The sequence below is a fragment of the Oxyura jamaicensis genome, chromosome 19 (genome assembly GCF_011077185.1).
Source record: "Oxyura jamaicensis isolate SHBP4307 breed ruddy duck chromosome 19, BPBGC_Ojam_1.0, whole genome shotgun sequence".
NCBI classification, from domain to species: domain Eukaryota; kingdom Metazoa; phylum Chordata; class Aves; order Anseriformes; family Anatidae; genus Oxyura; species Oxyura jamaicensis.
This window is the reverse complement of record NC_048911.1, coordinates 7777542-7841328: the sequence shown is the minus strand read 5'-3', so window position 1 is coordinate 7841328 and position 63787 is coordinate 7777542. Positions and strand designations below refer to the sequence as shown.

The window sequence follows — 63787 nt, the reverse complement described above, 5'->3', positions numbered from 1 at the left end:
GCCCTGGCCCTCCCCACGACCTGCTGCATCCTCTCCATGGCTGCTGGGCCGCTGCGGGGAACCGGAGCCCTCGCGTGGGTGCCTGCGATGCCCCGACACCTCCCGAGTGTGCCGGACGACACCGCCCGCGGCGCCGCTACCCGATTCCGGGTGAATGGAAGCGGCGGGCGGGGCTCGGGGGCGGGGCCTGGGGCGGGGCCAGATGGCAAAACTCGCGGGAAAAGGCAGCGAAGGAGGGGGCGCAGCGGCAGCGCCCCCAGCCCCCGGTGCTGCCGGTGCCGGCTCCCCGCGGGTTCTGCCGGGCTGGAGGAAGGCATAGACCCCGCCTGGAGGCCGGCAGCCCCTGGGCGAGGATGGAAGCCCTGGGGCAAGGGCAAAGTTCCCCTACCCCAGTTCCCGAGAAGTCCAGGGTGCGGAGGAAGAGGGGGCAATGCCCCAGGAGGCAGCAGGACGCGTGGGTCTCAGCGTGCTCCTTCGGCCTCGGTGCTGACAGCGTTTTCTATTTTTATCCGGTCACTAAGGAACAACGAAGGAGGGAACTACTTATGGGAAAGGCATTACGGCCAGGAGAAGCAGGAGGTAAGCAGTGCAGGAGGTTCTCCGATCGCCAGGACTACACACAGGGCAGCAGATGTTTGACTGAGAATCTGAGCTGCTGCTGCCCCTCTTCCCTCCTTGCCTAGCAGTCTTTTTGTTCACCTCCCCTCCTGTAGTCAGCTCTAGCAAGGCACCACGGTTTCTTCCCCTGTCCCCAACAGCAGTCAGTGCAGTTTGGTGAAGGAGGACTTTGCATTGCAAGACAAAATACGCAGTATTTGCTTTCCAGAGTCCACCGAATAACGCAGCTATTTCTGTACATATGCATACAGCTCACACGCCTCCCGGACATAACCAAGTTTTTAGCCAGGCTGGCAATCCTAAATTTCTGCTTAAATGTGTATCCCGTGTGCAGCTCCATGTGTTTACTCCTAAATCATGTAATCTGGGCAGTGGCACAACAAGCCTGGCAGATACAAAAGCCCAAATAGCACTCCATCCAAAAAGCGGGTGCAGAAAATTAACAACAGGGAGTAGCTTTAAGGAACCTACAAGAATAAATGCGGCTCAGTTCATTTATGGCATCACTTGTTTTGAAAGCTGCGGCTGATCTCACATTTGTGAGAACAAGATACTCCGCAGTACAAAGCCACGGTCTGTGGGCTGCATTGTAGACATAGCTGGAGCACGGAAAATGGGAAAGAGCCACAAAGAAACAATGAAAATGATTGGCACGAAGACTGCAACAAGACTCAACAGCACCACTGGCATTTCGTTTGCTTTCAGCTAAAGAGGAGGGGGGAGCCTGCCACATACAAAAGGCCATTGAAAAGGTGTTTGTCCCAAGCTGCAGTGCCAAGAGTTAGGGAGACTGGGCTCCAACTGACTGAAAGGCTTCAAGAGAGGGGTAACTGAGATATACTGCACTGACCTACAGAAAGGAGGAGCAAAGCATGCAGGTATATTAAAAAGCCACAGCCAGGGTTACGGCTCAGGTTGAACAGTCAAAAAAAAAAGTCAGTGAAAAGTGGAGTTCAGAGCAGATGACAAAAAGTCAAAGGATCAAAGTTAAAAAACAACCAAACCAACCAACCAAAACCAGAAGCAGCAGCATGAGTCAAACAAGAGGCAGGTTACAAGCCAGATCACAAGTCAGCCTGCCTGAATTTCAAAGCCTCACCAAGCTCTGAAAGCAAGTGTCCAGCTTTACTGGATCAACACCAAGGAGAAAGCTTCCCTTTTCAGTGCCACTGGACTGCACACTGCACAGTGCCGTGGTACCAACTGATCACAACAATCACTGCCTCTGAACCTGTAAGGTGACAACAGGAATATCTCGATGTTGCTGGATAAAGCAGCAAGAGCAATGCAGAACCTAGCGAGCCCCAGGACCAACAACTCACATCTCAACTGAAAAATGTTTCTCAAGTAATTTGTAATATATCAATTGTGAGTTAAATCAACTAGATTTCATCCTCTGTATCAGAGGAAGGGTCAAGGATTAATTTTCTTGCATATAAAAAAGAGCAAAGATCAGAATCAAGCTACATTTTAGGTTTCTCAGCCAATTCTACACATTATGGAGAAAGTGAAAGTACGGAAGTACAGCAGAACATGGCGTTCCCGAGTAGATGCTAGAGTTGAACTAGAAGAGCAGTACATCCAGTCTCTCCTTTCATATTCTATCCCCAAAGGCCAAAAAATAAAAAAAAATAACAAGCACCTGCTGTTCAGCGTGGAGAGCTGAAGACAGAGGACAGCTTCAGGATCTCTGTGGAATGAGCTTATGCAGAAAGACAGGCCATGAGCATCGGCCTCCTCCTCCTGAAGACAGCGAGCAAGAATAGCCCTTTTCTTCTCCTGTTTGCGCAGCTGTAGTCTCACTGGCAGGAGCGAGGAGAATTAACTCGAATCCTGAGGGGAAAAAAGAAAACCAATAAGAAATTGTGAGTTCTTGGGAAAAGCAGCCTGTCTCTTAGACTCATGCTTTAAGGCTTTCACTGTGTTCCTAGATTCATGTTCAGATATTTCATCAAATATTTCACCAGCGTTCCCTGCTCGCTCACTCCTCATCTTCTTTTATTGTTATGTGCCAGTCATGAGCGCAGGTTTTATTTTTGTAATAAAATGGAAAAAAAAAAATGATAGTACAACTAAGAAATACAACAGCTGTCTACCAGCTATCACAGCACACCTCAGCTGGGGAGAGGGTATTAGCTACAAGCTGGAGGAAGCCTGCTTTTTGTAAGGCTTGGACAGAAATTGTAACTTACTGCCAGTTTTTTTTCCTATCATTATTTATTTTTAGTTCTGTATATGCTGCCTTGGCAGCCCAGTCAGCTCCTCTTTGCTAGAGGCAACAAACAAGCACCTTGCTGAAAGAGTGTACAACTGTTACCTAAGAACCTGCTTAACATATTTGTTTTCAAAGCTTTTTTTTTTTTTTTTTTTAAAAAAAAGATAAAACAACACAACAATAACAACCACCAAACCCCACAAACAACAACAACAACCAAAAATACTCACGACAAACAACAAAGCAAGGTAAACTGTTTTCCCAAAGCAACTGAAAACAAACTCGGGGACACTTGTGCCAGAGTTACCCAGAGATAATGAGCTCATTGCCCCATCGCCCGGAGATGAGCGTCTCTTGACCCAAGGGGATTCAGCTTCCAGGTAACATTCAGCGGTTGATTTAACCAGCCAAGTACAGACAGGTGTTCCCCCCCCCCCTCCCCCAAGAAGTTAACAGCATTGTTCTTTGGTTACAGACACACACAAATTCCACTTTACCATAGAAACACTTCTAGTGTCAGTATTTATTTTACCTTAATATACATTTATACAGGCCATAATAAAAAGGCTGTTACACAACAGTTCAGTGAGTTATTACCTAGTTTCAAGAATAATGCATGCAATTACAAAGGAGAGGTAGAAACACCGTATTAAAGACCTAAAAATACAAACATTATATAAACAAACACTTTCAAATTAACTGTTGGAATTTCATACAGATAAATAAGGTAAAAAGTACATTACTCTGTCAAAGTAAAGGAAACACATGGTTATCCGAACACTGAAAGAGTATTTTGATGTGTAAGCCCTGTACAACCTTGTCAAATAGTTCAGACCACTGTGTTTAAGAGGATTAAAATGATTTTGTCCTGGAGAATGGTTTATTCAAGTATTCAAGCAGTTGAGTAACAAAAAGTCCCAAAAATAAAGTAAGGAACCATTTCCAGAGAAGCTGATCTGCTTAAATACTTTGCAAATCGCTGTCCTGATAATCTCATGGGATGCTTGAAATGATAATGCCTATAAGGCTAAATGAAGCTTCCCACCTCTCCCCCAAAATGCACACAAAATAATCCTGATTTTTCACACACACTATGTAGATATTCTACATCGATTTATCAGCATTTCAAATCCCAACATTATTTTCTGGTTTTGCGTGGTTCCTTGCAGAACCTCTCAGTTTACAGTATTTCTTGTAATACTGCCCAAGAAGCAAGACTACTGAGAACTGTCATTACACCCCTAGAGACTGCAGGCATTAATGCACATTTCGCATGCACAACAAAAGATGCAACCAAATCTATATAAAAAGCAAACAACCAGCAACTCAACATCGCTATCACTGAGAAAGTCCAGAGCAGTAGTTACTCAAGTATTAGACAAATAGGTATAAAATGGAAAGGTTCACATGAATACAAGTTTTTACAGTTTGTTTGAAAGTCTTCTAGAAGCTACATTTGAAATTCTGAAAAGAATTTTATGTACACTGAAATGAAATTCAGCCAAGTCCATTGTGCCTTCTCTCTCTTTTTTTTTTTTTAATATAGTTCTTCAAAAATGAATATACAGTTGCTTTAGTAAATTAGTGCAAAACAAAGTGTTTTGGAAGAAGATCTTCAAATTGTATCCACATCAGCTGAAAACCCACTGAGGATTTTGCACAGATGGAGCGCAATTTCTTCCATTACAATTCCCCCCCTCCCCAACCCCCCAAATAAAAGAATGCTTTCTCACCATCCCTTCACAAGACAAGCTGAGCCATGTTTACAACATGTGAGCTCGGATACAAGCCAGCTTAGCCCCAAAAGCTTTGAACAGCACTTGCGCATGGTTAGGGTTTCCCAAATTCAGTCAGACACATTTTACTGACAATTTTAAAACTTTTTTTTTCCCACAAACATTTGAGGGACTCTTCTGAGGGAAATGTCTTTTTGTACCTGATGCAGAAGGATCCAGTCTCTATAGACCTCGTGAGGAAAAAAAACCCTGATCATTCAAGTCAAAACACACGCACAAGGATCAGTTTGAAATGTGAAGACAGATTCTTTTGAATTCTGTTGCTAGGAAGAAAAAGGAGCTGCTGGATCTGTAAGGCAAGTTTTCTACAAATGTACTTTTGGAATTTCTCCTCTTTGAGTATGCTGCTGTTTCTTTGGTAGTCACCACAGAAATGTAAGAATCATCTTCCACGTGGGGCAGAACAAGGACAACAATTAAGCTGTAGTGAAAAAAGTGCAGTATCACTGATGTGGTCCCTTATGTTCACACCATCTGGTCCTTGGGATATTCCTACTGCTCGTATACAGCCACTGTGCTATAGCAAAGTGCAGAAAGCCTTCGCTCGATGCTAGACTTATCTGCAAACAGAAAGGTCAAAAAAAGGAAAAAAGGGATGAATTCAGTTTTACAGTCCATTGCTGTGTAATTTTCATTATTTTCATCATTGAGCATAAACTTACACTTGTGTACATTTTCTATATCTGCAGGGTCTTGCAGTATTTTAGTCAGTCCTTCCAGCAGCAAGGCTGCTTTGTGGTATCGATATGTAATATCTTCAGTTTGCTGAAACATCTCATCTAGAGCTGCTGACTGAACCTGGAATCATTCAGTAGATTCAGTTACATAAATTGCTTTAGGCAAATACTGAAATGAGAAATTCATAATGGATTAAAGTGCCATTAATAAACTATTTTTGAGCCTTAATTAAGCTGATCTGTTTTTATGACAATAAGACAACAAATTGCAGTCAGAAAACAGAGCCTCTGTGCTGTATTAGCAAAGGACATTCTGCACATAAGTTGTAAAAGCACTTTTTGATCTTATGTGTTTATGTGTTACAACATATTTTGAAAGTATGACAATATGTGAGCAAGTACGCTCATTCTCATACCTATATTCTCTTGTAAAGAAGTCAAATTAATTGCGCAAGACCACACCGTTGTCAGGGTTAAGCACAATATTTGCTGGTACCTTTTTTGTGATACCTATGGTAAAAAAGATTTCCCTCTCATCAAAAAAAAAGCAGTTAAGTTTCTAGTACGCTTACTGTACCTGCTCTCTGGCAGATATAAAGTTCCTCAATTACATAGAAAAGCTTCCACATGTTTGGTGCCGTATTTGCTTTGTATGAACAAGGTTGGTGTTCCTCAAATTGACCTGGTGGGCTGAGGAAGTTACTTCTGTTGTTTCTGTGCTTTAGCAAACCATACTGGGTGGTATTTCATCACACAGGGCACTTTTAGAGGCTGTGTGGCTTGGGAGTTCATTTCCTAGTGTTTAGGTATCAAATGTGCTGATGTAGGGGAAATACCCCTGAGGAACATTATCTGCCAGGGACTTTAGCCACAGTTAAGGGAGGGCAGGATGGAAAGTGAAAGACTAACAAAAATTACTATGAACAGAAATCTGGAAACACACATTTTCTGGTTATGAATAAGAGGTATGTGAGAAAAGGAATCAATGTGTTATTGACCTCAATGTCCTGTTGTTTAGGTAAAAGGAGTGACTTACCATTTCTACAGCACAGCTGTAAATGAGTTTCTCTGCAGTTACACTGTTGATTTCATCAATGAACCTCTGCTTATCCGAAAAGAAACGATTCAACTTTTCTGTCAGTTTCTTGCACATGCTGATACAAAATTTGTATCTCTCATTGAGGCTTTTCACAACTGGGGAAAAAAAAAAGTAAGAAATTTAAAAAACAAAGACAACAAAACCACAAACAGCCTAAGTACAGCTTCTTCCAGTGCTAGGCAAAGTTAATCTGTTTAATCTTGTGTTTCTAATGTTTACTCACTCTGCTACTAGTAGGAATGAAGTATCAAATACATCAAATCATAACATTTCAAATTCATAACCTCCCATTTCTTAAGAGTTGCTAGTTGCATCTTTGTTTACTATCAGAAATGCGTAACTGTACATATCTAAAATGATCTTGTACAGAAGACAACAAAAATGTTACAACTTCAGCTTTTTGAGTGACATATAACAAGAAAATTCACAAGCAAAGAAAATGAGGTTATATTGCACTTACCTTGCTTAACAGCAGTGGATGGGTTCAGTTTCCCTGATTTGACCTGTGCTTTGGCAAGATGCAGAGAAGATGCCAGTAACTGGGCTGCTTTCATGTACAGCACAAGCTGCTCTACTTGTCTGGGGGAAAATAAGTGTAATTATATATCAAAAAACCTCTCAAACACATCCAAGCCTTAGGCAGACACTGCTTTTTATCACAATCCTACACAAGACCCAACAGCAGAAGAAAAAACAGATGTTTTAAATGCAACTCCACCCCTCCTTTCCCTCCACAAACACCCTGTCACGGGTTGAGAGTACATCTGCTCATGCAGTAACTGCAGCAGCAAATACAAACTGCTTTAACGTAGACATTTTTAAAAGGAACCCTTCTTTGAGGGGACTGAATGCCTGAGGTCAAGGTCTTACCACAAGCAACTGGGTGTGCTTTTCTTGCAGTGTCATTTCCTATGCCCCTGGTATTCTCACAGTTGTGAAAAGAAAACATTTTGCAGGGATTTTTTTTTCTTTTCCTTTTTTTTCCCAGAAAGAAGGCAGAAAGTAGAACCGCCCTTTTCCACCGCTCCAAATTTCTCCCATTTCTCCTTGTTTCTGATTTTGTATTAGGTCTGATTGGCTACCCTGATTAAAGGTCAAAGTTGGACACTCCTTCCCAACCTCCACCTCAGTGCTGCTGCTACAGCCTGGCCAACAGGATCACAGAGGACTTGGATTTGAAACAAGATGGTACATAGATTTCCAGGTTCAGAAACAAACTACTTCAACACAAGTTTGCAGTCCTCACCACTTTCCCCAGCTTATGTGGCAGCCCAGAAAACATGGTCCTCATCTATCTATTAGCACATCTCTCTCTATCCTTTGCTGTAACTTTCTCATGGGTCTTCAGTTGTTAAAAATGTATTCCTAAATACCGTTCTGTGCAGTAAATAATCACTCCAAACAAAAGGAGGGCATAGGTTGTCCAAAACCATTTTTGATGCATTTGGTATTTGCTAATTCTCTTGATACTGTTTGACCACATACTTACCCCCATTCTTTGCTTAGTTGGCTGATCTGATCAACAACTATGCTCTCTTGGATTTGGTACAGTGATACTGCAGAAGTACACAGGTCTGGGTTCCCTCCCCGTACTGCTGTCAGATCCAGAACGCATTCTGTAAATGTCAGCATCATGTTCAGATGACGCAGTGTATCTGTATGTTCTCTCTGTCAGAGGAAAAGGAGATGACAATTTAACCACTATAAGCCATAAGGCAAACAAGTACACTTAAAATTCTTTTTAAGCACTTGAGGATCTTTTGATATGTTAATTTTATGCAGATATCACATAGTAGAGTCAGCACTAGAGACTACAGAACCAAATGGATCCAAAAGGATCAACAGATATTAATTGGTTCTGTGTTAATGATTTCAAGAAACTGTAAGCTTATACTTCAGAGTCTTTCGACAAAGCCAAAGGAACTGGGACATGGAGTTCTATGTTTGTTAAAACCAGAGCAACTAAGGGAATCACAAATGAGATGTATTACTTGTTATTACATTATCAGCAACCCAGAAGTATGCTTTGGTACTCATGTGAGAAGCCAGGAGGAATGTTTGGCTTTTATTATATAACAGACCTAATACCTACAAAAGAACTGATCTGAAGCTTCATGCTTATCTGCTTCATTCCAATTTACACTTAGATCTAGAATTCAATTGTATTAAAAGGTGGCTGTTGCTGAAGTTTGCCTTTTAAACCAAACAACTTAAATTGGAGTTAACAACTCACTGGTTGTTGGTGACTAAAACAGACACTACATACGTAGTCCCTGCTCAGAGAATATCAGCCTTCAAAACTAAACAAACACATCTTAGCAATATTTATAATCTTTTCATTAGTAATGCAGGTCTAAATAAATTTTAAACTCTATCTGTGGGAAGAATACAGTGCACTGTCAAACATTCATGTTATAACATATAGATTCAATAAGTGACCAAACACCTTCCAGCTAGATGCGAATGAGAGAACAGAACAGCAATCTGCCTTGAGAAATTTATAGTCCAACGATAGCATCCTGGTGAAGGGCCACACCAACATGTGTTTTTAAAGTGCCACTCCTCCACATATTTTAAAAAAATTTAGGACACTCTTCCCACAAGTAGGATTTAATGTCATCTACTGACTGCGAAGAAGCAGTTAAATACAATGCCTAGAACGACATTGCTTCTGTCAGCACCCACGTCCAAAGTCTTGGCGTTAAAACAGAGGCCTCTTTGGAAGGCTCTGGTGAACAAAAGCAGTCATGTTCCTTTGGTTACCTATTCAGATACATGAAATGCCAGGAATAACTATCAAAGAGAAATGGTCACATTTGCTACAGGAATATTTTCAAGGTCTTAAAAAGGAATATCTGAGATAGTGAAGAGGAAACTACCAAGTGCACTGAGCAGTCCTGTTTTTACCATGTCTCTGTTTTAGCAGCATTAAACATTATAAAACATTAAATTATTTTTTTCTATACCTCCATTAAAGTTTCCTCAGGCAATTCGGGAGCTTCAAAAGTGATAAAGCCCTCTAAGCTGGGAGGCGAAGTACCATAAGGCATGTACTTCAGACTTGGAGCTGCCTCGGCTCCCGGAGGAGAAGAACCCATATAAATACCAGGAGGGGAGCCCATATATACACGGCCACTAGTAGAGCAGAGAGACCCTCCAGAACTGTTTGATCCAACTACAAGAAAAATAACACACACATTCAGTCTAATAGGTTGTTTCATTTTGTAGCTCTGGGGCTGCAGATGATAGCAAGTGACAAATCAGTAAGCACCACAGATTCACACCTGGGAGGATCTCTTCTTTGCTCCTTGCATCATGCTGTAGAGAATGCAAGGGCTTCACCTTAATACAGTGACGATTTATAAAACGGATTCTGGAAATTGGCTGACAAGGATTCCAAGGCAGGCAGCACAATAGGACAGACCAAAGGTTGTGCTGTAGTTCACAAAAGCACACTGCTGCAAATATAGACTCCTGCTCACCCTGAGCAGATTCAGGCATTTACCTTGGGATCTTTGATATTTGACAATGTAGCTGACATGCTAAAATGCAGTCAGCTCATTTTGGATGTTGCTTCTGGTACAATGCATAATAGTGGGCAAAAATGCATAATAAGAGGTCTAATTGTTCCTCTCCACCTTTGTCATAGGTGCTGTTAAAACTCCCTATGGTGGAGCAAAACAGTGTACACAAGATGTTATACACTGCTGGATGGTAAATCGGTGCCTCAGGCCTTCTCTTTAGTAGAGAAAAGGCAGAACTCTAGGATTTATCTCAACTTTACACAGCACTTTTTTGTATGGGGTAGAGGACCTATTGTGCATGGCAGTAAGCAGATCACCCTCTCGAGAAGTGGGCAAGCCTGAATATTGTTTGACAGCAGTCCAGAGCTGCCTGGGAAGTCTTACCTGAGGTGGTTCTTGTTCTGAGGACCATATGGGTGCAGGTAGGAGGGGTGGCACTGCTTGGAGGAGACCCAACAGTAAACATAACAGCTCGAGAACTTGCCCCACTTCCCATGGAAGGAGGTGCCACTGCAATTCCATAGGCCCCTGCTGGAGCTGGAAGATAAAACTTTCACACGTTAGTCCCTACTGCATACAGTCATACCATTGTGTAATTATATGCAGCAAACTGAAGTACTGCAACACAACATGCTTTGATGTAGATCCAAGAATAGTTGTAAGTTCTGACAACAAATAAAACCAGCTGAGTGGACAATCTTGGCAATACAAAAAAAGAACCAAGATGTGGCCTGCATACATCTTATTTTCCATCTCTCTAACCCCTACCTAGAGTAAAAACACCAGAGGCTCTCTCTGAGAGCCTGAGAAGAACATCAGTCCTTCAGCATAAGACACAACAGAAAAATTCTAAATGCAAACCATGGCACGTCTGAAGGCTAAAGACTAGCCCTGTCTGCAGAACTTCTTCCACCTGCTCAAAAACAAGGTGAGAACTCCTATTGGCCACTTGTGGCAAGGCAGTAACTGTTGGGGAGGAGGAGGAGGAAAAAAGGCAAAAAAAAATGAACATGAAAAACTTAGAAATAAATTAACATGAAAGAAGTCATCACATAAGCTGACTTTCAGATGAAAACAAGCTGGAATTTTGAAATGAAACAGCCATAAATGTGGTACTAAAAAAAAACAAAAACACAAAACCCTCTAGCTTCTGTAGGCAGCAGCGATGTTCCTGCATTTAGCACAGATACTTTCCCGTCTCACTTATTTTTAAAGCTGTGTTAAGGAACTGGAACATATTCCCTTAGAGATAATTAAAAAAAGGTTTCTGTATTGACACTAAAACTTATTGCAACCAACTATGAAGTTGGAACAAGATCTAGATGGCACCATAAAAAAAAAAAAAGCACAAAGTCCATTTGAATCCATCAGTCTGTTCCTTACCCGTATCCATTGGTCGCTCTGTATTGAGGCTGTCTGTACTGCCTTGATACAACTGGCCGCCAAGGGTAGTCTTTACTTGTTGATCTGAGAGCTTCCCAGTACTAACAGATCTAGACAGAAAAACATATGAATGCACCACAAGATTTTTCAGTAAGTTCCTCCTATCTAACGCACAGCAGAGGCTGGCTTTCAGATTCTTGGTATTATGTTGGTAATAGAGAACTCTTCAACGTAAGTACAAAAAGCCTTGAAATCTCACTGTTTATCATGGCCCTATTGAAACAGAGCTAACCATAAAGGGACCTTTTTCCCTAAAAAAAAATATATTGCAAATTTTGCCATATAGATTTTGAAGCAAAACTGAACAGGCTTCACAGAGGCAATGAGACTTCCTTATTCAGATAATCAAAACAAAAGGGAACTAGACAGCAACACAAAGTGCTTCAGGAAGTCCATGCTATATTTATACACAGTACTGAGAGTTTGTTATGTACAATAAACATCAGCATATCCTCACAGCTCATTTTCTGCATGCTTTGCCCCTCCAAATTGCTGTGTGAAACGTACATTCTTCTGCCAAATTACCCACCCAGTTTTCCAGGTCATAAATGTTACAATACCTACCTGCCAAATGTAGCTTTACTGTGCTGCTCTCCTGCTTGCTTTTCACTTCCTTGTGTCAAATGGAAATGTGTGAAATCCCTTGGTTCGGTGATGTCTTTAGGCTGCAATGGGGCATCTACAGACCCTTGGCGATTAGCCAGAGCCAGCAAGTTTGAGGATGCTTGTGTTTTAGGTATTTTGAAAGGAGCTGTAGCCTTAAAGAAACAAAAACCAAGAACATATATAAAAAATAAGGTTAGCACCCAAAAATATTCTTGAGAATGGTTTCAGACAACGCATTACCACTTCACATTTTACAGACATTGGTAAACTTAACAGACCTTAGTAGGAGAGCCAATGATCGTTGGTAATGGAGTTTTGAACAGCCAGTCTGAACTCCTAGGTGACGATCCCATATGTTTGGTAGGTGATGTTCCCAGGCTACCTGGCCGACTTGGTTGTGGAGAATGACTGTATCCATACCCAGCATAAGATGGGCATACTGGGTCTGAATGCTGCTTTCTGAGCTTCTGCTTGTTTTGGTAAATATCTGTGAGAGTTGGAGCACTTTGCAACCTAGCTCCCATCAAAAGTGACTGTGGAGACTGAGATGGTGGTATCGGAGAACCTGTAAGGATGAAAAACAATCAAGTAAAATGCTACTTGCAGTGCTTGGAAATGTAGCAATGAAACCCAAAATGCTAGAGATCAACGTTAATCTGCAAAGAGATGGGGCTGCGGTATTGTGAGATATGTTTGATCATCAACTCACTAGATGGCAAAGGGAATGGATTTAGCATGTCGGCTATTTGGACTAAGGCTACAAACACTGATGAGATGATGCTTGTGTTCAAGCTGCCAAAAAGGCAAGATTTCAGGGTGACAGCTGTACTGGCAGCTGCAGTACTTCTGGCAACCTGCATCAAGACAAATAAAGTATTTGGATTCAGCAGGAATGGCATAAACAATAGAGAAATTTCAAGTGCAGCCACCAAGACTCTAGGTTGAATAGAAGTTCTCAAGTACTGGAATTATATTCCTGCAAATAGCAATGTGAATGCAACATTGCATGTTAATGACTTGTTTTGTTTGTAATAATTTAATCTGCAGAATAAAAAGGCATCTCCTCTCATGGCTTCTGCAAGAAAAGTAGGTATTAAAAAACATAAAAATATGTATATATATTCAGATGAAACAGTTTGGGATCATTACTTAGGGCAGTCATTTATTTTTAGTTTGTCAGAACATGTTTTTCAAAAGCTCATTATGTACAAAGGAAGTCCACACTTGAGTATGAACGCAAAATTTCTCCTAAAGCACAAACATTCGGAAGAGCTATAAACAGTCATTTAAGCAGAGGGCTTTAGGGAAACGTCTCCTATAAACATTTCACCTACTCTGAGATGCTGTTCCTTTTTCAAAATAAGGAACCTGAAATTTGATCAAGTGGTTTCATCTCTGTGATTGTTTTATTTTTCATGATGAGGAACTGTGCAAAGTTACAAACAGTATGCAAGACTTCAGTTTTGTGGCCACAGCTTCCCAGATAAAATGTGTATCTTTGTAACCTCAAAGGACTGACACTGAAGTTACAACAATTTCACTCACCTTTAAAAAAAAAATGGCAAATTTAAAATAAACTATTCTAACTAATTTTTCCCTAGGCTGTGCTGTAACTTAGTATATAAGAGTCTTAAGAGCTGGCCAAGGCAATCTTTTGGTATCAGCTCCATTTCATAAATGTATGCTTTAAAAACCATCTTAAACTTCTTGCAGTTAGCTCAGTAAAGTGCCCAGCTGTTAAGACACATCTTCCAGCCTTCTTAAGCCTGTGCTTTTCTAGTTAGACTTTGAATAAGAGCCACTTCATCTTGATTCCATTCCTCTCCATTTAAACGATGTGCTATAGAGTAGCCTTTCTGCCTGCAGCTCCAACAGAGTACTCGTCTATTCCTCACTAAATTCCCAGCTGAGAATTTGCTTGTTTGAAATCAGCCTGCTTGTCTGTCTCATAGCACTGAAACCTGTCATTTCAGAAAGCAGGCTTAAATCTCTTTGGTGGCTGTTCTATTGTCAGCACCACCACTGGGAAGGGTTCTCAATACAAAGTTTTTTCCTTGCTGCCACTGGCAGCAAGAGTAACTCAATTCATTCAGAAGCTACATTTCGACAGACATCCTAGAAAATCTCAGTACAGATTATCTCGCTTCACCCATAAGCAAAGAACTTCCCATATCCATTTAAATGCTGAAAAACAGACATGCTGCAATTTGTGATATTTTACAAATACCACTGTAGTGGTATTTGTAAAGTATAAAGTAGGAATAGAATGCAGGAAACAGATGAAGTGAAACATTCAGAACTCTGCAGAAGCTTTAACAAAATCATACTGGTTGCTTTGCCCAGTCTCTCACCTGAGAAGTTTCTGCTCCTCGATTCATGTCCTTGAAGCTGTCCACAACAACAGTGTCCAAGCTGCTCAGGTATTGTTCCAACTAAGCAAATAAGATCAAAACGTGAATTTATGCTTTATACTTCATCCACAAATGAAGGTGAAGGAAAATAAAACCTATTTATCCTACTTTTACAACAATCCACTTCTGTTAAAATGTCTGGTAGATGTGACTGCTTGAGTGTAAGAAAATCTTTGTAGAGGGATCTGGATAAGTTAGATCAATGGGCTGAGTCCAGTTGTGTGACATTCACCAAGGGTGTTGGGTCTTGAATTTGGGTCATAACAACCCAATGCAGTGGTATCGGCTTGAGGAGGAGTGGCTGGAAAGCTGCCCAGCAGAAAAGAACCTGTGGGTGCTGGTCAACAGCCAGCTGAACGTGAGCCAGCAGCGTGCCCATGTGGCCAAGAAGGCCAATACCAGGGCTAGGGAAGTGCAGCCAGCAGGGCTAGAGAAGAGTGATTGTCCTCTTGTATGCAGCACTGGTGAAACCATGATCTAGTTGAGCAGATTTCAGTTTCAGGCAACTTCAGGCAAGAATTAGTGTTCTGAATAACTGTTCCAGATAAACCTTCCTGAAGAATTTATGGGCTTACCTAGCGGTGAGGGAGAATATGGTCTTGAAGATCCTGTGGATAACCGGCGCCCAACACCCTGCGCAGTGTCAGCTGGTACTGGAGAACAGGAACCCATCTTCATGAAGCCCATCGGACTAGTATTTGAGCGTCTCACAACCCCAGCTCTAACAAGATGAAAAGAATGATTATACATGTTATAGCAACTGTGGATCCTTGAGATGCGGGTTAGAATTCCCTAAGGATCATAGGGATCAATTAAAAAAAAAAAACAAAAAAGATATTTACAGAGAAAGCCATAGAGCTGAAGCTTGTTAAGGTAATAACTTAAGCTAGGCCTTCCATTCAGAAAACAAGAGAAATAAAATTCCCTTTGTTCCCACTATGACTGTAACTTTCAAAGCCATAGCAGTCTGTTAACTGGAGAAATTTAAAACAGATATATCCCTTAGTACGTGGATTACTGATATTCAGACAACTAGGCATTTAATTTTGAATTTTAAAACTGAGTGAGATGCATTGACACAAATGTTCATTTTTATGGTTGGAAAAAGAAGGAACCTACAAAAAAGATTAGGATAAAGTTTTAAGTATTGGACCTAGTTCAATACTTACTTAGTTCGATAAAGTTCAGCTACTGAGAACAAGTTATTTTAGGGAAAGGCATGCCCTCAAGTGTAGAAACAACTGTTAAATCAAAGATCTTGAAAAAAAACAAGGAACCATGTGTTGTTGTGTTTTTTGTAAAGACCTCCAGAGATCTCAGAGTCTGAGTCTTTGACCTTCACCATCCCAATCCTGTAGATCACAAGGCACAGAGTAAGTCTAGCACACTAGAGCCTTGTACTAAAACAAGCTGGTAAAATAGTATGCCAAAAACTGTTTCCTGGATATTCTACAGAACAACACATTCATCATTGCATGTGTGAAAACAAAATTTATTACTTTCTAGTTTCTGATGTAATGCTGCATCATACACAAAGGAGGGAAAAAAGCGAGACTTCATCTTTTTATCTTCTTTGGTTGCAATTGCCGAAACGAACAAGCTCATTTTGTTTTAGTGAAAAATTACAACTGCCCGTTCAACAACCTTGAGCTTGTGAAGGACTTATTACTTGTTATCATTAAAATGCCTCTTTAGTACAGTCTTGCGCAGAAAAAAATGACATCAGTAAGAAAGCATGGACGTCTGTGAAGGTACAAATACAAACTAGAACCAAGAAAAAGGAGTTGGAATACTCACCTTGGTGATCCGTGGGGGTTTGACACAGGGCTGGCGGTAGAGGAGAGGTTCTGTTCTATGCGCTGGTAATTCCGTAGCTGAGTAGGAACTGGGATAGGTGCTGTTTCACTGCGGGGGGATACTGAAGGCTGACAATGCCTAAAGTAGGAAGGTATGGAGAGAGGAGATAAATAGAGGTAGACAAATCTCTCTCTAAATTGTACCATTCTCAACAGTTCTATAAAAATCTGTGAAACTGACAAACAAACTGATTCTAAACTACCCACATGCAGTGTGATCTTGGCTTGTCCTAATCTAGCTCTGACACTGCACAGAGGAAGACAAAGAGCTGTTCATTACTACCTACCTTTCTTATACTGGCTAGTACCAGATCGAGCTGAGAGTGCAGTACTAGCTGAAGCATTTCGTCATGCATCACAGCGATCTACAGATCCCTCCGACTTCCTGCCAATCAGCCCGCTCTGTTTACCACACTTCAAAATAGCGTTCTAGGAAAACCCACTGTGCTAAGAACAGGAAGTTCAGCAGCAGGGCTGGAATGTGTACAAAAGCCACTAAAGCACAGAGATATCCCATGAGACACAGTGAACTTGCAAAAGGAAAACATGTTATGTAACCAACCCTTGACAAAATGACCAAAACCACACACCTGAACATTAATCCGCAGACGCAAACTGCAGATTAGCATTGCCTAAGTTCAACCAAGTGTCAGTGACCCAGTTTACCTCAGTGTACTGCCTGATAAGGGAATCAAACCACCGCAGCGTAAGCAGTTACCAACACTTTTAAAAGAATTAGACTGTAAGAATTTCAAACTAAATGACTTTTGGGAATATAATCAGCTTAGTATCAGACTCCTTATTGATTAATTCTTCAGAAAACAGACAAAGATTAGAGATTCTCAGAGGAAATGTGAAAAAAAAATCTACCACTCCTACTTCAAAACTCTAGAAAACAAGCAGTTACAGTACTTACTGCATGGATACAGCTGAACAGAAATCTTGGTTTCTGACTCTGTATCATAACCCCTTTGTAATCTCTGAGAATGAAATACTACTTCCTAATATGCATGATCCTTCCTTAGCAAAAGAAAACAAGTTTGTCCTTTTATTGCCACCCAGGTTCTAGAGACTACTGAGTAATTTTGAAAAGCAGCTGGAACAAGCCTCAGTAGATCTGTACCAACACTTTTTCCGCAGCCTCATCAGTTTCACTGAATTTAAACCCATACTCAATACATTTCTCAGCTGTGCCTGACAGAAGTCCTAACTGCTGTCCCACAGTGGCCAGCCTGGCAGAAGATGGGACAGGTCTGCAGCTGTGACCACACAGGCTGTGGAAAGCCTGAAAGCTTCCACACAAGGAGAAGGTCTCACAAGTAGAAACCACACAAAGGCAGTAGGCAGCCTGCTATGACTAACACAACAAGCTGAGGCAGCACAGGGAGGCTCCCTAGGCCTGACCTGGATAGGGGAAATCCAAACTGTAGCAGTGACACTGAGGAAGTCATGAAGGCACTTCAACTTTTAAAGTACTCAGCATGAAATATGCCTTCCCCTGCTGTCACACAGCCTTACAGGTAGGTCCTGTGAGCTAAATGGAAGCAGAAGTGCTGTGTTAGCATGGTGGTATACCACTTGGCCTTCTTCAGTGCTCCCCAGCTCAGGCCCAAAGCCACGTTCTGGTTAGGCATCCCCTAGTCTGATGTGGTTTGCTACTGGTTAGAGAAAGAGGCAACACAGACGTGTGCAGAGTTGCATGCCAATCTTGTATCTGTGGGATCTAGAGAACAAAATTAGGAATTAACCACAGAAGAGCGAACCGCCTCCACCTATTGTGCCTGTTCTGGCTGGAGCACAAGAAGCATCACAGCTTCTTCTGCTTGCCACAAAGCAGCGTAACTATGGGTACCATTCATGCAGTTCTATCATCTAATCAGAAAAAAACACTGTATCACAGGGCATAAGAACATTCTGTAAAAAAAATCACACGCTATAGAAGAACACTTCTCAGCAACAAATAACCAAAAAAACAAAGCAGCATCTGGTAGGTTATCTGCTACCTTGAGACAATGACCTAAAGCAGTCAGTCAGTCGCTGAATTTACTCAACCAATACCTAAATCAAACTTTTGCAGTACAAACTGTGTGAACAGTAGGCACCTGTTTCTAATCACACAACCATTTAGCTCTTAACTTACTAATATACAGATAACATAACTGGCATATTTTCATAAAATCGTGACACATGATGATATAAGATAGGAAATTACCAAAACTTATAATATTCTGTACATGGCCAATCCATAGCAAATGGATCTTTACAACCAAACCATTCAAATTGGCTGCCCTTAAACACAAAAGTTAAGACTACAGCTTTATTGATAGCCCATGTCAGCAGATTTTGCACACTGCAACAAGATCAGCACAAAGTAGCAAACTTTTCTTGTGACAAGCATTTCTAAACAAATAATGCTGACTTGCAGTCCTGTAGTACTAGCGTAAGCCAAAAATACACCCAGCATAATAGTTTTATTCCCCTTTTAGCCACTCGTCCTCTTTCTATTTTGTATCAAAAACTTTATGAAATTCATTATTTGGTCAAATGACAAATCTACCCCTTCTGTTTAGCAATTACACGAATAGTTAAGCATCCTGATTGAGATTTACATTTTCCAGTATAATACAGGAAAGATGTCAGGCACTACTGATGAATATCAATTCCATTTCGAACTAACAGAAACTTTGTCTACAAAGATGTAGCAGAAAGGGGCCTTTATTAATATCCCTGCTGATTGAAAAGCTGCAATACATGTTCAGCACTTTTATGGGGCTTCTTTGGGTATCTTGTGAGCCATAAACATAAAATTCATAATAATTGCTTGCGCAGAGGCCACATCCAGTTATTGGATGCAAGATAATCCAGTCCTGAGACAAATCCACAGCAAACTGTGCTTTCTAAATCCCTCTTTTCAAGACGTAGTTGTGTGAGAAATAAACTGCTTTTAACATCTTGACTCAGTAAACAAAGAACATGCTGTGCTTCATAACACAAAGAGGTCAAGTTAGTTATGTGTCTCAAGTTTCTGCCTTTAGACAGTTCAAAATTTAAGCAGACAAAAGAATGTTGTCTTTCCTTAAGGAAATCTTTTTGGGATGCATCCAAGCCAAAAGTTAGCTACGCAACCATCAGCTATTATAATGCATTAAGTGTAGAGAGCCTGGAAAAAACAGGTCTAGCTTCTATTTCAATTCAGTTTTCAGCAGTACTCTAAAATTAAAACAAAAGAAAAACCACAAACCATACAGTAACAGAGAACTTTTTTAAAAAAGAGGAAATACTAAGCCTTCATCATGCACCTGTTAGTTGTACCAGAAGCAGCACTTCGAGAAGAAGCTGAGGATGGCTTCTGTACAGTTCCTGAGCTTCCAGAAATAGTTAATGGTGACTGCCTGTAGGAACAAGAAACACTGTCAAAAGACAGTTCACATCAGAAACTACCTGCTTTGCAGTAAAACTTTCTGCATTCCAGCTGTTTACGTATTCATATTAAATTCAACTCGGCGTATTAACCTTTAAGAAAAGTTCACTCACAGCTGTGTAAACCCATCACTGCCAAAAAAACCAACCACCTCTTCTATAGCATCCATTTTAGAACATGAGACTTCTTTTGGATAAAGCTCAGCACACCTACCCTCCACACATCAAGAACTCGCTTGAAGCCCGCCTGCCAGCTGCTCCCAATGGCATATCATCTACAGTAAGCAGAAGAACACATTGAAAACCCACATCATGAACTAGAATCTTAAAAAAATAAGAATGAAAAATCTCCAATATTACTGTTGTAGAAATAATTGCTTCTGACAAGCTTCTGTGAATATATACAAGTTTTATACAAGTTTTCTACGAATCGTTTTGTGTATGAAATCAACTCAGATGTGACGTACAACAAAAATGGGGAAAGTAGTTCTTTAACATTTTTCTTTTTGCTATACTCATTATAATAATTATGAAATTAAATCCACTTTTAAGAGTACAATGTATCAGCATTGGGAAATTTATAATAGTGAAAGACAGAAATGCTTCAGAGATCAAGGTACTAATTTAGTCAAATATATAACACGAGTTGGTGGCACTGTACAGAAGTCAGATGACTAGCTTCCTAGTGGCAATTCAGGTTTAGAAAATACAAAATGGCAATGTGCAGCATCTGAATCTTTCTGCTACATAAGCCCAGTCTGATGCCTAACCTTTCATGTTAAACATTTTGTATGTTTTTACCTCCACTTGTTTATTATCTAAAGCTGTAAAACATGGACTAAACATTCAGTTAGTCTGGATGTGACTTCCTCACCGAGAGGATCCTTGGGCTTCTTATCAGCAGCTATTTACAATTGACTCTCTTTTCTTCTACTGCCAAAATCCAACATTTTCCATGACTTTAAGTGACCTTGGTGTCTTTGGCATATCTGGCCACTCAATTGCAGGTGAAAATGTCCCAGATGGACATGGACATATACCAAATAGTCTCCCTTCAAAAACTAACTCAAACTGATGCAATTAGTTCCAAGGTGAACTGAGACACATTTAGAGAAAAGAGAGCCAAATAATAAGGGACGAAGGTATGCTATGAGTGGAAAGTGTTTTAAAATATGAAAATAAGGAAGGTTCTTACATGAGTGGTCTGAAGAGATGTTGTGTGGGACAAGAACAAAGTCATCTGTGTCACAAGAGGAGTTCTTGCTACTGGTACTGGCAGAGTCTTTAGACACTTGAAGATAGTTTGGAGGACCCAATGGAGGGGAAGACAAATTTTCTTCTTGAATGTGCTGCATGTCTGGAAGAGACTAAAGAGGGGGAGGGGATTAAAAAACCAACACTATAAACTCAGTGATTCAGAAGGTAAAGTTGCTCTTTTAACTCTAAAGCCTCTAACACAGGAATTATCACTAACATACCAAATAAATAAATAGATGAATTTATATTTCAGACTGTTTAAGTCTTTAGAAATAAAAAATATATTTGATTTTGGAAATTTCAAATGCCAGATAACACTGTCATGTAAATTTAGGCAGTTCTATAGCACCACAGCTGTGAATTTAACTGACTGAATTTGTTCAGTCATTCACGATGATACAGATTCAACTCTTCCAAATACCACATAAAATTAAAATCACCAGTTCATACCAACATAAGAAGTGTCAGCCAAAAAGGCCAATTCAAGAAATCTTGGGTAAGCACTACAGAAAATATTTTCTAGAGATTGTTTTGTAAAACAGAGAACTTACTGGAGGAGAAGCAAAACGGCAGGAAGGGGAGCTTCCACAGGAACTGCCAGAGACTGAGCCAGCATATGTGGGCACTGGTACAGGACAAGCTAAAAGAGGAAAACCCAGACACTAAAAAAATTTAAAAATGCAACTAACTGTCTGAGAGGCTGAAATGCAAACAAACTATTTTCCTCACTGCTTTTCATTCATAAACCCTTATACTTATAAGCACAGCACATCCTTAAGCACACAATAGTATTTAAGTTTAGTTGAAATATGAAAGGAAATAGCAAATAAGTGTCTTATCTCAGTGATAGTTCAAAAAAAAACGATTCAACTCTGAAGTTCACAATAGAATAGAACAGCCAGACACAGGGAATTGTCTCATGAACATTTAGCATGATACTTGGCAGATTTTTCTTCCTCACTAGCCCCCAACATTCATCATTTACACAAATAATTGGAAAAACAAAACTACTTACACTTTTTGACTGTTGAAACCTGATCCAGGAAAGGGTGGTTGAAAAATGCTTCTGTAAAACAAGAAACAACCACCACTGTGAATTAACATACAAATGACACAGATTTTGTAGACTACATTGCAGACAGTGGTAAATGGTTGCCTTCCAGAATCAATATTCACAGCCAGAGGATGAAAAGCTTACAACATGGAAAGCTTTAATCTCTTATATGTTACTACAGCATTTGGAAAGGAAACAAAATCAATTTAATAAATTCCAAGACAGCCAGAAAGGCAAATCAGACAAACTTATTAAAGGACATTTTATAACTCGATGATAACATGAACTTAAGAATCATATACATAAGAAGCTTTCCTATATACATCATGAAATTATGTTTGCAATGTACAACACAGGACTTGTCCAGTTTTAATTTGCTCTTCAAAATGATGAGTTTCTTTTACATCAAACATTGAAAGTATTTTCACTTCTGCCTTTCCCATGAACAGACACTTATTTTTTGAACCCATTAATGCTGCTCCTTCCGTGGTTGAAGATCACAACAAAGCAGCAGCCATTCTCCTTCCCACTTCCCAACAGAACACAACCTGCGCAGGTGGTTCAGTTTAAAGCAGAAGTAAACATCACTTTCTTTAACAATTTCCTCAGCTAGCTTGTTACTGTTTCAACTACAGAAACATTTGCTTTTATTATAAATGGATGTTCTCACATGGATTTAATTGACCTAGCATAAGCAGTTGGCTAACTGTGTGCATTTAAAGTTCTCTTTTACAAGAGACTTTCATATCATTAGGGAAAACTGATGGTTAGTGGGAGCTAACTGCTGAACTCTGTGAACTTCAATGTTTTAACACTTGAGGAAAAACAATACTGTTCATCAGACCTAAGCAAATAACAAGGAAAAAAACTACCACCACCAAAAAAAACACCTGAGGCCTGCACCATCTCTTCTTCCCTTAACAACACTTTCTGCCACAACGTGATAAGGAAGGGAGGCTAGCAATAACACAAGAACAATATAATGATTAACACGAGGATCAGGTGTTCTTGAGCTTTTGTACAACACCTGCTGTTCTACTTGATATTGCTAAAAGATCAGCAAGATTTCCAATGCTATTTTTATTTTAACAACAGGCAACTGGGCTCAGTTATACACTCTCCCTTTCACTCCCTTTGCTAAGCACATTCCAGAGCAGCCCCTTTGAGGCCCTTCGAGCAGCTCAGCCAAGGGAAACATGACTTTCACCACTACCATTCTGCTTTGTTTTTTTCTTTCTTAGCACAAATGCGTTCTCGTACTACCACAATGTTACAGTGAATTTCCCACGTTTGAAGAAACAGTGGAGATCAGCACACCCAGAGTGCAGCTGGAATCAATTACTCAAAGTCCACATTTGTGATATATTGATTCTTCTATAAAACAGATTTAAAAATCAACATCTGAATACTGTCAGCATCACCTGGACATTTTACCCAAATATATTCTTTTCTATAACTGATTTCTTCTCAAGTTCCTACATATAGCAGTTACATCACGTTATTTCAGTCACATCTACACACACACACACAAAAAAAAACCATGCCTGGTTATCAGAACAGTAATTATTCCAGTGTCAATGCTTTAAATGTCAAATTATTTTTAAAAAGTTTGATATTTGTTGGAGAAATATCAGAAACTGAAAAGGAAAAAAAAATGTAGTCACAAAAGTCCTGCGCTTCAAGTAAACAACCCAGATACCTTTTGAATTTTTGTCTCTCCACAGCCCATTGAATATAGTCTTCTTATCACAAACACACAAGAACCACATGTGATGAATGAGTCAATTTGTGTATTTCAGTACTGCGTCAAAACCAAGCCTGCATGCATAACTAAACAGGAACATGAAGTTTCATAAGCAGAAAGGAAACTGAGCATGTCTCAAGGTTGTAACTCACCCTAAGATCTCAGTATCACAAGAGCTAATAGTTAATGGTAAGGAAAGAATTCTCTCATCTGCAAGGAGCGTGAAGAGATTTTAAACTTTAGGCTCTTTCTCGCTATTCCATAGATTAAAGTTGATGGGTTCACCTATCTTGTTGCTAAAAACACATCTCAGTATAAAACACATCGTTATTTTCATTGTGTTAAAATTAACACAAAGTTAATTTTATTTAGCTAAGCTAGCTTTAAGTAGCTAAAAGATTAACATTTCCTGGGATTTATGATAAAACTGCAATAACAAATTGTTAGCTAGCCAAAAAACTACCAATAAAAGTCTTTTCAGTACTCAAGTAAACAACAATCTAGCTGGTACAGAGCACACACAACCCTAAACTATACTCCTGACTAATTTTGAAGAGACAACAGTTGCAGCCATTCTGAGTGATTCAATAGCACCGATTGGAGGCTTTGAAATCTTAAGAAGTTAGCACAATGTTCTGCAATCAAAGATCTCCTGCTAAAAAGGAAAAGCCAAATGCAGCAGTAAACTGGAAGCAACACAGCAGCCACTGGAGCCACAAGTACATTTTTGTTAAAGCAATATCAACCTGATCTGTGCTACGCTTAACTTCCCAAATAATTCAATGTGCAGTTCCATGCAGACTTTGCAGTAATCTAACAGTATGCAAACTTCAGTCACTACACAGTTTAAATATTCTAAAATTTTAGAATTTATGAAATATAAAGATACAACTGTTAATTGCACACTTAATACTGACAGTAATCACCTAATAATTTTTTTTGGCTCCTTTTATGATAACACAGAAGGAAAAAACCTTCAATTTTCATGTAATTGCCTAAAGATAGAAGGTCAGGAGAGTTACTTTGGTCACATGTATACAACTAACAGGTCAAGAGAGCAAAAGGAAAAGTTACATACCAAAGTCCATTCTGTCTTTTTGGTTTCTCTGAAGCAAACCCAACAGCAGGTCAGCCAGATAAGTTGACGTTTCCCTAGGGATACTGCACATAAAAGGAAGCAAAACATGCATTAAATTTCACATATTTATTAAAAAATGCATACCACGTTAAATCTCAGGAAGTCAGCATTCTGCCACGTCCCTATGTCTTAACTACACATGCTCCATAGCCTTAGTATAGGACACTCAAATCAGCAAGATACAATGAAGGCAAGATGCAACGTGAGTCACTGGTATCATACTATCTTCTTGTCAATATAGAAACATCAAATATCTTTATGAATCCCAGGCATTCCCAAAGATGAAAAAGTGTTCAATCAACAAATGTAAGTGACAGGAAAGGCCACGGTGACATACCTAGGAATCAAATTCCTGTTCTTTTCATAAAACATTCTCAAATCTTGAGGACTATTGGCCTGTCAAATAAAAACGTACATTAATTAAAGCTCAGTTTAATGGAGAAAATAGCTTTTGTACCTATGCACACATACAAAAAAAAAAAGCTTTTGCATATGGGCATTAAAGGAGAAAACACCGAGCACAGCCCTGACTTCAGTACTGAATATTCTTATACATTTGCCCTGGATTGAACACACTGATGTCAAAGACTAAGTACAAACACCTTCTGCTTTGGTGTCCTCAAGCTACCTGGCCTTTCAAGCATCGACACTCAGACATCACTACTTACTTCTGTTTTCATGCCTAGAAGGAAAAGTCTAGGAACTTCCATTAGACTGTAAAGAGTAATAGAGAGAGGAAATGGGAAATAAAGTGTTACCTGAAAAGGTGGTTTTCCAACAAGACACTGATAAATCACTGTTCCTATGCTCCACAGGTCTGCTTTAGCATCGTAGTGTTGAGACATAATCACTTCAGGGGCCTGGAAAGTACAGGAAAATATCACAAGGAAAAGCAAAAAACAAAGCCACAGCAACATGAATTACACACTTCTTTTATCAGAGTGGTATTAAAAGACAGCAACTTTTTGTAAACAGTAACATATTTTAATACAAAATATTTAATAGAAAATGCAAGAATTTTAGTCTGTGTCATTGCATGACTTGAAAGGTAATAGACTATCTGAAATGCAAGTTACATATCAGAAACATAGAAAACTAGAAATATTGATGTTCTAAAGAAAGAAGTTCATGATCTATACCTATGGGAATAAGAAGTAAGCATTATTTACTTGGTCAATGCAGTCGTTCTGTGGGTAAGTAGCCAACGATTTCACAATGAATATAATTATCACCATATTAAAATATTTTATGTATTAAATATTTTCATTTTAAATTAATATTTGATGATTAATATTATTTTAATATTTTAATTTTAATAAATTAATGTTTTAGTTTTACAAATTAAATATTTTACATATTGAAAAACAAGACATGGGAAAGCAAAATGATTTTCCCATGACCACACTACACAGTAGTGGCACTGCTAAGGACAGACAGTTCAGTGCTGAAATGACTACCACAATGGCAATTAACTTCAAATTGTTTTTTAAAAAAAAAGAAACAAAAAGAAGGAAAAAAAAATGAATAAATCAAACCCCACATTTGAGAGAATATATATAAAAGAAATTAAACCAAAAAATTTAGGGTGTTTTTTTTTTTTTTTTTAACTACTGATGTAAAGATCTTATAGAAAATTACCAAATACAGGCTATTGTTGCCTTAGACGCTTGGAAGGGGATAAAAGAAGTATGTATGCAAGAATTAAACTACTTTATGCTGCAAAAAAATTAATGCTAAGGTATATTGCTTTTTTGATGTTTCCTCCCTGCAGCACTAAGAAATGTTTAATGCTTCTCATTCCTCTTCATTTCAACAATCACGATCTTCAAATCACAAGAAAACAAGAAGCCAGTAAAACTACGGAAAGGTGAATTGCATGCTGCCCCTAATACTTCCAATGCAACATTAGGCATTTGCCAATCTGCCAGCCAGAAATTATTTTGTTCTGGTAGCAGAATATTTGAGATAAGCCACAATCTGAAAAATGCTGCCACTCACCATATACATAGGTGAACCACACAGAGTTGCGGCCATCATGTTGCTATGCAGATAACGAGCAAAACCGAAGTCAGCTGGGTAAAGAAACATTTGTCAGTGAAAAGAAAGAATCTTCAAACTTTCACAACATAGGAATGATCTTTTCCGATTGAAATCTGCTACAATCATCAGTTAGAAAACAAAAACTAGGCATATTTTATAGCCATCTTCATGGAGTAGAAAAATCTATATTATACGCTGGAAGAATTATCTTCTAAACAGCAAGCCAAGAAACAGCGGTGGCATCATTTGCACAAACTGCTGCTCAGCCATCTCCACAGGTGCAGAGCATGCTGTCTGGCATCAGTAGGAAAGGACTAAAATCAGTGGCTAAATATAAACGGTTCATTAAGAGTGATGAATGTACTATCTGCTTCAGTGAAATTACTTCAGGTAGAAGTTGTAGATATCCACCTTCAGATGCCTGAGCAAGCATGTAGGCAACAGCATCTGAAATTATCAAGTAAGGGCAGTAAGAGAGGAAGTTTTCTGTGACGTTCAGAAGATGGACTGAGTTGGAACAGATCTCAGAATTTGGTTAAGCAAAAGCACCGACAAGAAACTTGCCAAAACCAAAGTCTTTTCATATGGACACTTAACAGGGAGAGCAATGAGAGATTAAAACCCCTGAAGTCTCCCACATGAGGAGTTTGGTAGTATCCTGAACAGCTGCCACCTCTCCTCAGCTACAATGCCAACCTCCTTCTGTCAAAAATAGGTCATAACCTACATTTTTAAACTTTTCAAAAACCCTTAGGAGGGTCTACAACAAAAACAACCCAGTTAGAACTGTGACTGGAGGCTTGCATACAGTTTTGAAATGGGCTAAAGGCTACTCAACATTTCAAAGGTTACAGATTTGTGTCTAATTAAAGTAGTTTAATATTAGAAACATCAGCTTTATAGTGGCAGCTTTTTCCTGCAGATTTCATCCAAAGGGTCTGACTCTTTTTTTTTTTTATACTGAAAAACCACATTACAGCATAAAGCTCATTCTGGACTTACTGACTTGATTTGCATCAATTTAATACACAACATAGTACACCCTCTGTGTTTTAACTACAAAGACACTTCTGAGTAGGGAAATGACTCAGTAATGATGATTTACCTTCAGATCAGAGAAAATCACATTTACCTATTTTGATGCGTATGCCACTGACACTTGACTTCCTACGACTGGCATAAGACAGTAAAATATTCTGTGGTTTCAGATCCCTATGAATGATTCCTTTACTGTGTAGAATACGCATAGCTGCTGCAATCTGCTGGAGGAACACTCGGATGGTATCTTCACTGAGGGTTCCTTTAGCTGAAAATAACACACACACAATAGCAGATGAGAAAATATGTATTGCTATTTTGGGGCAAAAAGCAACAAAATTCACAGTGATAAATGTGAAAACAATAAAGGCAATCAAATCATAGTGAATTATATTGAAAATAATCTGATTTCTATCTTACTACAAATGCATTCTCTTTTAACAATATATCTGAGTTTTACACTCGTTACTGTGCTCTGAATTATCTGCTTTTACAATAGTTTATTCAACTCAGTAGCATAATTTTAGAACATCTTAACCACTATCAAATCCTAAACTCTCAAAAAAGAACCACAGGAGCCAGTGAAATTAAAGAATTCCCACAGTTTATAACACTGAATTTATCTGTGATCGTGCTACAGCCTGAAGCTGAAAACCTGTTCTTTCTTTAAAGAAATTGTTACGGGGACACAGATAACCACACTGCTCACGGATTTTATCCATGATAAAATTTATTTTGAGTGGAAAAAGGCATACTTTGGAAAGTCTCTTCAGAAGTTATTAGCTCATTCTGCAGTCTGAAAATGTACTGAATGCAGGAGCTGGATTATACTGTATGAGTCTTTCCAAGGATTTTAATGGGAAGTAAATTAGGCTTTTAATATACACAGTTACCATAACAATAGCTGCTCACAAAAAGATTCCTTAAACACGCCGCTAATACAGAGGCAGGCAGAAGAATATTTTCATCAGAAAAATGTGGAGATTAATCTATCTGCTCCAAATTTTATTTGCAATAAGGATTAGTTTGAAGGGTGGCAAAGAAAGCAGGTGGAATGATAAACCAGGAGACGACCTTACTACCTCTGAATGCAACATTCCCAGCATCGGTACAGAACCGTTCGTATAAAGCAGCTAATGTAGAACTGATTAGTGAATTTAATTAACCATATAAAGAGGATACTCTAAAAGCGCACCAGAGTAAACAAGCACTGTGGATTCACAGACATCTCATAAACAGGAAAATTTTTAAACCACAAGCAAAAATTTCAGAGAAACTTCAATGGATTATACAAACATAGACTATAAACATGTAATGCAATAGCTTCCTAATAGGGAAATACAGAAATCAGTTACCTTGCAAGTAATCTGCCAAATCCCCACCATTGCAGTACTGTTAAAAAGAAAGTTTTTTTTTCAAAATACAAGGTCTGAAACACTTGCTGTGATGACTTTTGCTTTTCAGTATTTTCATTAAAATTAGAAGACCCTTCCCAGCTTTTTAACTTTGTTTTGTCAATTATTTGTAATTACTAATTTGAGGTGTAACACCTTCATTCATGCTTATAGTATCATAAAATAAAAATGAATTTATGGTACAAACACTGCTGATATGCTTAGGACTGCAGAGAAAATTAATAATCTAGGTTTCAGAATTACCTGTTATTTTGCAGCTGTGCAAAGGATTTTTTTTTTCTAAAAATCATTTTTAAAAATCAACCAGAAAGAAGCACATATGCTAACACATACCTCCATCACCAAAAATACAGAATTGGGCATTTCCTAAAAGAGAAGAACAATTCAGTTTAAGAATGTGACAAGACAGAGCCTTGAACACCTGCATTAACCAATATGAGATTTTTCAAGTCAGATGAGAGACCTTATGTTAAAGTCACTGTGGGTAGCAAATAAATATGTTTACTACCAATCCATTGCAGATTCAGATATTCCTTAAGGGTTTTCAAGTTATCAAGAATATATACTGAAATCAACACTAAGTAAAGCCAGTTCTGTCAGGCAAAACGAGACAAAAACATAAAACGAGCATTAAAAAGTCAGAGCCAAACAGCTTCACAGCAAAAATTCTCTTTCCTGAGGGGGAATGTTATACTCAAAACCTGCTGAAGTGTCAAGTGATGTTATTTTATAAGAAGGAAAACCTAAAGTTTATGAGAGCTTTGAACATTAACTCCTAAGCTACTGTCAAACGTTGCTGCTGTTCACATGATCGTGATTAAAACGACACCTAACGCACACACAACTGCACGAATAAGTAGTTCAAGATGAGCCAGATGCGTTAAGGTTAATTCGAGACTCGGCTGTTTCACTTTCTGGAAGCGTTTAGTTTAGCCATTCTCATCTGTGTTACAGAAAGGCACTTGAGGGTTTTTCCAGCTCAGAACACTGAGCACTTTACAGATTTGTTTACATTTTGAAATTAGTTTCAAAGAAAGCATGTTTCTAGGAATGTTAGGCAAATCTGTTGGGAATGAAGGGTGTGCTCCAACCAACACAGAATATTGAAGCAGCAGTAGATCGCGTTTCAGGAAGTCCCAATTGTTCAATGTTTCTGTAACAGCTGTGGTCAACATGAACCATAATTTGAAATCCTATAAATGCCTCAAAATCTAAGTGCATTTTATCAGGAAGGGAATACATTAAAGCAAAATACACCACCACCACCACAAATACCTGCCCTGTAAATTACTGAAAATACACGATTATAAATCTTGTTTCTTTCTACACTGTTCCTTTGCAACAATTTCTTCCAAAATAGAAACTCGTCTTCTTTCAGGAACCCAAGGATGTCAAACAGTAACCCATATCTGGGATTAGCTTCCAAGTTGTCTATCTAATTAAACTAATTCCAAACAATTTTCATCATTTTGCCCAGCAAAGGCCAGTCTTGTGTCGAAGAAAAAAAGAAGGAAGCCAAGACACCTGCTCCTACTCCCATCTCTGACATACCGGCACTGCAACTGCTAGTAAGGCTCCCTGACACCTTCCTCTGAGCTCAACAAAAAGACTGGAATCATGAGAAGAAAGTCACCATTTGTAGAATGCTCTGAAATCTTTGGAACAGGAATAGCAACAAAATGAGCAAACAGAAAGCTATCACCACTTGTCATTAACCTCCTTTGTACTTCAGCCTGTAACCGACCAAGTGCTACCCTGAGCTCCCAAGTGATCAAACCCCAGATTCTGCCAGCTGAGGAGCACTTCACTTACAGGACAACTGCCGTGCGTAAAATAACAACACTTCTAAGAAGCATGGAAATCGTCTGTTCTCCAGTGACAAGAAGGAAGCTCAGCTATTGGATTTCCACCCAAACATAGCAATCCCATGAATCAGAAATAGATGTTCCACAGCGTCAGCGCCTCAGCTACACAACACACTGCACAAAAACAGCAGCTTACTGCAGCATGTAGCGCTCAGCTCATGACAGACTTGTATTCATCACAGAACTAAGAGAATGTGTTGTCTGGATTGTCTTGGACACAAAGTCCTTTCAGAGGAAGCTGCTCCCTTCCCAAACACAGAGCTGATCCGCCCTGTCATAACAGCCCTCACCTCTCCAGGCGAGGAAACCAGAACCTACAGGTGAACATAGCACTTAAGTCAGAGCAAAGATGTCACAGCACTGTTATTCTGGCCACCCTCAGGCAGCTGGAGGAGCACACGGGGCCGGAGAGTCTGTGTGAGAGGAAGATCACAAATGTATGCTCAGATTTGACAGAAACAGAGCCGTGTCACACCAAGCCTGCGGAGGCTTTCTTCTGTCAGCCACCCCCTCAAAGGCAGGCTCTTCTGACTACTGTGTACAGGTAACGACATCAGTTTGGTATGTGGGTTTGGGAAATCAGGGCAAATTGGCAACAGATTACAAACCCTGTACCAAATACCCACCTGTCACAAATCCTCTAAACAGTTTGAAATGAACTGAACTATCCCATCAAACCTCTGTTGGGATTTCTAAATCTGCCCAAACGAATCCCTGAACATTTAATTCCCATAAAATGTTGGTGTTCAAAAATCTGTATACATCACATTGAAGTTTTAATACTGTAGCCAGGGTAAGGCTTCAATTATCAGAGTTATTTTGAGAGTATTAACTAAAACCAAATACTTGATTAGGGTGATTTGATTGAGTATATATCAATTACATCTATAATGAAAATATAAAATGTTTACTATGATTTATTCTAAAAGTTTAGATTGTTTTATTCAAACGTTACCTGCTTACATCACGTAAAATTTACCCACCATCTTCAAATTACCCATTTCTGTCTATTCTCCAAATACCTGGGACCTGCTCTACAACTTACTAGTCGCTGAACAGATCACCAGGGCATTTAAAACCCAACGTGCAGCATTCTTAAAAAACAAAACAAAAAAAAACACCACAACTCATTTAATTATTTAATTTTATTATCTTGGTTTTATCCTTCATAATTGGCATTTTCAACTTGAAAAGGCAGCTTCTCATCAGTATCACTTAGGATCACGTGAAAATACCAACATTACATACTGTTTCCAACTGCAGTTTAAAGAAAGTCGTTCCTACAGACTACCCCAGATTTTCCTTAGCTAGCATTACTCAGCTTTTACTGACGGATATTATTGATTACCAATAGTCAAGTCATTGGGTTCAAGTCATAGTACAAAGTAGAGTGTTTTTATTGTGGATTGGATATATATCTTTGTAATTTTTATTTTTAAATTATATCAGAATAGATGTTTCACAAAGACATTTTCCTAGCCTGGTCAAAAGCTGCATCTAATTGGTACTGCAGAAGAAATACTTTGTGCTGTACGGGTACCGAGCTCCCAGCCACATTTGGTCCCAACTTTAACTCATAACCACGTGCACTTTCCAATATCCCACCAGTGCAAGCAAAACAGCTTCAAAACAGCTGAAGTTGTTCATCCCTTCACAGTTGTTCACATTTTGCATTCCTGTTCTTGCCTGGCCTGACTGGGAACATGATCTCCGTTTTGGGAATACATTCAGAAAACACAACTCAATTCGGTAGACTCATTTTTCCCTAATAAATTATTTTGCTGAAAAATAAAGCAATCCCTATCGTCATTCTCCAGATGAGCGATTCCTGTTAACTAGCTAGGCAGAGAAAAGTGCTCAAAAAGGGAAAGATAAGTAAACCACCACGTTTCAGATTTAACGTTCAGGAATAAAGCTGACCTAGCAAGCTATTTTAAACTGCTTCTTGAAACAGATAGCAACGCTTTCAAAAATTTACATTCACATACAGATCATAAAATTATAGCAGCTGGAGCTGCTCTGGCCTACACTTCTACCTAGAAAAATAATCAGGCAAAACAAATGTATGCTGTGTCAAAACAATCATGGAATAGTTTCCTGGCATACCTTGCCTTATTTGCTCCAAGTTTTCTTGACGAAAACCTACTTTTACTTCTTATTCTGAATCAAAGTTTTACTTGCAAGATAAAGTAAAGGATAACAAAGGTTAATAGGAAAGCATTTTACAGTTTTGAAAGCTAACAGGTAAACCTACCAGACAAAGATTAGGAGGCAACATATTTGCCAAAAGTTGCCATGTTTTAATCCCAGACTTCCCACAGTTGTCTCAAGGGATGTGAAGTTCCAACCCAAATCACAGGCTCTGTGCAGTAGGTTCCATTTAAAAGACATTAATTGAAAAAGAAGTCAAAACATTCATGGTTGCTTCTGACAGCTGTTTTTAGTGCTCTAGCACACTGGCAGAAACATATCCTAGATTTCTTTTTGGATAGGAAGCCCTCCTTCAGAAAAAGATAAAAGTCTGCAGCGAGTATTTAGTGAGCTGCCAAGGGAGAAACCGCGGCAAGTAAATAGTTACTCTGCTTTTCCTCAGTTTGTAGATTGTTTAGCTGCAGTTTATGATCTGAGTCCCAAGAGCTTGCAAGTTAACAGCAATGCATAAGCTGCCAGGCTATCTGATTTTCTGACATGTTAATTTGTGCTGTATTTGCTTATTTATTTTTTGGCCAGGAATACACTCCACTTTTTGGAGCATTAGATACTTTTGGCAAAAGATCTAATGATTTAGTGAAAAGGGACTGGTCCAGATCTTCTTAAGGCTATTTCTGACTGCATTACAGACACTCTCCTTTTGCTTTACAAGTGCACCGCACCACCAGCTTCGAACATGTTCAGCTCCTATCATGTCCAAAGGCCTGAACATTTTATTAGTTCTGACTAAATGTCAGTTGACACGTGCCGTAGGATTCAAATAGCGTGCACGCTGCCAATCATTCACATAAAAGAGCAATCAGCCATGGGATATGTACCACAACAGCAGTACCACCCATTTGCTGGTATGTGAACTGCTGTACTTAAGGAATATGTACGGGGGACCGTGAAAGAGGCTGGTGACTGCACAACACAAAGGAAAGGCAAAATTGTTCAAGACACACCAAGCACTTAACACACTCAAATACTTAAAGATCATCTGAAACAGTTTTGAAATACAGATTACAGCATCCAGGCACAGCAAAGGAGTTAAGGACGATGTAGCAACTCCAAACCTTTGGTTCTGGTGGTCAAAACAAACTAACTGGCTAACCCTAAACTTCAACGCCTAGTGTCATTCCTTGCAGTCTGATATTGTTACCAGCCTTCCAGTTCACACCAGCTACGAGGTGGTATTTCAGAAGCTTTACATTTTCTAAAGGGTGGGATTTTCCTTTTTGTTAAAAACATTTGTCATGTGGCAGGTAAATTTTTCCAGAAAATGGTGTGGAAATCATGCTGTCCTATGACTATATCCACGAACAGTAAGGATGGAAGCTGTCAAATCAAGAGGCCTCAATCAAAGAGCTGAAGAAAAAAAAAAGAGATATTGAGACATCCTCATTTAAAAGATGATGGTTCAGAAACAGCTATGATGAGAGCACGGAGCCAATCAAAGCTGTGACACACCAAGATCAAGAGCACACACCAGAATGCCTGAAGCCACCACCTCAGGAAACATGCAATACGACCAGACCAGCTGGAGTCCTTGGGTAACCCAGACAGGAGCACTTAATCCCTTTGGTAAAACAGCAGCCATAGATAAACACCATTCCTTCCACAAGCATCCCTAGTAGGAACTGATGGGCACTTGTATGGGAAAGGCAGAGGAATAGGTACCAAAGGATCACTGGCTTTGTTCCCAGTAGCTTTCGCTGCTTCCAAGGACAGGAGAAGCAGCTGCAGTTATTTTGTCTGCTCTGTGTCAACAAGCTAAGACAAGAAACAATTTATGTTCAGATACTCTTTCTCCAGTAACAAACTAGAAATTTGTTCTCTCTAAACTACTGCTCAAATAGCAAACTTCAGACTCCATACAGCAAAAACTTACTCATTCTTCTAAAGCGCTATCTCCAAGATACATTACAGGCTTTCATCCTGATGGCTGACATTCTAAAGAGGTTTTGAATTAAATTATTTGCTAAAACAGGCACTGTCTGGCACTGCGTGAGATTAGTTCTACTCGGCACACACTTGGGATCATGAACTGCAGAAAACTGTAAATTCATGGCCTAAGTATAGCACATTCCAAATAACTTACTGATACCTTCATAGTGCAGTGTAATATTTTATCCCAGGACCACAACGCGCTTCATGCTGCTGAGTTCGAGGTTATTTTAGACTCCTTTTGCTTTTGAGAAACAAGGCTCCATTTCCCCAATTAATGTGATCCAGGACTCTCAGATCTTTTGCAGGATGAATGATATCTCACAGCACCACCACGGGAGAAGAGCTGCATTCCTGTACCATTGCAGTGACTCAGGTGGTTTTTATTTTGGAAAAATACCAACCTCCTGCCCAAGAAGATAAGTTAAAGATGTCTCAACAGGTTACGTTTTAGAATCCATCTATTGCACTCTGCTTTTCTGAAGCATTTCACTTCATGAAAAAAGTAATTTCACCTTGAGAGGTGAGCTGCACTTTTTTTCAGAGCCCTCCTACAGCAAAATATTTGCCTCTCACAGATTGAAAGCTCCTATTTAAGCATCTCCACAAACGCCTTCGGTCTTAGAACCATTCATCTCCAAACTCTGTTTTGTGCAGATCCCTGGACTTCTGAGCTAGCACAAAAAACATACTCTGCTTACATCAAACGTGTAACTGCAGACCAAACCTGCCAGCACTGCACGTGACTACCTTACGGAAATTGAGGACAATTATTGTGCTGGCAACAGAACAAAAGGTTGTAATGCTGACCAATACACATTCAACACTAATGGTGCACCAGTTCTTTTGGGGATGTCCCCAAATGAATGGTCATTTCCAGTAATTTAACTTAGTGGACCCTATACGTATTAAGGAATATAAAAAATGGTGTTCATAAGACACTGAAGCAACAGCACTGTAGGTTTTCAAGTGTTCATATCCTATCGTTAGGATGGCTCACAAGTTCTCCTTAGATCCAATCAAAGCCTTAACAGCGTATGTCTTTTTATTGCACTCACTTGTGCGACTGGTCGCAGATGCAACAGGAACACAACCATAAATGAGCAGAGATGAAAGAGAAGGAATGTGTGTAATTACCTCATGTGAAAACAACTCTAAATGAAGCCTTTTGCAATATGTAAAACATTAACTACCCTTTCTTTCTCGAGCTTAAAAGATATATTCCAAATTGCTATGCAGGCATACAGCTTTAATCTCCAAGTACCACCATTGAGCACAAATAATTTCACTTAATATTGTGAGATGTAAAAAATATTTATTATTCATTGCAATTAATACACCTTTTTTCACTTATTTTTGCCACTTGCATTGCACACCTGCTTTTTTTATCTGAACACTTGGTACAACAAACAGTTCTTCTATTATTCAGATAAATGGTCTGCCTAGGAGTGCACTTGAAATGGGAGCATTTAAGAAAAACTTCAGACCAACAGATCTATAAAAATAAAACAGATTCTCAGTCACACTGAGAACTCCCTGCTGTGACACAGACCCCACTGGCTCCAGCACAGAGTAAAAAAAAAAAAAAAAGAGTTTCTACAACTTAAATACTGTTTCAATTCCTAAATTCTTATCTATTATACTGTAAGTCCATGTACACAATACTACAACAAACAAAAAGAGCAGTACATGCTAGAACATGAAATGCTAGAGAAAATTAGTAGGTGTAGCAGCCTACTAGACATGCGAATGCCTTGCATAGCGTTCATTCTTGCTGGGTTATAAATTAATATAATCATACAAGTTAATGACGTATAATATTTCACAAACAGAGCCCTGTGCAGAAAGGGAAAAGCTTATTTGCGCAAGTGTCACATCCTCTGGACCGTATTTTGCACACAATTTCTTCTATAGAAGTAGCATTATACTGCCAAGCCTTATGTTTGCCATGAATGCATTTGAAATACATCCAAGGTATGAGACAGTTTTTCCCTTCCCTCTGCTGTAGCTGTTCTTTTTACTGAAGTGCAATGGCCAGTGACAAACAGGCACATCTCAAAAGGAGAATAAAGGGCTGACCGCTCACAAAGTACTGTCACTCATAGGGGTACCCTTTTCTGTGGTAGAACATAAAAGCATGAAAAATGTGTTTCTAAATTACTTTTAAGGTGAAGAAATAAACAAGTGTATAGCTCTGTCCTTTCTTCCCTTGTGGATGTTCTGTATAGAAATAATAAGAAATGAGAGCTGCTCCAAAGCTTTGAATTAGAAGATGATGTTAAATCATCAAAATACATTATATCTGGTCAACTACCTTCAAGTGGAGCTGCAAAGCTTAATAAGTAATCTTCACATAAAAAAAACTGTAAATGATAAAACCAAAATTCAGCTGCTTACTCACACACCAACATCCTCCGTCCACAACTCCAGTTTCTTTTAAGGTGTGCGTATACACTAAATTCAGGATGCTGACAGATTATTTCCATTTAGCATTACTCAGGAAAGCCTGGTCTCTTTGAGAGACTGCACTTTCCCTTTCAGAGCAGCTAATATCATTCAAAATGCAGAGGTCTGAAGTCAGGACCCAAAAAGGGAAAGACCTCAGGAAAGAGTATGCACATCCAAATGGGAAGTTTTGAAGCATAATCTGTTATTACTTGAAACCATCACTTTGTATCATTGGTCAACAGAAGCTGATACATGAACTGAAAACCTTTTAGGATGCAAACACGTAAAGACAAAATAGTTGAATAATGTAAAAATTTCTATTTTGTACGGCTTTATCTATGCAATGCCCCAAGGGTGGTTCTTAATAATCTTATTCATAAATGTAATTCTGTATTTAAGATTAGAATTGAGGCCAGGAGACAAACGTATAGTTCTTATTCAAGTAGAACAAATGCTTGCACACCTTACATCATCTCACATTCAGCATTACTCAACATTTGCAGGCCTTACAATAGAAGAAATGTACTTCCTGCTAAATAGAATGCACTACTCTGGATAGGCTAGAAAAGAAACACCTTCACCTTGTCAGACAGAATCCTGGGAATAAAAAGAGGAAGACAATTTGAAGCCACCTAATCCTTATTTCTCCTAATCGAAAAGATCCAAATGTCTGGTTGGCTTTTATACTTTATCCCCCCTCATTGGAACACAGGTATGTTACAGCAACATACACATGTGATGGTGACCTTCCCTCAGCTCTCCCTCACCATGACACCGGGCTAGACAATAGATTTCTTTGCCACAGATGGCTCAGAGATTGCTCCTTCTCTACAATGGTATTTTCGGTTATGTTGACTTCTCAATGTCACTTTGCTTCATCCTTTCAGATCAACTCCTACTAGGAAGCACATTTTCCTTTGGGTGCATTCAGTCATTAACCGCAAACATCCACTTTCCAATTAAATTAGAGGGCCAAAGAAACAATGCTAATTCAGGAGAATAGTTACTGCCACTGATACAGCTCCCAGCCCAGCCAGCTGATGCTTCTCTCCGGAGACAGGACCAGACTACACAAACAGTCTCTGCAGAGATTATCAGGCTTCCATTTGCTCCTGTGCCCGGAAGTAAACCAGATTCCTCACACCTTTCTACCCCAAAAAGAGACAATATAAAATAAGCGTGTAGTGTGTTGAATATGAGAGAACCGCCTTGCCACTGCTAGGGAAATGGATTTCTTTTTCTAAATACCACACTGATTATGGCAAGAAAACATATGGCTACTTGAAAACCTACTTGATATTTAAATGCATTATATTTTAATAAATAAAATCTAAAGAAAAAGGCATCAAGGTATATTTTACCTGGACATCATACAGAGCTACAATGTTCTCATGCTGAAGTTCCTGTAAAACAAAATATTTATATTATGGCGATAGCCCTATATTATTTGAAATTTAATATACCAGGTGATAATAAAAGATAATCAAGTTTTACAAAGAAAGGCAGTATATTTTTTAGACCATTCGATGGAATTTGGAGGAAATCCCAGCTATTTAGTCAATATATTACACTAATAGAAAATTAGACAGTATCTTCAGGTCAAAAAACATCTGGCTCAAGAATGTATTTTCTACATCTTGTTATAGAAAATATTACGACACACGATCCTCTAATGAATACTGAAAACTGACTAAATTTAATTAGAGTCTCACACAATTTCTTGTTTAGGGGAGTAACCAACTATGCTATTTTCAAGCCAACCTCTTTATTTTACAATAAAGTGGAAAACGAGCCAAATAACATCAACTACAACTTGCATGACAACTCATGCAATTATTTGTAACTGTTCAAAACAAAAGCAACGCTTTGCTAAGCACTTGCAGCACACTAATAGACCCAATGCTGCAATTTCCTAGTGTGTAACATATAAACTAGAATAGAATATATATACTTGCTTATAAAATAGAAATATATCTCAAGGAAGTTGGAAACAGCACTAAACTTGACAGCAGCACTGATTTACTGCAAAGCTACCTCAGATGAGGTGCGGTGCAGTTCAGAGAGCAGAGAATGCTAAGACACCATCCAAGCAGATATTTCTATAAAACAGCACTGAAGAACTAAATGATGCTCTATTTCCTTCATTAAGGCCACTCTACACTTTTTGAAGTGAATTCACTCAGAAGGGGGAAGCCTGCCCCAGGAATCATATTCAGCATGCCAATTTTAGTTTTCGAGGCAAGTTTGAGGAGGAAAAAAAAAAAAAAAAAAGATCAAGGACCTGTATTTTACCCTCTGCTGTGACTGTACAGCATGGGAAAGGTGGTGCAAGACTAGGCATCCTGAAGGACAAAGCTTTCTGTATGTGCAATAAAAGCACATACTGGTTCTACAACAGTTTTTCACTTGTAACAACAAAAACATGCCCTTAACCTGATCCGAGAGCATTTCCAGAGCTAAAAAAATATCTTTTTTTTTTGTCTTTTTTGATCTGTATTTCTTCTGGAACTAATAAAGATGCAAAAGGCATAGCAACAATTACTGTGATACTGCACATGACCCAGAATGAACTGCGTCAAAAGTCTCTTTTCCTTTTCAAGTAAAGCAGCTTTAAAAATCACTGCAATTAACATACCTTTAAGATTTTTATTTCTTTTCCAAGTAGGATTTGTGACTTTGACAAGTTCTTTTTGTTAATACTCTTTATGGCTACTTCCCAATCCGTTTTCTGCAAACAACCAAAAAAATATTGTCAGTTTAACATATATATATATATTTTAACTTTATCCACTAACAAGTATCTAGTGAAGCACAAGAGAAAGAGCAGCGAGATCACCCCTACTCTACCCACCGGTGATTACTACATCACATGACACCATTAAGAACTATTTCATTCCACAACAGCGCAGGCAGCTATTAAAATCCAGCTGCAGCCAGACTGCATTTTCATGGATTTAAAAGCATTAAAAAAAATGTTACAACAAAAATAATCGTAACCCATTCGTTCTTCAGTCCCGTCCCAATGATGAAGTCACTTATTCTATGTTAGACTTCCCAGTTTCAGCCTCCTTAAACTCCACAGCTGAAAACTGTATGAGCATTTGGTTTTTAAGTAAATATATAGTTTATTTATTGTATGCTTATACACTGCCTGAAAATAAACTGTCTTTGGAATCATCTCCATTGGCCTTCAAAGCTTCTAATGCCTTTTTTTTTTTTTTTTTTTAAACTCAAAAATCTCTGTGCTGTGCCCTTCCAAGTTCTTCCAGATGCTCCCACAGGGTCGGCGTGAAGACTTGTTTTCTGGAAAGCACAGCACTTCAGGCACCAGCCCCAGAATAAACTCTCGCAGCAGCAAGAAACCATAACCCGACTATGAATATCCGGGGTGATCGGCGAGCCACGCCAGGAAACCAGACACCTCTGAATTTCTGAAATCTTCCTGCCAGTCCCCCAGGAGACAATTTTCCATCGGGTCCCTCGCTCCCCGTTGAGATAAACATGCCCCTCCTGACAAACAAAGGGCTCGGCTCCCCTGCAGCTGCAACTCCCGGCTCGCCGTTATGTTAGGAAGCTACCAAACAGCAGGGAGGAGAGGTGAGAACACGGCTTAGCTGGGCTTTTTGTTGATGTTTTTATTAAACCAGAATAATAATAATAACAAAAATTGTTCGGTGAGGCCGGGTGACGGCGGCTCGGCTCAGGCCGCCGCAGGGCCCACCTCCGGGCCCCACCGCCCCCGGCCCGCTACCTCAGAGCCCACCCCGCACCTTCTTGTCTTTATGTCTTTTTTTATTTTCCCTCCCCCCCAACCCCAGAAGTCCCCGAAGGCCCCCGGCAGGTGTCACCCCCCGGCACGGGCTCCTCAGAGCCGCGGCCCCACCGAGCGACCCCGGCCCGGCCCGGCGGGGGTTGTGTAACCGGCTGCGGGCCGAGCCCGCCGCTGTGGTATTTACCTTGCGGTGGCGACCTTTGAAGACCACAGCAAAGGCTCCGTGTCCTATCAGGTCCTTCTTGCTGTACTCAAAGTCCCCCACCACCTCCATCATCCCTCAGGGGGGCATGAAGCCCCGGGAAGGGGTTGGGGGGTGGGAGGGGGGGGGAGGAAAACAAAGGGGCTCTTCCTCCAGCCGAGGCAGCTACAGCCGCCTCACGGCAGCCGGCGGTGGGCTGGGTGCCTGCCCCTCTCCTGGCTGCCCCCGGCGGCCGGGGCAGCTCCTCTCATCCCGCGGGGGCAGCCGCAGACCCCCGGGCCGGCGGGGCTGCTGCAGGGCGTCTCCGAGGCGAGGGGCTCCGTCAGGCATGGGGAGGGGAAGGGAGGCTCTCAGGGGCCGGCCGTGAGGGGATAGCTCGGCATCGGCGCCGGGACGAGGGGGCTTGCTCAGCGGGGAAGGGAGCTCGGCGCCCTGCCGCTGCCCGCCCCCATGGCCCCGCCACAGCGGGGGCTGCCGGCGCCGCGGCCCCTCTCAGGGAGCGAGCCCCAGAGCATCCAGCGGGGCGAGAGGGAGGCGCGGCCCACGGCTCCGAGGAGGGCTGGCGCTGTCTCCTCGCCCCCCGAGGGAGAGGAGCGAGCAGGGAGGGTGCAGATGGGGGGCTCTCAGGCCGCCACCGCCGCCTTCCGGGGCTCCCGCCGCTCGGCCAAGCGCTTCCTTCACGATCCGCACCCTGCCAGCCCCGGCTCCGACTGCCCGAAGCTCCGCGCCACCCCACGTCTTTTATAGGCCGCATCGCGCAGGCCCCAGCGCTCGGCTTCTTCCGCCGGCGGCCAAAGAGTGCCTCACCCCGTTTAACCCGGCGGGAGCGGGAGGCGCGGTCCCTCCGCCGCCATCTCCTCAGGAGCCTCGGCGTCGCCTCAGGGCCCCGCCGCCATCACCTCAGGGCTCCGGCGGCGCCTCAGGGCCCCCCGCGCCCCCACACCCGGTGTTGAGGGAGCCACAGTCGCCGGGCTCAGCCCCCCCTGTCCCCTCAGGGAGCACCGGCCGAGGCCAAACTTGGTTTCAGCCCCTGCCTTGTGTGGAAATCGCTTCTAACGCGAGGTGTGTTCCACTTGGGCCGCTTCCTCAGCCACCTCAGGCCCGCCAGAAATGGGGGACAAAGCTGAGGGGCCATCAGGAGAGGGGAAGCCTGCCCACACCACAGATGGAGGCAGGGTGAGGCGCTGCACCGTGAGGCAGCAGCAGAGGTAGGAAGGCAGAGGTTAGCTCATCCCGCCCGGCATCGCTGCCAGGGTGGCGATACTGCTTACCCAGCACCTCATGGCTCACCCTCAGCCCTGACCCTGCTCCATTAGTAAGCAATCTTCTACATCAGAAGAAACTGAAAGGAATGGAGAAGCAACTGAGGAACACACAGGCAAAATGCTAATACAGGTAAGTGCCGTAAGCCAAAGGCACTTCTCATGTTGCTCGCTCTCCTCATGCAGAGAATGGCCACTCTTAATTTGCACTCTCTTCCCCCCAGCACTTCTAGATCAGCCTTGGGCAGTTTTCAGCAACAAATACAAACAAAAAAAACCACCCCCCAACAAAAACAAACAAAAAATCACACCATACACCAGTCACATGTAGACTTTGACCTTCACCTCTACATCTACATAATTATGCTCCTTTCCTTTCCTCACTGCGCTCTTTCATTTCCTCTCTGCATTTTCCATCGTGCCACTTCAGCATCCAGGTTTCACGTGTACGAGATGTTTCAGGCCACCCACATATCCCCATCTGCCCCGGATCCTGTTGGCACTCTGGTCACTACACACGGCAGCACCAATGATTAACCCTCCTGGCTGTGTGCCGTCAAAGGGGCAGCTGGCGCTGCCAGACACAGCACTGCTTGGGATTTGGGCAGTTATAGACACCACAAGGTGCACTTTGGGGTCTTGTCAGGCCAGAGCTCAGACCCCACACACCTGCACTGCTCCTTCTCTCTTGGGGTCTGCTTTCAGTGCTCCTAGATGAAAATAGCGACCTAGCAGAGTGTTACACGGTTGGCTCTCCCATTATTCTTTACTTATCTCCCTTCACTTACTGTAACTCAAACCCAAGAACTACTAGAGTGGAGTGCCATGTCAAAATCTCCACAGCTAAAGAATTCTCCAAAGATAACACACCTGCATAAGAAATATGTAGCAAGAGAAAAATAAGAGAATACTGACAGCTTTATGAAGGATATTTTAAGCTCTAAACATTACATAGAGGCATCAGAATAATCCTAACACATCCATTCTGTGCCACAGAGAATTAAGAACTTTAAAAAAATCCCTCAAGATCAAATTCACCCTTTATTTTCTGAAGTTCTGAGCACCTATGCAAAATTCCTTTGTGGCACTAACCTAACAAATGAACGAATAAACAAAGTGAAGCTGGCCAAATAATTTCAGCAGCTCAGAGCACCACTGTGGAAGGAATAAATGAGATGTAAAAATATTCTAAGTTAATCATAAATTAAGGTGTTGGTAGTAACACAAGCACTTTCTAGGATGCATTCACAATGCCCCTTTAAAACCAGGAAAAAGCCCACAAGTCTCAATGTGGTAAATATTCTGACTCACAAAATAACTTCCCTCAGAACTGGCTGTTTATTGCCATCCACTGATTCTCACATTCAGTATTAATCCTCTCAGCATCAGTGTCTTCACCCCAAAGTTTAAGTCACAAGCTGCATTTTAAGGAATATACAAAAAAAAATAGAAAGATCCCTTTTGTATTGAGAAAGCCACTTCAGGAATTTCTAAACCACCTGCTCTGCATTACACTTCAAAAATGAGACACATTTCCCTTTGGTAGCAGCCTGTCTGATGTCCTTTTGTCCTCATAATAGGGCTGGAGCCCTCAAGCAGGTTTATTTCAGCACAGCAAGGACAAAACAGCAAGGAGTGGCAAGGAGATTTGACCAGAATAACTAAATACACTGGCGCAGCACTGGGATTTGAACAGGATCTGAGGGGCTGAGATCTGAAAAAGCACTCGATGAAGGGCTGTGAGATTTGCATGCAGGTCACTCGTTTGGACCGGCTCCTTGATAAGTCTTTGGGAGAGTTTCTAGGTGTCAATATTTCCAGCATTATGACTACAACAAACCTATTGACAAACAGCACCTTCCCTTGCTTTTGCTACTGAAAGAGGTTGGAGATGAAGCAGACTGTATTTGCCCACCTTTCCTAGAGAACCTCGTTACTGGAGATGCTGGGAGAGCAACACACGATAACCCACAGGGCTCGTGCTGCTCCTCCCCCTCACCCAGAACACATTTAGCACTAACAGGCAGCAGCAGCCCTGCAGCACTCGGAGGGATGCAGCTTTCTGCTCTGACAAAGTCATGCAGCAGGACAATAAATTACCCAGCGCACTCAGAAGGCATGGCTGGGCAGTGGGCACTAGCACCGCAGTCTAAGAGGCCACGGTGATTCTTCAAAAGCAGAGTACTGTGTGCCGAGTTTATTTCTTTAATATCATTGCCTGGGCAATGGCAGGACTTACACAAACCATCAGCCAGCTGCAGCTCAGCAAGGACAACCAACCTTCAGGGTGAGGGAGAGGAAAACTGAAAATAACTTTACTGGAAAGGTATTTGTGGCTTTCCCCTGGCTGCACTACATTGGTTTGGCCAAATTAGCCCCTCAGATGTGAGCTGGGACTCGTGACCACAAGAGGCACGGATCTGGGCAGGAATTAGCACCTTCCACATTGCTTGCCTGAGTGCACAAGAGAAGTGAGCTTTCATCTGGCAGGAGTTCCCCACTATACAGACATTGTTGTTCTGAGCGTCCATAGTACTTTCACCAAAAGCACCGATGGCCTTTATGGTGAGCCCTTTTCTGCCATACCACCAAAATGCAGCCATTTCTGAGGGAAACATCACCTGAATGGTGCCTAGGTTCAACCAAAGAAAAGCAGAGAGAAGACTGCTTCTCCTAATACTCATGCAGAATAAAGATGACGCTGATTTTCTTCCTGTTCATCAAAAGATCTTTTTTGCATCTCTCTCCAGACACTAAGTATGCACATGGAAGTTAAATTACTGATCTGGGAAAATAACCAGGAGATCAGCTGAGTCAAGCAGAACATGAATGTGTGACTGCAAGGAACCAGGATCACGGGAGCACAACTTGCAACACCACTTCACCATCCTTCCTGCCTGGGTAAGCAGAACACACAGAGAATGATTTTCAGAGGGATGCTAAAGCCCCACTTATCTAAATCTACCCCCAAGGGACAGGAACCTGTCAACTTTCCCTCTCCTCTCAGCTCTATCCTGGTCTGCCTACTTCACTCTAGGTGCTCTCACGGTTCTCTTCCCTCCTTCCCTCCCTCCATCATACCCAGGAATTTAATCAAGACAGGTAAGCCTTTCTCAGCAGACTGGCATGCTTCCCAGTCCTTATCACCACTGTCTTCTGGATTTGTAGTAAAATTAATGGTGGCATAAGCTGAGTTATCACAGCTTTTAAAGGAGAAAGTGTCCGATGGCTCTGTGGGAGAAGCACTGTTATCAGCGGAATATGCTTAAAATTATTCTTACAGTATCAGTGAAAAATAAGGTCCTTCTGGTAGGCATACCTGTGTGGTATGCTTGATAAGTACCTTGGGTGAAACTGGGTTGAAATGCAGCAGTACATCCTGAGTTTTCTATCACACTGGGTTTCAAAACTTCAGGTGTTAAAGAACGTTTTTTGGTAAATATAGCTACGTAGATCCTTGAATAGGTACAAAGCAATCAAAGCTCATGCTTGGCCTTTGAAAAATGTAACATCTTATCCACTAATAACACCATCAAGCCAAATCTGCAACCGCAACTCTAAAAATTAGCAAATTAAAGCTCCCATCGCCAGGAGAGAGAGGGTGATCAAGTGCTACTTTGTCTCCTGCCAGAAAGGAGCCACCCCCAAAGCAAAGGGCAGCAGCTGTTTCCCAGCACACAAGTCAGTAAACTGTAGAGCGTGGCCCGAGAAATGCCACTTTCAAATAAAATGGGGAGGAGTGCTATGGGATGGCTTGGGAATACAGCTGGAAAGGGGCCAGCACTTAGTATGCATGAAGGCTGGTCCTGTATGAATGATAGAAACAGGAGCAGCTGCTTAGGATAGGAAAATACGATTTGGTCTCTGTGAGAACTCATCACATGGTATGGTTCAAAATCGACTCGCTATCAGGTCAAAGAACAATTAAGGTAGGTGGTGTTTTTTTTTTTTTTTTCTTTGGCGTGAACTTACAGGCCCTCTCTTTCAAGAGTTCTCATTTTGCTTTGGAAAAGTTTTGTGCCCCAGCACAAAGCGGGTTTTAATCAGGCTCTGCTCCGTGGCTAATATTAGAGAAGTGGAGTTTGAAGGTATGGCAGGAGCTAACCTAGGTCAGGAGCATGGCCAGAGGGCACAGCAATGGCTCTGCTTTGGAAATCAGTGGACAAGGAATTGGTCTTTAGGTACACAAACACAGGCAAGCCAGTACCTGCAGGATCACTTTCCCCACTTTGGAAAAATCACCAATTCCAACACAAAATGCATCGCAGATCAGTGGGGCACAGTGACCCTGTGCAGCCCACAGAAAGAGTCACACACTACCAGGAGCTGCAGAGGATCCTGCTTGCAGCAAGTCAAACCACAAAGACAGAGCTGAAATCCAGAAGATGGGTTGTTTCTCCTAAAAAACTGCACAACAAAGACTTTTCGGCTGTGACCAGAGCTCTGCCAGCTTCGTGTATGCTCCTCTCCTTCCCAAGGGCATGGCAGTCTGGAGGGGACAGAATTATCAGCTACAGTTTTAAATCATCCTCTACCCTAACGTTTACCTTAGCAAATTACGAAAGGCTTTGTTTATGCAGATGGACGCAACATGGCCTTCAGTGCCAGCAAGAACCAGCTAGAGGAAGCGTATGAATGAAAGAGCAGGTACAGGATATTGAGTCCTTCTCAAAAGATCCCATGAAGATAGAGCCCGCTGATTGCCTGGCTGAGAAAGACACAACAACAAAAGGAACCAGTTTGTGTTCTCAGCTGTATTAAAGATGTAACACTTTGTTCCAGTGCTTTGCTCATCTGAACACTTGCAGACAAGCAGTCATGACTGCACCATCCCCTTAATTCTCCAAAGCAATCCTGCCAGCAGGAATAAAATCCTAAAATGCATCTTCTGCAACTGGGAGCTCTGTTCTGAGTGGCAGTAATCACTGAGTAGCAACCACAGTATGAGGGCGATGCAGAATGTTTTGGTCTTCATGCTAATTTGCTGCAATTAAAATCTGACAATATATTCTCTACTCCTTATTAATCACCCCCTGATTTTCACTGTTTTATAACCATTCTGGAAATAAAAACTTAAATCCAGATCTATTTGCCTCATGATTGTTGGAAGCCTGAAGTGACATAAAAAGGCTCGTAAGCAAGCTTACAAATATATAAAACTGACAGTGAATCCCTCTCACCCCCTGGGCAAGTAAACGCACTTGAGAAATTCCAGAAGGAGCCAACTCTGTGCAATAGAAGTTTTGCCATTTACTCTGACAGCCCCAGCCCTGCTGTCAGCACGTATCCAGGGCAAGGGCCACGCGACAACCAGAATGCCTGTTCCATCCTTCCCCCTCTCCATCCCTTCCTTATTTCCTCCATAGCAGCAAAAGGGAAATGAGCACCCTGTTCAGAGGCACAAATGCCTCATTTTCTCATTTCCAAGAGCCACTGAGACCTGAAAACTCAGCACAGCTCTAGCAGCAGTGTGCAGTCCATGCCTGTTTCACCCAGGCCTGAATGGATGAGTGATTAGTTAGCTGTTGTCAACAAGGAGGATCACTGACAGATAATGCTTGGCACAGCATGCAGGCTGAGTGGAAAGGCAAAACATTACTGGAATAACGAGGAACCCCCGAGACCTTATTCTCAGCAGATCTTTGTCCAAGGCATGCAGCTGAACACAATTCTGCAACGTAATGATGTGCTGTATTTTCCCCTTCCTCTCCCTCTCTCTAAAAGCCACACAAAGATAACCCTTTCTGTTCCCACTAAAAGCCTTCATGCCCGCAGGATTCTTCACATGGCAAGGAAGAGCATGAGCACCCTTTGTTTTTACCTTCCAAGGGGGCAGAACACTGTAAGGCTGAAATTTCAATAAAAAGCAGGCTGAAATTGAGACAGATAAGATATCCCTCCTGTAATATTCAGAGGAAATCATCCCGCAAAGTACAGCTCTTAATAAGAACCGGAATTAAAATTTCCTTAAATAAATAATAAGGAAAGAGTCCATGAGGGAGAGCAGGTAACAGGAACAAGGAGACGTGCTCAGGTCAGCCCCTGCTGTCCATCACCTTGCTGATCTCCCAGACAGATCGAACTGACGGGCAAGGCAGCTTAGGACAGGAACGGTGGCTTCATGTCGCTGCTCCTATCTACGCCATCTGTGGACAGAAAGAGCTGTTGAGTCTCTGCAGTCTGGCACCAGTGCTGCCGCATGGCCTAGTGCAAGAGCGGCACAGCAAGGACCTTGGGACCAGGTTCCTTCATCAGCTGTGCTCAAATGGCAATCGGCTCACAGGAATTTGTCTGTCTGCATAACTCTGAGACAGCAAGGTGAGAAAGGAAGGCTCTGACCGACTGGTACAACTGCTCCTTTCCCCCCCTCCAGCCCTCTCCAGGAGCCAAAACATCTGAGTCAAGTTTCACCCCCTGACGGCTCAGTTGGAGGGACGCTGCTTTCTAGTCATCTCCCAGGGGACAGCAGCAGCCCCTGCACTGAGGCAGGTCAGGTCTCTGAGCTGGGACGTGGCCCGTGCTGTACTCTCAGCAAGGAGAGAGCATGCCCTAACCGTGCAGGTCTCTGCAACGAAACTGCAGATGAGGAGTGGCTGTGCCTTCCTCCACGGACAGACCACAGGTTACTTACATCCGCAAACACTTATCCTTCCCTCCGCTCGCTACCCTTTGTCCATCTGGGCTCCAATCTGTTGCAAACACCTAGCACAGGGAAAGACCCAATTAATTCTGCTGTCCCTGGAGGAGTCAACATTCCTACCTGTCTCAAGCACCTCGGCTTGACCGCTCACCTCGTCTGCATGGCCAGGAAGATCAATGGCCAGTTTCTTTGTCTCAGCATCCCAAACCTTCAGCGTGCTGTCGCTGCTCCCGCTCACCAGCAAGCGGCTGTCGGCTGACCAGGCGATCTGATACACAGCCGAGACGTGTCCCCTCAGCGCCGTCAGGTACCTGGGGCAGAGGAGGCATGACCAAGCTGTCAGAGGAGCGAACAACAGATTTGTTTCAAACCTGCCCTTGCCTTGTCTTCATGCTTCTACTCTGGTTGCCAGCAAGTGCTTTGGAGCCCAGAACACTCCAATCCATCTCATACTTTGCAAACGTAAGGCAGTCAATTGCATAAAGTCAATTCAATCTGTCTAAAACTCCTCCCAGACAGGCTCAGAGCCTTCTTGAGGACAGGTCCTTCATCTCAATTCCTCCAAGAAACCCTTATCCAGCAGGCAACACTGCAGCCTCCCTGTACAGGTATCTCCTTCCTCTTTAGCTGAGCAGAAACATGCCTGGATGTGGAAAGACCATTAAATTACTGACATGAAACCAGAGCTCATCGGTACAAAGGAGAACAAGGGAACGACTTCTGCCCCGTGGAGCTCACCAACACTCTCGCAGAAGGTTAAAAGCTGGATTACAGGGACATCCAAACACCAACAGCACCACTTGTAACTACAAGAATTTGCATCATCCAGAACAAGCTGTTCCCTGGCACGGGCACTGTTTAAACTGGGTCAGCCTACAGCGTGCAATGCACACATCTTCAGGAGAGCAGCCGAGTGGAACATCCCACCCCACCGCAGCCGTGCCTGCCCCAGAGAACCAGCCCTGCAGCAGACAGCATGTGCCACATGGGTGCCAGGCAGCACTGCGGCTGGGCAACAGCAGAATCCCATCCAGTCGGCTAAGCACAGGCCCTACAACACATGAGGAGCCCAACAAGGGACTTCCCAAGGGCAAAGAAACAGGAGCAGAATGTCTTTGTGTGAGTTACGGCTACAGAGATGCTGAACACAGCAGGGAGCTGCTGACAGTGACAACAGGACTGCCCATCTCTGTGTAACCTGCACATCACACGCAGACCCAACACAAACACCACCTCTGTAAGAGGACAGAAAAACTCACTTTCCTGTCCTGCCATCCCAGAGCTTTATCGACTTGTCAAAGGAAGCACTAGCTATTATCCGCGTGTCTGGCGAGAACAGGACTTGATTAATCAGTGCCTGGTGGCCTGTCATTCTCTCCAGTGGCTTCTTGTCTTCTGCTGGCTTCCAAAGAAACAGCGTGAAATCATCTGACCCTGAGACGAGCCTCTCTGGTCCTGAGCCCTGAGAAAGGGATGACAGAACCCAATTCTTGTAAGAGCCAGGTGTGGACAGCCTGGAAACACACCCAACAGCCAACTGTGTGCGTTTACTGCTTCCACCAGCACTAATGTTACAAACCAAGGCAAGGGCAAACTTTGCAGTGGGACTTACCCTGACTTTTTCATACCTCTGCTGTGCCTTTTCCTTCAGTTCTGCCACTAAAAGAGAGAAAGGGAGAGGGCTAAGAAAGACTAGAAACTGTGGGGGGAAAAGCAATGTTATAATCCTATGATGCCAATTCCAGTCCTGACTCTGTGGGCCTGACTCTGTCTGCTCCCAGCTCTGAAGATTGCTTCAGCTCCTGGCAGCATTAAGAGACGGCAGGTCTCGCCGCCTCCTCCACCCTACAACGCAGCGTGGCACTTACAGGAGCCACTCATATCCTGCGGGTTGATGGTGGCTTCAGCAGGTTCGAAGGCACCAGTGCGGAGAACGTAGTCGGTGCTAAGGGCCATGGTGTTCACCCAGTGAGCGTGGCCCTGCAAGGTGCGGCACAGGACGCCCTGGAAACAAAACCACATGCTTAGAGAAGGACAGGCAGGACGGAGCCAGACAGCAGCACTTCAACCCATGGCAGGAGGAGCGGACAAAGCTCCAATGCCGCGTGCAGGCCCCTTGGTCAGCAAGCCGCAGGGCTGCCCACCCCACTTACGTCCTGGCTCCTCCAGACTTTGATGGTTCTGTCCTGGGAGGAGGAGTAGAGCAAGCCATCGCCACCCCACTTCACACACGTCACCGACTGCGTGTGGCCTGTCAGGATTTTGTCACACCTGCCCATCACCGTGTCCCAGATGCGGACGCTGCCATCCTTGGAGGCACTTGCCAGGTAGCGGCACTCCGGGTTTCTGGGAAAAAAGATCATCAAATCCATTTGCACCGCAGGCACAGCTAAGATCTTACTCCATCAGCCTCAGAGGATTTGAGCCCAAAAGTTTCTAAAAGACAATGTTCTCGTTTGGCTTAACACCAGCGAGAGGCCAGGCAGAGGCAACTACAGAGAACCAGATCCCACAGGCAGGGGACCAGCAGACAGATGCTTCCCTCCAAACCAACTCTTGGGCTGAAAATGACACTCATTGCCTCCTGCTGCATCGCTGCTCTCAGGAGTTTCCCTTTTGTCTCCCTATAGCTGGCTGCTGACAGCAAACCATCCTCAAAGAAAAAAAAAAAAAAACGAGCAGCACAACACTAAGCCAAGCAGTCAGGAGACTTAGTAACAACTGACAGCACCACTGGCCACATCGGCAGCATGAGGGCAGTGCTGGGGTGAGGAAGAACACAGCCCTTCCCCTTGTGCAGCTGGCTGGAGACAGGGAAGTCGAGCTCTGGCAGGGTCATCTCCCTGCTCTCCATTTCCTGATCCTCCTTTATAATCAGTTTTTGCAAATCCAATTAATGGTTTGCTGGAGTTTCCTACCGGCAAATTCAATTTGCAGGGCTCTGCTCTGAAGGGACCCTTTTTTTCCTTCTTTATTTCTATAATGGCTTGGATTATTGGCTGTAACTGTCCCCCCTCACCCATCTCTCCCAGACAGAGCTTTAGCCGATCCAAGGGATAAGGAGATTGCAGAGTTAATCAGCCCCCAAGATAAACAAACAGAGGCAATCAGGATGAAGGAGGGCAGAACAGGAGTGCTCTGCAGAGACTGAGCTCAGGCTCCACGCTCGCAGGCTTTCCTGCTCCCATCTCAGCACGCCGAGCAGCCTGTCCAGCACTGCAAAGATTAAGCCCTTTCCATTGGCAGGTACCTCTTTTATACGGGGTGAGGGGAGCAGAGGCACGGCCCAACAGCAGCTTCCCTGGGGAAGGGACTGCGAGCAGCAGCTGTGACTCCTGAGCTGGATGCCTTTTTCCTGCCCCACCTCACAGGACATTCTGCTGCACACGGTCCCTCTACGCACCATAACAGGAGAAAGGCAAACAGGAGAAATGCCCTTCAGGTCAAGCTGGTCTTTTCCTTAAAAGTAATGGGGAAGAAGGGCTGGGCTGGCCCCTCACTTACATGTGGAGCGGCTCCCAGCACAGGCACGTGATCCATCTGGAGTGGCCGGCGAGAACCCGGCCGATCTGATTGCCGGTGGCTGGGTCCCAGAGAAATATCTGCCCGAGAGAAAGCAAGAGGGTCGTGTCAGGCCACACATCACATGAAACCCAGGAACGCTGAGGCTCCATTTAGAAAGGATAGGTGTCCCCAGTCTTGTGGGGCTGGGATTTACATTGGCAGACAGAGCAGAACGGGAGGAGAGCAGAAGGACTGGATGCCTTTGCAGATCCCAGCAGCAATCAGCTGACATCTCAGCGCATGAGACCCGATCGCCCTCCTCTCTGCTTTAGATGCTGCTGTTACAAAAATATCCGCCTCAACCCAAAAGCAATCCAGGCCTTCAGAAAGCCAGTCTGAGCCTTTGACACTCTGTGCCAGAGAGTTGGTGAATGTTTACAGAGCATGATGAAAGCCAGAGAGTGCTAAATGCTACTTATTATCAGATTCTGTGGGTGGGACACATGCTAGTTTTCTGTTGTTTTTTCCCTCTATATAAATGCTCATCCAAAGAGCCAAGGCATTAGTCATCTGCTACTTAAGAACCCGGGAAAAACAGAGAACAAGCAGCTCCCTGGGTTAAACTGAAGCCAGAACCTGCCTATTTCCTTGGGCTCGTGTCACAGTAGCCTTCCAGAGCAGCTGCGTAGAGAGCAAGCCCGGGACAGCGCCGCTTGGCAGCTCTGCAGCCACTCTCCGTGCTCCCAGACCTTCCGAAGGTCAGAGCAAGCGAAGGACCCGCTGCAGCCCAGCAAGTAGGTGACTTGCCTGTAATTGCACCCAAGTGCTCCTGCTTCCCCAGGCATTTCTGGAAGCTGCTTAGGCACATGTATTTTGCCCCACAGCTGGGGAAGGGCCCCCTTTGCATTCCTGTAAAAGGGAATTTGTCTGTGTCTGAGCGGGAGCAGTGAAACAGGCTGCCACTGCATGTCTGGGTCATGCAAACAGCAACCCTGGCTTGGCCGCGCAACACCCTGCTTGCTCCAGACACCTCCCTCGTGATGGAACTGTCTGCCAAGGGCCATGTCCAAATCCTGGACTCTTTCCTGTACAGAGGCAAAAGCATCTGCCATGAGACAGCAGGGCTCAGCGGCGAGACTGCTGCAACAGAAACAAAGCCCTGCCTGGCACAGCTGAGGCACAGGCCAGCTCAGAGCCGCTACTCGCAGCCATTGCGATGCATCCGCACACAGAGCTCCTGCAGGGCGTAGGAAATCCTGCTCTGAACTACCGGACACTTGTCTTGCCCAAACTGCCAAAGAAAACAAGTCTTTGCCCCTAGAGCCCCTAGAGCCCACTTGGCAGGTTGCATTTCGCTTTGGACCAGAGCTGCGCAGGGCCTCCTGTGCAAACCCACTGCACACTCCCCCAGATTTCCCCCAGCTGGGGCACCAAGAGACCACGGAGCCAGCACCCACCTGGCTGTTCTTGCAGCCCGAGGCTAGCTTCTTGCCGTCAGGAGACCAGGCGATGCTGAGCACCCAGTGCCGGTGACCTGGCAGAGAAAGCGTGAGCAAGAGTGAGCAGAGAGCTGCACCGACCTGGCCCCCAGCAGGCGGCACCCCCAAGACAGGGAAAGAGAATCCTCCGTGTTCCTCCTTCTTTCTTTACTTCACTAGGGGAAGAGAGCAACTCCCCTCCAAGGGAGGGTGCCATGTGGCTGGCACAGCACCCGTGGGCTGCTCTGTGTCCCCCTGGGCAGGGGGAAGGATCCCTGTGGGCCTTCAGGAGCCGCTCCCCTGGCACTCCCCGCACCCACCTTTGGCTGTGAACTGCGGTGTCTCTGTGCTGAGGTCCCAGAAGCGGACTGTGGTGTCTCCAGAGCCACTTGCCAGGTACCTGAGACAGGAGGAAGAGTCAGGCTCAGCGCGGTGACGCCAGGTGGGTCAGTGGCTGCTGCTTCTGAGCCCCCCGCCTGCACCCAGCCCCTCGTACTTTCCCGTGGGGCTGAAGGCGACGGAGATGACGGCCTCGGTGTGTCCCTCCAGGGAGCTGGTGCAGCGCGTCACCGCCCGCACCCTGAACACCGCCTGTGGCTGGTAGACGATGTCGAGGACCTTCTCTGTTTCCACCGCCTGCCCTGCCAGGGTCTTCTCCAGTGACACCACGATCTCGGCATCGCGGAAGAAGAAGGCCAACGGCACCGGCTCGTCCTGGAAGAGAAGGGGCAGGAGCGATGGCGCAGGGGCAGCCCGGTTGCCAGGACGCCCGGTGCCCCGGGGCGGGCGGCCTCACCTCCTGCAGCAGCGCGTTGCACACCAGCTGCAGCTCGCCCGGCGTGATGCGGACCGGGACGTCGAAGGGGGACCCCAGGGGCTCCCCGGCCTCATCACGGAACTGGATCAGGAGCCGCTCCACGTCCTCGGGAGGCGTCGTGCCCTGCGGGACAGCAGGCTCAGCGCCGGGACCCAAGCAGCCCAGCCCGGGGGCACGGCAGGGCCCAGACCCCCAGAGCCGGGCCGGCAGCGAACCCCCTTAGCAGGCACCCCACCGAGGGACGGGCCCTACGGGAGACCCCCACGGCAACCAGGAGGCCCCGGGGTGCCCCATCCCATCCCGGTGCCGGTCCCGGTGCCCCGCTCACCGCCATGTGCGCGCTGCCGCCCGCGTGCGCCGGAAGCGGCCGCTCCGCCGGGGCGGGACCGGGGGAGCCGGGCGCGGCGCTGCTGCCCCCCGGCGGCCGGCGGGGGCTTGGGCGAACCACGGGTTCGAGACCCCACCCGGTGGCTACCGCTCCCCTTAGCACGGACCCGTCCCCGCCGGTCGTGTCCTTTCCTATAGTGGCCACCGAGATGCTTTTTAATACCTTTCTACAATGAAACGCTGTAAAAACATAAGGAAGGTCCTAGATTGTCACATTGCCATGTAAAATAAGGTAGTCCTGCAGCCTGCACCTTGCCCGTGTTAGTAGGAGGGCTAGGCTGCAAACTGAAGTGTTTTATCTGCCATATAAAAACAGTCTCGGTGGGCTGGAGGAGGCAGGGAAGAATGTACCGCACCAAGGAAAGAGATTCAAAGATTCAATCCTGCTATGCAAATCTGAAAGCAAGCAAGCAAGAAATACAGCATCGCTTGTCCCACCCAGCACAAACCAGTGACAAGCATAGCAAGCATCAGGTGTCCATAGCCCCAGCGATCAGCACACCATCGAAATTCAATACTGCCTACCCACAGAAGAGGGAAACCAAACCAACCGCAGAATACTGCTTTACCTGCCACCACTCAAACAAATCAGCTTAAAGAAATTACCCAAAGCAAGGGCTTGGCCAGTCAGTGACAGCCCCCAAGGCCATGCCTGGGCCCTGGAGGAGCAGGCTGGCCCCATGAGTGAGGTGGGGCTCTGTAAGCCATTTCTCCCTGCTTTTTGTTCCAGAAGTTTTTCTGATCAGGCCCTAGAATTTATAGGAAGGATTCTCAGTACACTCCATCATCCATTAAAAGATTAAGTGTTTGCAAACATACCAAGGACAACCATTCATGTGTTTGTTTCTTTTATGAACCTGTAAGACCCACCTTTAAAAAACACGTAAACTCAAATCCCATCAAAACAGAAAATTGACACAAGTTTTAATATTTATATATTTTAAATCAAAACACAATTAAATATAGTATGCTTTAAGTACATGAATACTTGGGCATGAGAGAAATAAGAGGTGGTACATAGTACCAAAAACCTATACACAGCCTTTTTTGCTTTTTTTTATAGACAATACAGTGTCTCTATACAATCAAATATTGCAACAGTATAACACTTGCTAGTCAATCAAGATACTCTGAACATTGGAGATGATTTCTTTGCAAAGTGATTTTTTTGCACAAGTTCAAGGAAAAAAAACAGCAATCATAAGAGTTAAATAAAAACCAAAATAGAAGTGTTGTATACTAAAAATGCAGCGATAACATAACAGTGACACACTGAGTGTTTTTGATACTCTGCAAAATCAATTCACTGGGAAAAAGAGGTGCTGTGTCACACCGTGGCTTTTTACTTAAACTAAGGGTTTTGCAAGTTGCAAGTGTTGACAACGTCAGGAAAAAGGTGGCCAAAGGTCATTAAAAATTATTTTTCTTTGTAAACCAAACCTCTGGAATTAGATACTATGCCGGTTTGAGGACAACAAGCTATGGAGAATGGCAGCAACACATGGCAGTAATTACTTTTTTCCTTGCTTGTGGGATGGAAAGAAAAAAGATGGAGCGGGCTACTGGCTACGATCTCCTCAAAGCATGGGCTGCATTCAGAGCCAACGCTCACGAGTGGAGGGCTGCACAAGCACAAGACTGGCTTTCAAGTCTGCTCGAGTCGGCCGTGTGTCTGAAGCAGGGGATGAGTGTATGCAGGTGTAAGAGCTCGACAAGGAAGAGTTACGCTGTCCAGGCTTTGCTCCTGATCATTCTACACTGCCTTCGAGGTTAATGGAGTTATGAAGTAAAATACATTTATCTTACAGTTGAATGCTCATCTATTTCAAGTAAGGAAAAATAAAACTTAGAACTTTTTAGGTCATTCACTGCCAATAAATTCACCATTTCAGGTTCGCTTCTCCAATGGCCAATGTCAGGGACACATCCTGTGGCATTTGCAGATATATAATTAAAAATTACAGGTAGAACTAGGAACTACAGCAAAACCTTCCCCTCCTTGTGGCTTGTGTCCCCTTCCAGGTATTTTGCTTAAAAGTCTTTTTGAGACAGGGTCAAGTATTTGTGAAGTTGATCACAGTTACTCAGTGACACGCTCATAAATGGTGTCTTCCTCTCTAAAAACCATCATTGTGAACACCACATACAACAGGAAAAAGTGTTTCTTCACGCTCTACAGTGGAGGTACAGGATTGCTTCTTTTTAATTCTTCCTTATCAACGAGGGAGATATCAGCGGCTGGAGTAACAGTGCTTTGTTTTTATTGGCTGTGTTAAAGAATCCACCCAAAGGGAAAGTCCACTCACTCTCAAAGCAGAAAGCCAGATTTCCTGTTCTGGCATTTCTAAAATCATAGCTGAAAAAGGAAGAACAGGGTTAGAGTTCATCTTACCCTAAAACATACACATCAATTACTCAATAGAAAGACACTGTGTTTACAAGTGTTGAAGCCAGGTATGCTTATGAGTTTGGGAGAGAAGAAATGCTACTCTCACTCTTCCAATTATAGTAACTATGCTTCTTGCCTAATTAAATCCAGAACATCTGCAGCCACTTGACATTTCTAAATATTGTGCTGAGTGACCTTTTCATCCAGTCAGACTGGAATTATAGAATTAAGTGAAATTATTTTAAGCCATTTAAATGTAACTATTCAAAAAAACAAAAACTATGGACCATCCATTCAAGCCTAATCACTAGGCTTTGCACACATTCACTTTCAACAATTAAGTAAAACTTGAAGAAGTCAGATTCTAACTTGATAAAATACTGTCTTCATTATTTCAAAGTTTGGTACTTCAGATTTTTTTTTGTTTTAAGACAACACGTACGTTTTAGTGGTAATTCAGGCAAATACACTATTTCATGGTAAAGAATGCTAGCAAGTGTGAACTCAAACAAGGAACTGCAGTACTGATCCTGCAGCACTTATCGCCTTTTTACCTAATAAGGCAGTTTGTAAATACTCAAAGACAATTTCAAGATTTGCACAGGAGAAGCACCACAGGTGGTACAGGAAGAGCTCTGCTCCTCCCACACTGGCTCAAGCCAGATAAAGGCACACAGCTTTTCTACCCTCTTACCTTTGTAATCTTCTCTGAACGCTGTTCACATTGTGCCTGCTGCATAACATCATTGACTATCATTTTTGCTATCCTCCAAGCCATCTCTTCTTGAGCCTGCCAGAGCAAAAACATCCCAAATACAGACGGTTTGAAGTTCATAAAATAATGCGGTGCCCTCAACATAGTTCATGCACTCAGCCTTGGATATGCAGTTAGCTTTCACAGCTCAGTGATTTGGAGTAAGCATATCCTCCCGTGATGTAAATGCACCTTGGTTTCCAAGTACAGCATTAACTTCAGTTAACACGAACATTTACTGCTTGATGCAATTTCCAAGACATTTGGCAAAGTTTTTAGACTTATCCATTGGGAACATGTCAAAGCCCCTCCAGAGGGGAGAATGCAGCCTGAAACCCACAAACAGGGGTCACTTCACAGTAAAACCAAAAACAGCACCTCCACGCTTACTTGTGGATCTATCTTAAAACACTATAATAAGAAACCCCTTGACTGCAAGCACACAATTAACCATTTAAACTATTCAGCAATGGCAAAAAAAACAACAAACTGTTTCACGGGTGCGTGCGATTTGATGATGCTTATCACAGAGTCACAATTCTGGTTGGTGTATCAGAGCTATTCAGAATCCGAGCATTTGATTTCCCTAATCTGAATGGTAAAGTGTGTCACAAGGACAAGATAAACGAGTACACACCTCATCTGTGTTTCCTTGAACCCATTTCTTCATTGCTTGTGAAAACATGGACCCTAGTGGAGATAAAAAACAGCAAGCAAGGTATATTAGCAAGCTCTGTGGCACAGCTCTACAAAAGCTACTTCCTTCGATCCTTCAGAAGGGTTTGCACTGCTGGTGTTAGAGAACACAGAAAAGAGAATCAAAGACAAGGGATTACAGGGAGCCACGGTTCACTATACTCTGAGTCCAAATCATTCCTTTTTACCAGAAAGCAGAGTTGAAAAGCAGCATTAACAGCAGATCCCAAGCTGAGTGGGAAGCACGTGGAAAGCTGAAGATCTTTTTCATCTTGAGACCAAATCTTTCAAGGTTTGATCATCAGCTCAGCTGCTAGCAGCTTTCATCCCTGCCAGGTTCCATCGACAGCTCCAACCCCCACAGGCTGCTTGTGCTCCCAGGAGTCCAGCTGGACCAGAAAAGCACAGTTTGGCTAGGGAACCAGGCCAGAGATGGGTTTTGCCTCAGTACAGGACAATTCCCTAAACATCTCTATTTGGCTTTAAATGGAGCTGGAAAGAGACAAGAATCTCGCTTATCTTGACTAAAGTGAGGAAGAGAAGTTTTGCAGATGTGTATTGAAATTGAAAGAGGAAAGCAAACCTTTTGATTTTTTGACATCAGGCTCTGGTTCAGATTCTCTGATAAACTGTCCCAGGTCACTGACTCGTCCGAATGTCATCTTCCTGCAGAGAGAAGGAAGAAAGAGACCACACAGGTTACCAAGAGAACTTCAGTAATAGGGAAAGTTATTAATCAGAGAAACAAAAACAAGTCTACAATGCAATAAAGACTCTAGTGTCAGAAAAAATGGCATTTTACTCATTACCACCTTTTCCACCTAGAAATGATGTACTGGGAAAAATTTCCTGTTCTCTTTGTGTATCTGAATTCAGAGCCTATCATAAAAATTCTAGAAACTACAAGTAGGCAAATGCTTCAACTCAACCATAACATCAACAGGCAGAGCTAGCAAGTGCTCTACACTATTACAAAACACGTCATTAGGAGAAAACAGTTTACAGTTAAAGGAACAGAAGAGTGGCATGCAATAGCAAAGCAAAGTAACTATAGAAATGAAGAATTTCTCTATGAGATCCTCAGAGCAGAAGAGCCTTATAACAAAGAGCAACTTAAGAAACAGGAAAACAGCAGTGCAGTCTGCTAATGAAGTACAAGCCCTTCTCTACCATGGAAGTAGGGAGAAATTGAAGATGTTCATTACAGTATCAAATGCACCTGAGCTTATTTTTTTATTGCAACCCCAAATAGGAACTGCTTTGCTATATTTTGGAGTCAGAGGAGTAATAGCTAGGAGAAAAAATGTATGTTGGAAGTATTTTTCTGGCTGCCATTCTGGTCAGAGAAACTTTCACGTTGGTATTAAATCACACTAATGAAATAAAATTACTTTCAAATACTAAGATGTACTAATAATGCAACATTTAGTATTTACACATATTCTCAGCGCAGAAGGACACAGCAAAAACGAAACATGAAAAGTATGCTACAAAGAATGAGATGCACTGAATGAGCCTTACCCTGCATATGTTCGCTGATACAAAGATTCTGGATCCAGACTTGCAGCATCTACAATTATTGCTTCATCAAAATTTTTCAGGATTTTAACATTAGCCTTTTTGACATTGGACTACAAATAAAAATTCTAAGTATTAGTGCCCAATGCAAACAGCTTCTTAAAATTACTCTTTTAGTGCTTTAACACGTAGATAAAAAAAACTCCGTAACATCCATGCAAGCATAGAAGAATTAGAGAGCATCTACACAACAATGAATTGCTAACACAGTGTGACATTGTTCTGAAACAAAGGATGACAAAGTTACATGACCAGAGCCAAAGACAATGTGCAGGTCAGCATACGTACATGTAAAGACTGCTGCCTAAACGTTATCAGCTGAATACATTTATTTGTTTGAGTATTAACACTGAACTACCTCAGAAGCTGCAGCAGCTTCCCTCATCCCTCTCATGCACCTGGTAAGCAATTCCTATTAAATATTCTACGCGTTCCCCACAAAAGAACAAATGTTTATCTTTTGGCCTGGAGTATTTATATAGGAAACGTTTGATCAACAGCAGGGAGAGCACACATACATAGCAATCTATTAGCACCTTAACTCAGAACAGAAACATTTATGGCAGCTGCCTTGCAAACACCTTTCCTGTTGGTCTGCGCAAGTGCTGTTCTTTATGCAAAAATATGCAGAGATCTGACTAGGAGCATCTCCAGTTAAGTAGGAATGCATACCACAAAATGCAGCACTTCCTTCCCAAGCATTCCAAGCAGGCCAATTACCAGAAGTTTCTCCTCCTCCTCCTATCAGTAGGCAGGGTAGTTCAAGATGTCAGAACGGATTTCATTCCCCACATTTTTTTTTTTTTTAATTTAGTTGGGAGGTATAAAAACATTACAAGCAAGTAGTACAGCTTCCAGGTTGCTTGAACCACAGTATGTCGGTATTGTTGGACTACATTCCAGATTTAAACCCCCTGGTAACACTGCAGCATTCAATAAAAGCAACTCAGCAGAAGCAGTTCTCGCTTAGCTTTTCTGCTCTCAGCTGGGCTTGCAGTTTGCAAGCTGACCTGGTTACAGATAAGCTAGAATCTGCTTATCCTCTCCCTCAACCACATTTGAATCAAGCAAAGCTAGGAGTTTTGGAACAGACAACTCTTTGTTAAAAAAACATCTCTCTGATGTTGCTTGCATGGTTACCGAATGTCATGTGCTCCACTGCCCACATCTGAGGCTAGGCCCACATGGGAACCCAGCACCACACAAGGAAATAAAAAAGAAAGATGCTGGCCTGTGACCAGGGCACAGAGCAAATAGCCAGTGAACACCAGTGAAACTGGAAAGGTAAGAGCCAGAGAAACCCAGCCACATTATTGTTTCTACACAGTCCTGCAGAGAACAGCCACATAGCCCTAATCATGCTTAATGAATTAAAAGAATGCCCTACCCAGCAACACTGTTTTTTTTAATTGCCAGCTTTACATCAGACGGTAGACGTGTGAACAACACCCCCCGAATCACTGCATCTCAGTGGAAGTAGTGTCTGCAGTGTGTATTTCCACAGAAATACAGTGTCAGAAGTGTGCATTTCCACCGTGCCAGAGCTCTCGCTTGCTAAGGTCAGGATCTGCCCATCTCCTACCAGACCAACACGACCAGCTACCCTGAAGACTACAGCATGGAAATGTCTGAGGCAAACTAGTGAAAACCAGCTGGGAGAGATTAACTGTCATTACATGTGAATTGAGAGATGACAAACACTAGAACTGAGGGGAATTCTCTGTACAGAGATGTCACTTCAGTGACACTCAGCGCACATTTGAATGTTCGTATTTAAATTCTATAGCATATTCTTGTGCCAAATTTGCCTGAAGTTATAACTGGGGTGTTGTTCCCCCCAAATGCCATTTTTAAACGTTCTTTAAAACATTTATAAACAAAGTGTTTATAAAAAATGTTCTCGAGTGTTACAGCACTATGGAACAGTCTTCAGTGAATATTAACAACTTAATGAAAAACATAACTTTGATTCAAAGAACTAAAAGCAGAGCAAGACTCCAAGGACAACGAATATGATAGATACAGTCCCATGCCAACATTGTGTTTCAGCTTAGCAGGAGGCAGACTAAACATGCCCTAATATAACACGAGATCTAGTAGTGTTTAGAAATGCTAAAGAGAATCAGGAAGCTTACAATTACAAGAAACCCTTACAGGGTATGAACTCTGATAGCAAGACAGGAAAGCAACTGCAGCGTTTACTAGAACAGAATTAAACCAAGACAGACATACCTGGGAGGCAGAGCCATCTGGGCCCCCTATGGAATCGCTATCAGGAGAACTGCCGGGCCCGTGAACATTCAGTGCAATATTCCCTCCTGGAAATTCATCTCCTCGTACAGAATGGATGAGATCATTCAAGTATTTGTAATAAAGGTTGCTGGACAAGAAACCAGGCAAGAAAACCTGAGAGACAGAAGAAGTCCTCTTTAATCACGGCAGGCCTGCATGACTGCTGTAGATCACTTGTAAAACAGAAGAGAGGCACAAACATCTCAGTCCCTGTG

The 63787-nt window shown here is 42.6% G+C and overlaps 3 protein-coding genes across 5 annotated transcripts in view; all 3 read right to left on the bottom strand.

Annotated features, from left to right (window-relative positions):
* Positions 1–3325: 3325 nt before the first annotated feature.
* Positions 3326–42489, bottom strand: ULK2 (unc-51 like autophagy activating kinase 2). Its single transcript, XM_035342801.1, has 28 exons — positions 41758–42489; positions 40437–40529; positions 39163–39204; positions 29685–29717; positions 29292–29328; positions 28031–28204; positions 26857–26930; positions 25617–25718; positions 25196–25254; positions 24799–24881; positions 21938–21988; positions 21474–21562; positions 20861–21032; positions 19880–19940; positions 19545–19637; positions 16187–16324; positions 14965–15110; positions 14330–14410; positions 12257–12543; positions 11937–12130; positions 11313–11422; positions 10314–10466; positions 9372–9580; positions 7895–8073; positions 6866–6984; positions 6343–6500; positions 5292–5427; positions 3326–5189 (listed from the first exon to the last, which is right to left on the bottom strand). Exons 1-28 carry the CDS (start codon positions 41848–41850, stop codon positions 5122–5124), a joined length of 3234 nt encoding a protein of 1077 aa, XP_035198692.1. The 5' UTR covers positions 41851–42489; the 3' UTR covers positions 3326–5121.
* A 6430-nt stretch (positions 42490–48919) lies between these two features.
* On the bottom strand, positions 48920–55870 carry NLE1 (notchless homolog 1). 2 transcript variants are annotated; one of them, XM_035342809.1, is made up of 13 exons: positions 55805–55870; positions 55456–55599; positions 55156–55373; positions 54980–55059; positions 54639–54715; positions 53182–53279; positions 51831–52023; positions 51546–51681; positions 51290–51336; positions 50937–51139; positions 49829–49988; positions 49669–49739; positions 48920–49183 (listed from the first exon to the last, which is right to left on the bottom strand). In XM_035342809.1, the coding sequence occupies exons 1-13, from the start codon at positions 55808–55810 to the stop codon at positions 49171–49173; spliced, it is 1446 nt and encodes a 481-aa protein (XP_035198700.1). In that variant the 5' UTR covers positions 55811–55870; the 3' UTR covers positions 48920–49170. The 2 variants fall into 2 exon arrangements, with proteins under 2 accessions (XP_035198700.1, XP_035198701.1); XM_035342810.1 differs by lacking the exons at positions 53182–53279; positions 54639–54715; positions 54980–55059; ... (1 more) ...; positions 55456–55599; positions 55805–55870 and adding an exon at positions 52928–53059.
* Positions 55871–56781: 911 nt separating this feature from the next.
* Positions 56782–63787, bottom strand: part of AKAP10 (A-kinase anchoring protein 10) — a 19539-nt gene continuing 12533 nt past the window's right edge. For both annotated transcript variants that reach the window (XM_035342805.1, XM_035342806.1), the window contains 6 exons: positions 63513–63686; positions 61224–61333; positions 60286–60368; positions 59644–59696; positions 58947–59042; positions 56782–58219 (listed from right to left, as the gene is read on the bottom strand). In XM_035342805.1, the coding sequence (XP_035198696.1) occupies positions 58214–58219; positions 58947–59042; positions 59644–59696; positions 60286–60368; positions 61224–61333; positions 63513–63686 (522 nt within the window). In that variant the 3' untranslated portion in view covers positions 56782–58213. The remainder of the gene's footprint in view (positions 58220–58946; positions 59043–59643; positions 59697–60285; positions 60369–61223; positions 61334–63512; positions 63687–63787) is intronic.

Excerpts from the sequence above, each read along its gene's own strand:
- ULK2 (XM_035342801.1), bottom strand. The coding sequence starts at position 41,850 with ATGATGGAGGTGGTGGGGGACTTTGAGTACAGCAAGAAGGACCTGATA. Across the intron at positions 29,329-29,684 it reads CTGTATTTTTGGTGATGGAG|TACTGCAATGGTGGGGATTT; the intron begins GTATGTGTTAGC and ends TCTTTTTAACAG. Across the intron at positions 28,205-29,291 it reads TTTGGCAGATTACTTGCAAG|CTAAAGGAACCCTCAGTGAA; the intron begins GTAACTGATTTC and ends TGTTATTTTCAG.
- NLE1 (XM_035342809.1), bottom strand. Across the intron at positions 55,060-55,155 it reads GCCTTCAGCCCCACGGGAAA|GTACCTGGCAAGTGGCTCTG; the intron begins GTACGAGGGGCT and ends CTCCTGTCTCAG. Across the intron at positions 53,280-54,638 it reads CGGGCTGCAAGAACAGCCAG|ATATTTCTCTGGGACCCAGC; the intron begins GTGGGTGCTGGC and ends TCTCTCGGGCAG.